Consider the following 71,724-nt stretch of genomic DNA (forward strand, 5'->3'; position numbering starts at 1 on the left):
TGTGTGCCTGGCTCCGGCGTTTGCCGTCCTGGCTGGGGGAGACCCCGCGCGGCCCCATGTGGGTCAGGGGCCCGTGGGTCACTTTTTAAACTTCATTAAAGTGTGTGCATCTCCTCAGGGGCTCTCCCCTGGCCCCCGGGAGGGGGCACAACTTCCGCTCACCCCTGGCTCCATCCGAGGTTGGCATTGTGGTCAAGAAGTGGGGTTTCTCAGGCTGCGTTTGTGAAAGGTAATTAAATTGTGATAATGTTTCCATTCAGACCCCAGACTCGGGTGAAGGCCGGGGACTCGTCAGACAGACATGTTCTCGGCGTCCACTGAACACGCAGGCCAGCCTGGCAAGAGGCCCTGCCAGGGGCCACGGGGTGTCCCGAGCCTTCCCCACCCACCAGGGACGGCCTGCTCCCGGCCCCATGCACCAAAGAGCCGGCAGCAGGAGCAGGCCGTGCCCTCGAGGTCCCTGTCATCCCTTCAGGATGGCCCTGTGTTTTCGGCTGGGGCTGTGGCAGCCGGTTACTGTGGGTGCAGAAGGGAACAGGTGGGGTGCTGGGCTCCCTGCAGCCCCAGGCCTTCAGTTGCCCCCCCCGAATGCTGGGAATGAGACCGGGGTGCAAGGCTGACTCTTCCAGGGCAGAAAGGCCATTCTTTCTTGGCCATTCCTTTTTTGGCACTCTGCTGGTCAGAATAGTGTCCAAGAGCTCCTCCGAAGGGCAGCCCACCTTTCGGCTGCAAATCTCTCCTCCCGGCAGCCCCTGACTATGCTGACCCTGGCTCAGCCCTCCCTTTCCCCTTCTCACCATTGTCCCAACGCCACCCACCTTTCACTTCAGGGACCCCAGCCCCGCCTCTGCCGGCTGCCCCGCCCTTTAGCTCCTGGGAACCCCCACTGGGAGTTCTGGTGACTCCCCCACGCACTCACAGGTCCCACCTCCTGGACAGCAGCCCCACCCTTTTCCAAGTTGGAGCCCACATAGAAAGTTAGCCATTCATGGGCACTCTGGAGACCCTAAAGACACCCGAGGGCAAAAAACAAAAAACAAAACCCGAAAAAACAAAAAACAAAAAACCCTAAAAAAATTATGTTTTTTTCCTCTATTTTATAAAAGTATGCTAGGAAAATAAAATGTATAAGGGAGCATACTATAAATAAATAACCAATTTAAATAAGCTTCCAAAAGCCTTCCTTCAAAAATTAATTAAATGAGAAACAGCTGCTTCCATAACAAAACTTGTTTTTGTGTCAGGTTTAATGCTTAATGTGTCTGCATGTGATGCTGGAGCAAGAGGTTTATTTTTTTAATTTTTTAATTTGAAAATAATTATAGGCTCACCAAAAAAATTGCAAACATCGTAGGGAGAGGTCCTGTCTCCCCATGGCCCAGCTTCGCACAGTGGTGAGGGCTTCCGTGACCATAGCGCGTTGCCCAAATGCAGGAAACCCACCAGCGGTCTTTAATGACATCGTCATAACCCTCTTCGATGAGAAGCACTATTCACACAAATAGCTGATGAAAATGTAAAACCATCTTACAATGGTTGAAACTATATTTTAAGAACCTGAAAACTGCTCCTTGTCTTCCATTGACAAATGTGAGGTTGAAATGTCTTATGATGATACACGCGGGTTTCATACCCCATTGCATGTTTTCATGGGAAGTGTTTTTCAAGAATGCTGCAGTAGCTCTGGTTTTGTGGTTGGCTCAGTCCCCTGCAGCTGGTGACCAAAGGCCCCTCGACAGGTGACTAGATGCGTGGAGACCCAGGGCTGCAGCCCGGCTGGGCTTCTGGGAGTGCCCGCTCTGCCGGCCATTGGCCGCCATCTTGCCCCCTCTCTGGCCTTCCTGCCTGGCCACACCTGCAGGGGAGGGTCCTAGTCGGGAGCAACAGGAGCACAGTCCCCTCTGGCCATGTCGCGGCTAGGCAAAACCCTGTCTGTTTTGTCCCATCGTTTTCCCCCTTGTTCGGCGGTGACCTCTATCATCACGCAGATCACACTTCCGGCATGTTGGCGTCCCTGGTGGATGTCTGCCACAGAAGTGTAGCTTCCTGAGGGCCAGGCGGGGTCTGATTCTTCCCGGTGCTCCCGGCACCCTGCCCAGAGCCTGGCACCCAGTGGGCGCTCAGGGTCTGCGGAACGCAGAAGCCTCCCTCACGGGTTCTCTGTGATCTCTCGTTCTCTACCCGAACATCCCCCACGACAGAGCGCTCCCTGCTTCACAAACCAGCCCATTTCAGCGTGTGCCAGATTGTTTGAACATTCTTCCTGTAAAGTACTGAAATAGCTCTCCTTCTGCCCTCTGGAGTTATTCCCGTATAGGCTTCCCCACAGCAGATGTCCTGACCCCCAGCCGCTCTCGGCTGATGCTCCAGCAGCACCAGGGCCCTTCTTGCAGCTGCTCTGGACAGAGATGCCCCAACGATCATGAGCTGCCATGGCCGGAGCTCCCTGCAGCGGGACACCATCTCCCACAGGCTTCCCTCCTCCAACGTAGACGTACCTGTGCCCACTCCCTGCCAGCCCTTCTCCAGGCCATGCCGGTGACAAGGCCGAAGAGCACCTGCTCCAGGAGCTTTTATGGAGTGGGGATGAGTGGGAATAAGGAAGCACATGAATAAGCAGGAGCCTGGCCTAGCCACCTTGTCACCATTCAGTTGGCTCACCCCAAGAGTGCGGTTGCCCTCCTAATTCCTGAGTCCTTTTTCCTTGAGCTGCCTCTACTGAGCCAGCTCCCCTCCTCTCTGCTCCCCCTCTTCCCTGACTCTCCCTCTTCCCTGGTTCATCCTTCTCCTTGACTCCTCCTCCTCCCCTGGACTCTTCTTCCTCCACAGCTCACCTTCTTCCCTGGTTCTCCTTTCTCTTCCTTCCCTTCCTCTCTGGCTCCCCTCCTTCCCAAGCCCCCCCCCCCCATCTGCCCCTTCCTGCCTCTCTGCTCTTCAGCTCTCATCCCTCCCTGTGTCCCCCCCTCCTGACTCTCTGGCCTCCCTGGCTTGCCCTTCTCCCAGCTCGCCACCTCCCTACTCGCCCCCTCCCTGGATCCCCATCTCCCCAGCTCACCCTCCTCCCCAACTCTTCTGACTGGTCTTCTGAATCCAATGGCAGGCCTCACATTTCTTACTGGGAAATCCTGTCTTGGTGGGTTCAATTATTTGTGCTAATGGATCAAGCAGATCCCCGAGTATGTGAGCTGGGGCCTCTGTGTGTCCTCCACGTCCCCACCTCAGCATGGGGGAAATCCACAGCACACAGCAAGCCCTCAGAAGGCTAGGCTAAGCCCTGGGTTGTCCCCAGCTGGGCACTCAGCAGACCTGAGTAGGGTCCGGAGCTTTTGAACCAAGTAGGGAAAGTAGAGAAGGTTCGGGAAGATGTGGCAGCACCAAGTGGTGGGGCTGGCCTAAGGTGGGTGTTCGGAGGGCTATCAAGTCCTGCGTCCCATTCACAAACCGTGTGCCTCAGGCTCCAGGGCTGCCCCTGGAGGGCCAGACTCCACGGATAACGGACCCTGGTCACTTTCTCCTGAGTAAACCTCTGCCCGGACTTCTCACAGTAGGGAAGAGTCCAAACTCTTTGCTAGGACCTACAAAGCCTGCAACCACCTGGCCCTGCCCTCTGACCCCTGGCTTGGTCAGGTTCAGCCACTCTGGGCCTCTTTCTGTTTCTCAGCCTTCGCATGGCTCAGGCCTCCTCCTTCAGGCTCACATGTCACAGCCACGGAGTGGCCTTCCCTGACCGCCTGACTTAGCGTCAGGTTGGTCTGCCCTGTGCGCTCCAGCCAGTGCCCTTCCTTGCCCCGTGCTCGCAAGAACGCCGAGCCGGGCATTGTGCAGGCTCTGAAGGTAAAGGCCCCTCTTAGCAGGGGCCTTGTGACTTTGGGCACTTAAGCGCTCTGTGCCTCAGTTTCCCTTATCTGTCTAGTAGAAGTAATGATAGCCCCTACCTCACAAGATTTTTGAATTTAGAACAATATCTGACACAAATAAATGTTTTTGGCTATGTTGTCGCTTTTTCTAAAATTACCTAATTCACCTTCCTGTGTATTCTTTTTTTTTTATTGTTGGCCTCCTCTAGTCCAGTCCCTGGACTTTTAGGGCAGGATTCCTCTGGATACTCCTGTTTCCCCTGTATCAGCAGGACCTAGAATGTGTCCAAGTGGTACTGGGTGTTTTCTGAATATTGGTTGGATGAAAGAATGAACGGAGTCTGGAAGGAGCCCTTTCTTACCTTCTTCTCCAGGTTCTTGCGAATTGCAACCACATCAGGACAAACTCTGTGGGACCTCCGTTCAAGTTCAGGCCCCACTACTTTCTAGCTGTGTGGCCTTGAGTGAGTCACATCCCCCGTCTAAACCCCAGCTTCCTCGAGCATGATATGAGAACAATAAAAAGGTCCCAAGCCTCAGACAGTGGTTGTGAGGATTCGGCTAAAGTATGTTTGTAAAATTCTTAATAATTCTTTTCTCCTCCTGAGTAGCTTTTTCTGTCACCTGAATTTGATAAGCGATTTTCTCATTCTTTTTTTTTTAAGATTTTATTTTATTTATTTGACAGAGAGAGAGCACAAGCAAGGGAGAGTGGCAGGCAGAGGGAGAGGGAGAAGCAGGCTCCCCACTGAACAGGGAGCCCGATGCGGGGCTCGATCCTGGGACCCTGGGATCATGACCTGGGCCCCTGGGATCATGACCTGGGCCAAAGGCAGACGCTTAACCGACTGAGCCACCCAGGCATCCCAGATTTTCTCATTCTTTATTGAATGCATTGATAATACCGTTCCAAGCAGGAGCAGATCACACTAACAGAGCTCTATCTCGCTCTGCTGGAGACCTCCACTGGGTTGATCCGAGGCCAGTGGTCATTACCCTTTGAATACAACTATTTAACCAGTTGAAAGTCCAATGACCTGTTCCAACATCGACGCGGCCGTTCCCGACTCGCTCCGCTCCATGAGCCCAGCCCAGCAGAGCCCGTGAACAATCCAGGTGGATACTGTCACTGATTCCAGCGCATCTGACATGAGAGACTCTTGGAAATACGTGTTTAAAATAAACCTCCTTTCTGCTGGCCACTTCCTCTGACCTCTGAAGCTCTTATGTCCATGAGAGAGAAAGATGAACTTGACATGATCTTTTCTCTGGAGAAGCACATTCCTTCTAGACTTTTTCCAAACCCTTCTCCATGTTTCGGGAGAGAATGTGGCTGGCTTATAGAGGAAGGAGAAGGAAAGCAATACAGTAGACCTTTGAACAACTCATTGAACTGCCCGGGTCCACTAATATCAGATTTCTTTTTCATAAATACAGCGCAGTACTGTAAATGTATTTTCTCTTCCTTATGATTTTCTTAAGATTTTATTTATTTATTATTTGAAAGAGAGAGAGAAAGTGAATGCACAGGGGGAGGAGCAGAGGGAGAGAAACAAGCAGACTCCGTGCCGAGCGCAGAGTCCGGCGCGGGGCTTGATCCCACAACCCTGAGATCATGACCTGAGCTGAAACCAAGAGTAGGATGCTTTACCGAGTTACCCAGGCGCCCCGCCCCTTTCGCCACCTTATGATTTCCTTAATAACATTTTCTTTTCTCTAGCTTACTTTATAGCAGGAATAGAGTATACAATATATAGAACTTACAAAATATGTGTTAATAGACTGTTTATGTTACTGGTAAGGCTTCCGGTCAATAGTAGGCTATTAGTAGTTAAGTTTTGGGGGCAGTCAAGGGTTATATGCAAATTTTCAACTGTGCAGGGGGTTGGCGGCCTGAACCCTGGCGTTGTCCAAGGGTCAGCTGTATTGCATTTGGCCCTCTTGGAAAATCTCATGCATTATCTTGAGCAACTCTCAACATCAGCCCGTAGGGTATGTGTTATTATCCTAATTTCACAGATAAGGAAAGTGAGGCTTAAGGACTTACTCAAGGTCACACAAACCAGTAGAGATTCTATCCCACCTCTTTCTAATTCCAAACCCTGCTCTCTTTCCTCAACACCACACTGCCTTCCGCCAGCAGTACTTGCTAAAAATGCACTTGCTTCCCATTTGCAGGATGACAAATTTGGTCATGTATCCCGCTTCCAGCTCTTCATGATTTCTCCAAGATTCCTGAAGGAGGGTCTGAGTTCACATCTGCAAATTCCCTGGTATCCTGGGAGGTCATTTGTCTGGGCCAAGAAGCTGGAGCTCCATCTGAGGCCACCAGGTGCTCCCTGACCATCCCCTCCCCGTCTCATGGATGTACTCCCCCATCTGTGATGTGGGCCAGCCCCCCGTGGGATGGCCCTTCTCCTGGCTGCCACAGGGAGCCTCAGCCCTCTCTGCTCCCATCCCCACCATATGAAAATTATTAAGCCTTCCACATGCTCTTACTCATAGCTGTGATGCCCAGTGAATGAGAAAGGCCTCCTTTCAAATAAATAATGACCACTGTTGACAATGGAAGTATAAACATGACCTTAATACATGAATCGCTAATCATCGTCCCTGTTAATAGACACTCTGTCTTTGCTGCGCACACATGTGGTTCAGGACTAATGTTCAGCATTAGCCTGGAGGGGCCAGCTAGCCCTCTGGGTCATCTACAATGCAAATCAAAGGAGGGGGCCTGCATGCCCTCAGCCCCCCCCCCCCCACCCCGCACTACAGGGTAGCTGAGTTAACTTCTTGGATAGCTCAGGAAAGCTGCAGTTAGGAAATCTGGATTGTACTCACACCCTGGGAGAGCGCTTTCTCTGTTTAGTTCAGAATATTTGGGTCCTCAGGAGACCAACACAAACACTCACGCATGCGTACTCACCTGTGTGAGGCCCATTTGGATTTTTCAAGGGACCTCATCCAGTTGTGTGGAGAAATGAGAGAGGGGCAAGCCACTTGCGTAGAAGCAAGGCTCTGGGTGCCCCCTGGTTTCACACATCATGTGCTTTACATACAGATTATGCAGAATTTCCCCCGTAATTTTTAAGTTTGGCTGCAAGTAACAGAGATCAAAATAACAATGCTTAAGGGAAATAAAATCTGATTTCTTTGCTGTAAAACAGTCCAGAGACAGGCCATCTGGGCTGTCTTGGTGGCTGTCTCCATGAAGCCCCCAGAGGCCCAGGCTCCTTCTAGCTGGTTGCTTTGCCCTGTGTAGCCTCCATTCTTAAGGACTTCATCCTCAAATGGCCATTCTGGTCATCCCCAAATTCCAGCCTTCTGGAAAAAAGAATGGATAGAGAAGGGGTAAGAGTCTCTTAAGATAAATTCCCAGAAGTTGCCACATGACTCTTCCGTCAACCAGAAGTTAATTATGTGTCATATTTTGCTGTGAGGGAAGGTGGGACACAAAGTCTTCAATCCAGGTGACCCACTGCAATGGGGAGGGGGAATGGGTATGTTTGGACAAATAAGGACCTCATCCTATGGAATACGTCTCTTTGATGGCCTGGTGAGAGGCTGCATGCCCCAGGACCCACAACCAATATTTATTTCTCTTACAGCCAGAAGGGATGTCAGGAATGGGCCAGCTCAGTCCTCTTCCTCCTGTTTCTCAGGTGTTGAAACGAGGCCGATGAAGGGGAAATGAGCCTCACAAGTGGCCAGGGGATGAAAATGCTGAGTGGCCCCTCGATCCCCACACTCTCATCCCCAGCCCCACCTAAGCACTCAGGTGCTGTTGCATTCTGGTCCCTGGAAGCAGCCTGTTTGTGACAGAGAAGGGAGATCAGCAGAAGAGGGTAAAGTGGTGGTGAGGAATGGGAGAAGAAATCCCTGAGAACAGCTAGAGGCCGGACATCAGACTGGACATTTGACAGCCATTGTCTTACTTTAAAACTCCGACATCTCCCAGGGCCCCTGGGTGGCTCAGTCGGTGAAGCATCAGACTCTTGATCTCAGTTCAGGTCTTGATCTTTGGGTCATGAGTTCAAGCCCCACACTGAGCTCCACACTGGGCATGGAGCCTACTTAAAAAAAAAAAAAGTTAAAACTCCAACATCCCCATAGGGGGATAAGTGCTATTAATTTACAGATGGGGAAACTGAGCCTTGGAGAGGCTACAACCTTCGTCCAAGGTTAAAGTGTTAAGTAGCACGAGTGGGTGAAGGGCACACCTGCGTCTGTTTCATCTTTCTGCTACACCTGGAGGCCCCTATGTCACCCCAAGGCCATCTTGGCTCCTGAGTCCGAGTGGCCCCTAAGCTGCTCCTTGCTGGCATGCAGGAAGGAAGAGTGGTGTCTAGCGTCAGTCATGTGCCTTCCGGGCCCAGGGCTTCTCTCTAAGTCCCTCCTGTCCCACCCCACACGTAGCCATGCTGCCTACTGTCTTTGTTCCCAGCCAGGCAGGAGCGTGTTCAAATCCCAGCTCCCCCTCCATTCAGTCAACAGACATTTAATGAGCTCAGAAAGGTTCCAGGCACTTTGGACAAGCAACCCATTATTTATAAATTGGGCACAGCTACCTTGCAAGACTGTGGGGAAGAGGCCATGTCAGGTAAAACGAACTCTCCCCTAGAAATGTTGGACCTTCTCCTCCTGCATCTGTCTAAGCCCATCCCTGCTGTTGGCCTTTGGGGCCTTGTTGCCCTCCCCTATCTCTGGTGTGGAGGGGTCTGCTGTACCCCAGAGACAGACCCGGGAATGCCCTCAAAAACCTGCCTCTCCCCACTGCCCCCCCCACCCCGCCACCACCCAGTTTCCTCCCTGCATCCCCAGCACCCAGCACCAGCCATTCTGGAGGGAATCCATCCCGGGAAGCTTTGAGAAGCTCCCGGGCTGACAGAGGCTGCTTGGAGGTGTGGGTTGTCCAGAGGAGTCTGCTGATGGCCCGGTGACCCCCCTCAAGGGCCTGACTCCACATCGTTCTCCCTGGCTGCATGGGGAACCTGGTGAAAATGTGCCGTGTGGTGATAGCCTTAAGCCCCGATATCCTATGAAGGTCACCTGAGTGGGCTGTAACAGAAGCAGTCATGACCACTGCCCCAGGCTGGAGGGGTGGGGGTATGTGAGAAAAGGGCCCGCTGCCCACCAGGACCCTGCTGGGGCTTCTTGTGTGGGCTCAGGGACTGCCGGAGTATTCGGGTCTGTGGGCCCGGGTAGGTCACATATGTCCTGCTCCCTTCCTTGGCTTTGCCCACTCCTTTCCTTCTGCCTGGAGTGCTCCTTTTGACTGCTTTTGTCCAGATAAGTCCCACTTGTCCTCATGGCTTAGAACAAGTGTCTCTTCCTTCGGGGAGTCCCTCAAATGCTGCAAGATTGGGCAGCCTCCATGGGGTTCTCCCAGCTCCATCAAAGATGCTCATCTGGGAGCAGCACCTTGGGAGCAGGGTCCAGGCCTGGTTAACCTCTGAGGCCTCTGGAAATGTCTGCCAAATGAGTGAATGGAGCTCTTGGGCCTGTAACAAAGTGAACCCTTAGCAAATGTTGGCTGGAAGGACGCACGATTGATTTTATGAATGAATAAAGTTTCCAGGAAATGGGAGTGGGAAACATGGGGAAGAGATAAAGACACAAACCTCACCTTTGTTCCAGTTACCCAGACCATTCCATGGCCCATGGCAAACGATAATAGCAATGGATGCTTGTATTTTGCTATGTACTAGCACCTCTGTAAGCACTTTGTATATAACCCATTTAACCCTCACAGCACCACTGTGAGAAAGGTACTTGTCTTAGTCTGCATGGTTTGGTGTAATAAACCATAGACTAGGTGGGTTTGTTTTCTCCATGATCAGGGTGCCCAGCATTGCCAGGTTCTGATGAGAACTCTCCCGGCTTGCAGACTGCCGCCATCTTGCTGGGTGCCGCCTGACCTCTTCTTTGTACACAGAAGGAGAGGGAGAGCAAGCTTTCCAGGGTCTCTTCTTAGAAGGGCACTAATCCCATCATGAGGCCCCACCCTCGTGACTTCATCTGAACCTAATTACCTCCCCAAATGCCTCACCTCCACATACGATCACACTGGGGGTTAGGGTTTCAACATATGAATTTTGAGGGGAAATAATTCAGTCCACAGCAGCACAGCGTACCTGTCAGTTTGGGCTGGGTTATGTCATGGCAACAAACAATCACAACATCTCAGTAGCTTAGAACAACAAAGGTTTATTTCTTGCATATGCTGCATGTCCAACTCAGGTCGGCGGGAGCGTCTGCTTTTCATGGTCACCATGAGAGTGGTGGTGGTTCAGAGAATGTGGCAAATCACTTACATTTTTTATTGGCTAAAGAAAGTCACAAAGCTACAGCTAAATTCAAAGTAGGTAGGGAAAAAAAACCCAAAGTAGGTAGGGAAACAAAATCACTTTTGTGAATATTCCAATTATGTTAAAAGAATATACTGTCTAAAAAAAAAGTAGATAAAGTATGATCCTGTCATGTGTCCCAAAGAAGAACTAGACTATTTGTGAACAGCCCAAATGACTCAAATCATCTTATTCCCATTTTATGGATAGACAAACTGAGGCAAAGAGAAGTTAAGAAAATGTGCCCAAGGTCACTCAGCTAGTAAGTGGCAGAGCCAGGATTTGCACCCAGGAAGCCCAGTGGCGGAGTTTGCGACCCTAACTGCTACTCCGTAGTGATCCTGGCAAGGCAGTCCTCCAGCACTGTCTCCTCTGTCCCTGGGCGCCCCCGGAGAATGGCATTCTCTTGCCCAGAGTAACACAGACAGCGTGTGAGTTATTGTGTTGGATTGAACTAGATTGAACACAAGGCACTGACTTCATAGTTGTGCTGCAAGCAAATATATACACGGATATATACCCACTGATAGTCACTGATATATACAGCACTTCCACATCTGGAGTTTTCCCAGATGGTCTCAAATTCAAATGCAACCCCATCTGTTCCTACCAGTGTCCCCACAGTCCTCAGAGCCTGTGTCTCACTCCTTGTCACCGAACACTCCATGACTCCGCTCCAGGGTCCCCGAGATGCCTTACCGCGGCCTTTTCCCCATCTGTACCATGAACGAAACTCCTGGCGAATCCAAAAGAACATCGAAGGGCTGGGCCCTGGTGGCCAGGGCGTCTCTCCCTCCTCCACCTCTTGTGGCTTGTCACTGCTGCCCTCCACATTCTGCTGGTCTTCTAGGTGACTTCTTCTTTTGGACAGGTACCTAATGGGCAAGGCCAACCTGGCCACTTCATCCTGGCATCTCCAGGGGCCCAAGTGGATTCTTGGTGGAGTGAATTTAATTAAAGTCCTGCGTGGCATGTGAGTGAAGAGGACCAAATGGAGAAGAGCTCCTGGTCAAGAGCCCCTTTCATCCCGGGTTAAAGCTCCACAGAGTCTGTGTAGGACGTGGGCGGGGCTTGCTGCCATTGCTCTGTGCATCTGTGCCTGGCCACCCTGGGAGCCCAGAGTGAAATGGATGGACAGACGGATGATGGACAGATGGATGGACGGCGGAGGTGTAATCCCTAAGCAGCTACATACCAAGTCTTGTCAGGACCAGGAGCCCCTCTGATCCTCAGATGAGTAAAAGCTTGTGTGAATGAATGAATGAATGAATGGGTAAGGCCAGAGGCCGGCCCAAGGCCCGGGTGACATCACAGAGTGCCCCAAGGCCCTCAGGTTCTTGCTCCGACCCCCATCACAGCCCCACCAAGGGCATGAGTCCCCTGACTGAAGGGAATCGGCTGTGCCTGGCATCGCGTACCAGGCCCCGCACACGAGATGCGGGAGAAGGCCGAGAACGCCTTTTGGACAGCTTAGCTCTTGGCGAGATTAAGCCGGCTCTCCACAGAGGGGCCCGTATTGCAGGCCTGCGGGGAGGGCCCGGCCCGCCGAGTTTGCACCTTTTTACCCGGCATCTGTCCCTGGGATCAGGAGAGCTGGGAGGCTGGATTAGATGGGTCAGCGCCCTGATTGACAGTGACATTTCCTCCCGCGCCCCCGCCTGCCCCCCAGCCTCTCCCGCTGTTCCTCTCCTGCCTCACTCGGGCCCCATCCTGTTCCTGAAAGCGGGCGATGCCTTCTAATCTCCTTACCAGGAAATTATTTTCCTGGGTGTGAAATCCCTGTCCGAGGGGAGGGCAGCAGATCAGCCCTGCCCTGGCCTGGAGGCTGACCGCAGGCCTATCTCCCGGAGACATCTGGCATGGCAGTGGGGGCGGCCACAGCGAGAGATGGGCAAAGCTCGGGCAATTCCACCCCCAAATGTGGCCCTGACCTCCGGAGCGGGCTCCCCCAAACTGCCTCTTCCTGTCTCCATTCAAGAGACTTCTTGAAAATGTTGCCTGTCTGTGGTTGGTGACTGTCCTCTCTAGGAGCAAGTGACATGGGGGATGGGGAGAGTGGTCCTGGGAAGAACCTGCCCCGAGGGGGGAGGCGGGCAGTGAGGCCTGGGACCCAGCCCTGGCCCTGGGCCAACCCACTCTGTGACTGGACGCATCCCCACCTCTGTGGCCTCAGTTTCCCTCTGACTTCACCATGAACAGACTCTGAGATCAAGCTTGGGGTCTATACCTCACACCCCCCTTATCCAGCACATAAAATGTCAGAAACGCGGCAGAGGAAGTGGTGGGAAAACCACAGGGCCAGCCTGTGTAATAATGTCAAAAACCTGTGGCCAGACCACGAGATGAACAGATGAGGGTGGCAGTTGGTTGGCCCAACTACCCCACTTGGCTCCATGACTTTGGCCATTGATCACTCCCCTGTGCCTCAGTTTCCCAACTGTAAAGAGAAGATGACAATCACACTTACTCATAGGCTTGTGGCGAGGGTTTCAGTTGATTAATAATCATAAAATTCTTAGAATGGTCCCCGGCACAAGTAAGTACCTTATAAGGACGACGGTATCGCTGTTATTAGACTTGTCATATGGAAGCCCTCAACATATTGTTTACTGTGGGTGGAGTTGTGTCCTCTGTAATGGTATGCTGAAGACTTAACCTCTGTGAATGTGACCTGTTTGGGGAAACAGGGTCTTTGCTGATGTAGTCAAGTAAAAACGACTAGAGTGAGGTGGGCCCCAAGCCAATAAGAAAGGTATTTGTGGGGCGCCTAGGTGACACAGTTGGCTAAGCATCCAACTCTTGGCTTCGGCTCAGGTCATGATCTCAGGGTGGCAAGATCGAGCCCCGCGTCAGGCTCTGTGCTCAGCGTGGAGTCTGCTTGAGATTCTCTCCCTCCCTCTCCTTCTGCCCCTCCCCACTGTGCTCGCTCACTCTCTAATAAATAAATACATCTTTAAGAAAATAAAGACTGGTGTATGAAAAGGGGACAGACACAAAGAGACGGGCACACCAGGAGAAGACCATGGGAGGACAGAGGAGAGAATGCCAGGGAGTACCGGCCACACTAGAAGCTGGTAAGAAGCAAGCAAGTGTTCTGCCCGGAGTCTCGAGGGAGCAGACCCGCCCACACCTTGATTTTGGACTTCAGGCCTTCAGCACCATGAGAGTACTTTGTTAGAGCAGCCCTGGGAGGCCAACACAATAACAAAACGAATGACAGCAGACTAGGAAGGAAGCTTCCAGCAGAGGTGCTCATTTAGGGCTGGCGGATCCACACATGGGACGTGTGAGGCTGTGCAGGGTCCGGGTCTCAGGAGGGGCCAGGGATCTGCTCTCCTCCTCCAGGCCTGGCCGTGGGCTCTGGTGTGGCTGACGGGGGATCTCAGAGCGGGCTCACCTGGGGGAAGCGCAGCTTTCTGATGTGCGTGTTTGACCTCTTGGCCACAGGGCAGCCATCAGAGGTGAAGAGGGTGTGGCTGCGGGGTCTCGCTGACAGAGTCCAGGGTCCCAGGATCAATGACACCTTCGAGGGGATGTAGCTGCCTTTAAATCAGGCACTCTGCATGAATAGACAGAAAACAGGCCCCAGGGCAGGGTCTCTCCTCCCCCTCCAACCTCCCTCCTCCTCGCCCAGGTTCACCTTCAGGAGACCCTGAGCCCCATGACACCAACTTGGTCTAAACACTTCAAATCTTTGCAAGACCCCAGGAGAACCGGCTGCCGCACAGCCGGCTCTGAAAGCCCCACAAGGGAGATGCTCGGGTCCCAGAAGAGAAGGAGAATTTCCTGCATGCTCCCCAGCCTTGGAGTGGGGCAGGGCATCTCCACTAGCAGGACACAGCTAGGCCTATGTTACAGATGTGGAAACTGAGGCTCACTAGATTAAGCAACTTGCCCGAAGGAGCATACGAAGGAAAGGGCAGTCAGGCTTTGAGCCCTTCCCTCTGACCCCACAGCTCGAGTCCCTTGCATGCTGTTTTCCTTTTTGAGGGGGAAAATTCCCCTCTGGCCCTTCTGAACCCCTCTACCTACCTTGTAAGCCCTTCCCCCTTTCCAGTATTCTGGAATACCAATGTCATTCACTCTTCCTTACAGGTACCGTTCTGAGGCCCCTCCCAAACCAATACTTTCCTCCTGGGCCCTTGAAATTTCAAGCTGTACGGAATAACAGACATGGGGACTTGGGAAGGCAAGAAGAATCCTGGGTGCTCGAGTCCTACACTTAACTCGCCCACTACCTTCCTCTCTGACTCTGGGCAGAATACGGGAACGTCTGCGCCTCGAATGCCCTGTCTATCAGTTACTATTGCCAACTAGCAAACTGCCCCAAACTTAGTGACTTAAAAGCACTGGATTTCTCATGATCCCGCAGCCAGGGCAGGTCCACTGGGCTCCATCCTGCAGCTTCAGTCATCTAGAGGCTCAACGGAGCCGATGGTCCTCGATGGCCTTACTCACCTGTCTGGCATCTACTTAAGGCTGTTGGCTGGAGCACCTGATTCTGCTCTCCCTGGCCCCTCCAGCAGGATAGTCACACTTCCTTACATAGCCATGCTTTCTTTCCAAGAGTGCAAGCTCCAATGTACAAGTGCTTAGCGATCTTCTGCTGCATCATGCTGGATGATGTCTCCTTAACCAGACAAGTCACATGGCCAAGTCCGGAGTCAAGGTCGGGGGCCGGGGGGAGGGGCACAGGGGCATGTATACCATGAAGTGGGATTGATAGGGGCCGTTTATATAATAATCTGCCATATCCTGTATGTCCCCAAATCAAATTTTTAGAAGGCAGAAAATCATATCTAGAAGATTAGGTGGTTCTGCTGTCCTCGTCTCTGCCATCACATAGCATTTATGGAGGAATTTACAGTCTAGGAAGAAATCACTTTCAACATGATAACGCTATTAATTTCTCCACCAACCGTCTGAGACAGGTGTCATTGGAGAAGTAGGACTCAGAAAAGCTAAAGTGACAGGCTAAGAAGTGGCAAAGGAGGCAGGACCCAGGCCAGACAGCACGCTAAGCCCATTTGGCCATGTCCATCCCTCTGAGCTGTTATCCTTGGGTCCCTCCCAGTGAGCAGGGCTCAGCACTGGCTCAGGGTCTCTCCCCGAACAATGCAGCTATAGAAACTGTCTTAGAAAGAACTAAGGGCTGTGGTTGGGTTTTCCAACAGTCCTAAAGTCTGGATGAGAAGTGAGACTCCCATCCGTCTTCCAGAGAAGCTGACATTGCTGCCTCCGAGGGCCACTCCCATGCATGGACATGGCTGTCCCACATTCCTGCCGTCTGATGCGTGTCCACAGGGAACAGCTCATGTTGCTGCTAAATAAGAGGGCCCTGGAGGTCAGGTCCGGGGCTGCGGAGAAGGAGACAAGAGCAGGGAGTCCCCAGCCTTGGCAGCCAAGACTTATGGCCTGGTGACCTTGTTTCCCTGCAGGGTGTGATACTAGAGCATCCGAGCGCGCAGAAAGTCCCTTTCTGGACGAAGGGCTGCTTCCTACTATAGACGTGGGCTTCCGTCTTGTCCAGCGTCCCACTGGGGACGCATTGTTCCTTCTGGCTGTGACGCCATCACCTGCTCCTAGAAGGGAACCTGCGTATTTAAGCCAGCAGCTCCCGAAGAGGGAAGATTCATTGTTTGCAATTGTTCGTATAAATAATGTGTGCTCCCTGTGGGAGGGAGGGGAGACTAGACCCCTGCAGTACTTCTCAGGGAATGGGTAGATCCCGGTTTATCTTCCTTTCTGGATTGATTTTAGGTCACAAGTGTATGGGGACACCCATGACGCGCTGGAGTGGGTTCACATACACACACCTGATATCCCATTTGCAGAGTATACACACAGCATACGGTGACGTCCTACGTGGGTGTGTATACGTGTACCTCACTATGAAGTCTGCATATCGGCACCATGTGTGTGCACACTCATGTTGGGTGAGTGTGGCTGGACACGTACACTCACAGCAGGTACACGCCATGTATACAACTAGCCATGTCATCTTGGGATACACGTGCTCGAACGTACTTCACACACACCAACACACACAAAGCGTGTGTTCACGTGTACTACATGAGATTTGTCTATAAATACACACCTGAGTGTCAGGTACGTGTGTACATGTTATGTGTATGTGTGTGTGTGTCTTCGTAAATACACAGTATGTCTACTCTAAATTCCTCTATACACAAACACTATGCATATAACGATGTGGGTATGTGGGGCTCCCTGGACACCGATGTGCCCATTTTTGTCTTTGCGATAGGCTGTCACCTCCCGGCAGCCCTCCGGGGCCCCACATCCCCCTGCAGGGTCTGTGCACGGCCCTGGTGCCATCCCCTTGTCCCAGCTTAGGTACTGTACTTCTTCCAGCCTGCCCACAATTCAATCCCCTAATCACGGAGCCTAATCTCTCTGGAATATCCCGCTTGGAAAAGAGAGGGGACGTGGCTGATCCCCCAGCTGCTGGGGGCAGGGAAGGGACTCATTCCCAAACACTGCTGGTCCTTTGCCCTCTGCAATCTCTGGACACCCTGAGGACTCTCGGGTGGTGACTGAGACTGGGACCAGGTCACACTGAGCCTTGTTCTTGGCCCTGAGGGAGGGCCTAAGGGCCAGACCCTGGGTCTCTACGGGTTGAGGTCACTTTGGCCAGCTCTCTTCCCTCTGGACACACATGGCACCTCCTCTAGGAGGCCCTCCTGGCGTCCCTCATGCTTCCCTAAATCAACTTACTGCTCTGTTTGCTAATGTCTTACTTCTACTGGACTCAAGTCTCCTTAGGCTTCCTGTATCTTATCCAGCATCTACTTCTTATGTGTCGGGAAGGTAGAATGCACAGGAAGGAGGCGGCCCACCCACAGGAAACACACATCAGCACTTGGCTGAGCTTTCCAGAGCCACCAACGATGTGGTGGCAGTGGCGGGGGGGGGGGGGGTTGCTGTGAGCCCAGTTTGGGCTCAATTCCATTGTTACCACACAACTAAGCACAACCACAAGCTCCGGTCCACCTCTTTATTTTTTATTACTGAGGTACAGTTGACTTACAGTGTTACATTAGTTTCAGATGTACAATATGGCGGCTCCACAGTTCTCTTCATTACTGAGTGCTCGCCACGGTAAGTGTAGTCGCCATCGGTCTCATGACGGCATTATTACTGTATTATCGACAGTATTCCCTACACTGCACTTGTCACGGCCATGACGGATTTATTTTATAACTGGAAGCTTACACCTCTTAATCCCCTTCACCTATTCCACGCCCCCCACCTCCCCTCTGGCAACCACAAGTTTGTTCCCTGTATTTTTGAGTCTGTTTCTGTTGTTTTGTTTATTTGTTCATTTCTGTTGTTGTTTTTTTTTTTTAGAGTCTACATATAAGTGAAATTTTGTGGTATTTGTCTTTGTCTGACTTATTTCAGTTAGCCCAACACCCTCTAGGTCCATCCACATCATTTCAAATGGCAAGATTTCCTTCTTTTTGTTGGCTGAGTGATATTCCATTATGTATATATATACTACACTTTCTTTATCCATTCATCAGTTGATGGACACTTAGGCGGCTTCTATATCTTGGCTATTGTGAATAATGCTGCAATTATAGGGGTGCGTGTATCTTTTCAAATTAATTTTTTTCATTTTCTTTGGGTAAATACCCAGTAGTGGAATTGTTGGATTACACGGTGTCTATTCTAAAGTTTTTGAGGAACCGCCATACTGTTTTCCACAGTGGCTGCACCAGTTTGCATTCCCACCAACAGTGCATGAGTGTTCCTTTCTCTCTCATCCTCTCTGACGCTTGTTATTTCTTGTCTTTTTGGTACTAGCCATTCTGATTGGTGTGAGGTGATACCTTCTTTTGGTTTTGATTTGCATTTCCCTGAGGATGAGTGATGTTGAGTATTTTTTCATGGGTCTGTTGACTAACTGTATGTCTTCCTTGAAAAAATGTCTATTCAGGTCCTCTGCCCATTTTTAAATCAGATTATTTGGGAGTTTTTTTGCTATTGAGTGTATAAGTTCTTTATATATTTTGGATATTAACCCTTATCAGATATATCATTTACAAATGTCTTATCCAATTCAGTATCTTGATCTTTTGTTTGTTGATGTTCTCCTTTGCTGTGCAAAAGCTTTTTCTTTTGGTGTAGTTCCAATACTTTATTTTTGCTTTTGTTTCCCTGGCCTGAGGAGACAGATCCATAAATATATTGCTAAGGCTGATATCCAAGAGATTACTACCTGTTTTCCTTTAGGAGGTTTATGATTTCAGGTCTCACATTTATGTCTTTAATCCATTTTGGGTGGGGGGGGTTTGTGTGTATGGTGCAAGAAAGTGGTCTGGTTTTATTCCTGAGGATGTAGCTGTCCAGTTTTTCCAAGACCATTTGGTGAAAAGACTGTCTTTTCTCCGTTGCATATTCTTGCCTCCTTTGTCTTAGATTAATTGACCATATAAGCATGGGTTTATTTCTGTGCTCTCTATTTTGTTCCATTGATCTATATGTCTATTTTTGTGCCAGGACTATACTGTTTTGAGTACTGTAGCTTTGTAGTATAACCTGAAATCTGGAGCATAATGCCTCCAGCTTTGTTTTTCTTTTTCAAGATTGTTTTGGCTGTTTGGGATTTTGTGGTTTCATACAAATTCTAGGATTATTTGTTCTAGTTCTGTAACAACATTATTGTTATTTTGATAGAGATTGCATTGAATCTGTAGGTTGCTTTGAGTAGTGTGGACATTTTAACATTATTAATTCTTCCAATTCATGAGCAATGTTATATCTTTCTATTTGTGTTGTCTTCAATTTCTTTCATCAATGTCTTATAGTTTTCAGAGTATAGGTCTTTCACCTCCTTGGTTATATTTATTCCTGGGTATTTTATTCTTTTTGGTGCAACTGTAAATGGGATTGCTTTCTTAATTTATCTTTTTGCTACTTTGTTATTAGTGTAGAGAAATGCAATAGATTTCTGTATATTAATTTTTGTATTTTGCAACTTTACTGAATTCATGTATTAGTTCTGATAGTTTTTTGGTGGAGTCTTTAGGGTTTTCCATATATGGTATCATGTCATCTATCTGCAAATAACGAGTTTTACTTCTTCCTTTCCAATTGGGATTCCTTTTATTTCTTTTTCTTGTCTGATTGCTGTGGGTAGGACTTCCAGTACTGTGTCGAATAAGAGTGGAGAATAGACATCTTTGTCTTGTTCCTGATCTTAGACGAAATGCTTTTAGTTTTTCACTGTTGAGTATGATGTTAAACTCGTATTTTTATCACCATCTGCCAGAATTTTAATCTCTCAATTATTTCCAAACTTGAAATTACACAATATTTTTTTAAATTTTTTTTTTATTTATTTGAGAGAGAGAATGAAAGAGCGCGCAAGAGTGGGGAGGGTCAGAGGGAGAAGCAGACTCCCCACTGAGCAGGGAGCCCGACGCAGGACTCGATCCTGGGACTCCGGGATTATGATCTGCAGGCAGTTGCCCAACCAACTGAGCCACCCAGGTGCCCAAACTTACACAACATTTTGTTTTGTTTTTAATTCAGTCTCCTCCGAGCCCAGATTGTTGATCCCCATTATGTGTCAGGCGCTGCTTAGGTGCTGGAGGTACCGTGACAATACAGCACACGTGGTCCCTTCCCTAGTAGAATACACAGGCCCGTGAGCAAGGAGGAAAGCAAGCACATAAACTGACAGTGCACGATTACACTGTGGCCAGGGCTTTAAAGGGAAGAAATAGGCTACTGAGTCAGATAATACAGGCTGGATGGGAAAGGGTTTAGATAGAGTGGTCAATGAAGACCTTTGCAAGGAAAAACCAGGAAGAAGAGGGTCAGGTTTGCAAAGAGTTATGTTGAGGAATAGCACATGGAAAGGCCCTGAAGTTGAGTGTGGCTGCGGTGGGCGAGGAAAGAAGAGCAAGAGTTAGAGAGAGAGGCTGGCTCATCTCTTGTAGGCTCTGGGAAGTAGATTGGATTCTATTCAAAGTGGGTTGGAAAGCCTTTGAAGGTTTGGGGTAGGGAGAGGGCAGTGACATGATTCATGGGTTTAAACAGTGCTCTGGCAGCCAGGAGGTCCAAGAGAAGTGAATGGCTGTCACGGGGCTAGTGCAGTGCACCCCATGAGCAATGCCTGGCCAACCACTGAGCAGGCACGGTGCACACATCACCTGAAATCCTGGGCACAGCCCAGCAGAGTGGTGGTGATGGCTGGTGCCCTCCCCCAGCTGGCAGCCAAATGCAGTGCTGGAGAACAGGGCCAGCCACATTGATGTTAATATAACAAGAACATCAACAAGAAGCTTCTAGTTTCACACCAGTGTTTTACAGGTTTTATTGCATTTAATCCTCACCCCCAGGAGGTGGGCACTACTTTGTATCTCCATTTGTCAGTAACTTACCCAAGGTCACACAGGCATTCAGGCACCAAGCATAAGGGTGCACCTGACTGCTATCCATGCTGCCACGAAGGTCAGGGTTCCTCTTCATGCTCTTTGGAAGGGATGCATTTTGCTCACGGTGAAAATGTTTTCCTTTGATGTGTTACAAAGCTTGTTCTTCAGCACTTTAAAAAGGCACAATAACTTGGCTATATTGTTTGCTTAGTTCAGAAGAAAAAAAGTTTTTTTCTTTTGGAGGATTGTGCAGGGCGGGGCTGAAGCATGAGTGGGGAGACAGGGAGCACAATGGCTGCTTCTCCCTTAGCAAGCTCCCCAAGTCCTTTTTCCGTGGTTGTTCAAATGATGAGGAAAAGATGAGAGATGGAGAGGGTGGAGTACAGGGGAAGCATGCAGAGCCAGGAGCCACAGGGGTGCCTTTCTGATGTGCTCACTGCTCTCTCAGCCAGCGGTGCCCTCCAGCCCAGGCTCCCTCCTCAGATGTGCGAACATGGGCAAGCCTTTAACAGGGTCCCTGCATGCCCCCAATGTCCCAACGTGGGGTCCTGACATCCCAGAGGGGGGCAAATGTAATTGCTGGAGATTTGATAGAATGGTCAAAAATACTTGAAGTTGGTCACCTAAATTGTAAAACACTCTGAAAAATGTTCTACCAGATAAGATATAATCTAAAAGCAAGGACATGACAGCCATCTCTGAACAGAACAGACTCACACCACTGTGTCCATGTTATCTGTGCCCCCCAGTGCATGCACACACATACACACACACGTGTTCCTTCCCAACACACACACTTACACACTCACACATGCATACATCCTCTCCCAACACACACACACGCAAGCACGCACACACACACACTCACACAGAGAGCCACATTTTTCTTGCTTAGCTTATAATTTAGAGACATATGGGTTCCCTGCATCTGATCAGGTTTCCATGCAATAAAAATTTTTCCACCCATAACACTTTTTTTTTCTTCCAGTTTGCCAATTCTCTTTTCAGCTGTGGTCATTCAACTGTCTTTAATTTCAATGACTGACTGTACCTTACATTTGCAGAACTTCTTGCAGAGGTCCATTTGCAAAAGTTCATGCTTTTCCCTTTTTTGTAATAGTGTCTAGGGCTTCATTAATTTTTCTTGTCCTTTTATCTGTGACTATCTGAAGCACTCTTCTTTTGTAGTCTACCTCATACTCTTCTCTTGTCCCTATTGTAGGGGTGCAAACCTTCCCATCTGCAGTATCTGTGGACTCACCTTTGCCAGGTTTGCCTCCCTGGAAGCTTAAGCTTGCTTATTGTAAGCTCATCTTCAGCAGGGGTTGTATCTTCTGAGGGAGTCCTGCTATTCCAGGTGGCAGAATGGCTCTGCAGAGTGGTTCAGCTTTCATTCTAGGGCCTCACGGGGTTCCCTGGGTCTGTTGATAGGTTTTATGTTAATTTCTCATCTTGGGGTTCTTGCTTGAGGCTGCCTACTGCTATGCCTTTAAGCCCTACACTTCCAACTGGCACAAGCTTGAACTTTTGATTTGTCACAGGAGGCTTTTCTAATCTCATTCAGAGCCCTGAGCAGAGGGGACACACCTTGTTTCCTTTTCTGAGCTAGTGGACAGAGCTCTCTAGTCCCACTTTCAGAGATGGGGGCTGCCTTTCAAGTGTCTTAGCTTTTTGCAAAGGTCTCCTTTCCCACCTCCACAGGCCCCATGTCATTTCTCCTACCCCCACCTGGGCATTAAACCCCAGTCCCCAACCCCACTAGGATCTAACTGGGCTGGAAATGGCCATGGGCAGCTGCAACACCAACCCCAGCTGACCAATGTTCCTGGCTTGTGTTCTTTATTTGTTACGGGCACTGGGAGTTCCCATCCCCTTAAGGTCAGCTCTGTATTTAAAATATTTTTTAAAATGTTAGCTTGTATGCAACATTTCTCTATGTTTGTATCAGAAGGGGAGTTTCACATTAATTCAGTCTGCCATGTTGTCAGTTCAAGTTCTCTACATGCCCTTATCAGATTTTAAAGAATTTATGAACATGAATTTTTGTGGCTACTCTGTGGTCTTATTTACAGTAAGAAGAATCACAAAGTCGGGGTGCGGTTGAGCCACAGCAAGTTAGGAGATACTGTAATCCCACCAATCCCTGTAGGTGCAGAGACTGAGAGTCAGCAAGCCAACGTAACATGTTCAAGGCTGTGGACCTGGTGAGTGGTGGAACCACCCACCAGATGCCTCCTTGTCCTTGAGGTCAGCGGACTCCCCTAAAGGTGGATGAACAAACAAACCCATGAACAGTGGGGGTTGGCCTCCATTTAGGAAGGCTTCCTGGAAGAAATGAACTTGGTAAAGTCCTCAAACAGCCAGAGGCCTTCTTTAGGGGCTTCCTTCTCTTTCCGGTGACTTGGACTCCCAGCTTTCCCCCGACCCTTCCCCAAAGGAAGACACATCTCAGTCAGCTGGGTGACTGTGAAGTCTCTTCCAGAGTCCGCCCCTGCCAGAACATTCTGTCCATCTAGGCTGAAGAAGTCCTGCCCAGGCAGCTAGACGAGCGTCTGGTATTTGTAGGCACATGAGTTTGGGCAGCCACCAGGGATTGTGTGTAGCTGAGACCATTCCTTGACCTTTTGTGTCTCCAGGGGGGCAGCTTCTCCCTCAAAGCCCTGCAAGCCAGAAAATCCCAGGGGAGGGCCGATTGGGAAACTTGCAGCTGGCTGGGCCAGAGTTCCTGGAACCAGGCCTGCAGCCATCCAGGAAAAATATGGTTCCCTGAGATAATTTGGATGGGGAGGCCACTGGCTTACAGGCAGGCAGCTCTGAGTTCAAATCCAGGCTTTGCTTTAACCTCTCTGTGTATCAGTTCCTCATCCTTGAAATGGGTTAACAGTGCCTGCTTTGTAAAGATGTTTTGAGGATTACAAAATAATGTTTGGGAAGTGTATGACCATGTGTCAAGGACAGAATAGATGCTTCATACCCTGAGCCTCTCAGAGTACCCTCTGACATCACTAAGTTCCCAAGGGGTTGGGGGTGGGGGGGGACTCTGATAAGCTATTGTTTGCTTCAGCCATGGGGCTGGGAGGGGAATAGATGGGGGACTGGGAGGGACAGGAAGCAGGGAGAAGAGCAGGGTTCCTTAAATGCTCATGTCCTCAGAACCACAATGGGGGGTGACAGGGTGTGGGGTACATGGGAACACCCTGCACTCTGTTCACAGCATTTCGGTAAATCTAAAGCTGCTTGACATAACAAGTTTACTCAAGGTGCACAGATTCCCATTAAATGCAGCTTCTGATTCAGCTGCTCCGGGTGGGGCCTGAACATGCACATTTCCCAGATGTTCCCAGGTGGTGCTCATGCTGTGACTGGACCTCACTGGGCCTCACTTTGGGGAGCAAGGGAGTAGAATTCTGCGTGAGGGGTAAGGAATGCCAGTCCTTTAGAGTTCCCATTGGGCCCCAAAGCAGCAAGGGGGCTTGGAGTAGATTCATGGAGGCCACTTGGCTCCGTGGCATTTTTAGTGGCTGAGTTCCCTCTCCGACTGCTGGTGGTGGTGATGATGATGACAAGATGAAGTCTCCCAGGGGCTGGGGAAGGACACAGCTTGTCCATCATAATGGGGCCCTACAGAAATCACGTGGCAGCTGGCTGTCCTTCCTGTCTGGCTCACAAGCCAGCCCCTGCCCTCTGCTCCTCGGGAGGAGGGCAGTGGTGGGCATTTGACTATCCATTGGCTGGAGGCATCATTCTGAAGCCCGAAGTGCCCCCAAATGACCCTGGGATTTTCCAAGGCTGGAGACACTTCCCCATCATAGGGGAAGCTGGGAGTTGTGCCTGGTATCCTGCCCTCCACCTCATCGCCCAAGGACGGGGCTATGATATGGCTTCTGCCCTTAGAAGTTCAAGGTGACACCTGAAGGCCCCCAGAAGGCTAGATTCCCCAGGGTTTCGTGAAGAGAGCAGGACCTAGTCCGCTAGGACCCTGATGGTGAATGGGCTGGGGACTGGCCTTCCCATGGCTGCCACTGGGAAGGAACTGTGGCTTCCTTCTTTCCTCTTGGTCTTTGTCTCTGCTTCCTTCCCTTCGTGTTTCACCCACCTCCCTGAGGCTGTGCTTTTGTCCCAGTTTGCAACCCAGGTGAGTGGGAGCAGCCCTGGGTGGAAGTTGGAGTTCTGGGTCCCAATTGTCCTTGTGATCTTCCTCTGTGGCTCAGTTTCCCCAGCTGTAATTATGGAAGTAGGCAGCACAGTTTCTCTGAGCCCTTCCAGCTCTGGCCATCTTCGGTCTGTGGTGGTGGGTTGGGAACTGAGGGTTCCTCCCAGTTTGCAGCCCTGGGTTCCCTCTGTGCCCTGTCCTGTCCACACAGCTCCATCCCTGCTCATGCATGTCTGGCCCTGCAGCTTGGGCCAGTCGAGGGGTGAAGTGAGAATAGAGGCTGAAATCCCGCCTACCCCGAGTCATGTGCCCCAGCTCAGGGCCCATCCTCCCAGATGGAGCACCGACAGGCTCCAAAGTGGCTTTGGCTTGACTGGCACCATCTCAGACTTGAATGTGATGTGAGCTCCTTGGGCGCATGGACCGGCCTTGTTCACACTGGCATCCCCAGCACCTCGTCTGCCCAGCACTCCATGGGGCTCAGAAAAGGTCTAGGCATGAATGAATGAATAATGCTACATCAGCCCATGGAGTCGGGGTACTGCCCTTTCTGCCACATGGCCCAGCCAGAGAGGATCAGCCAAGCAATGCGGATGGGGGTCCCAGAACAAAGGTGAGATTGGGATCTCTCCAGGCATCCAGGCATCCTGTCAAGGCTCATGGAAGAAAGGCACAGTTGACACCAGGGGACCCATGGGCAGCTCCAAGGCATGAAGGCCGCTAAGGTCCCAGAGCTAAGCCTCAAGGACTGTTAGCTGAGAGCAGCATGGGAGTCACTGGGACCACCAGGGCAGTGGGGTGGCCCAACAGCTATCCCAGAGGCTGTCCCAGAAGCTGTAGGCCTGCAGCTGGGCTGGCTCAGAGGCCTAAGGGAGGGCCGACAAAAAATGCCACTCCCCTTGTCACCACTCAAAAAACATCCACGGGAGCATGTCTGGGACTCCACCCTCCACACCCTCCTCATTCCTGACTGCATTTACTTTCTGACCCTTCTGTGCCCCAGGCCCAGGGCCCCAAACTGAGGAGACAGTAATTGGTGGGGAGTCCACCTCTAGTGCTCTAACACAGGCTGGTGCTCCCCATCTGATGCTGGTTCACGCAGTAGGCTTTTTGGGGGGCAGCCTGGGGTGTGGCCGCTGAGCAGCAATCATCCTTCCCCAGCACCAAGATGCTTCCTCGGTCACATCCATGACCTGGACCCATCAAGCTTTATCCAGATCCTCCTCAACACACATGCAAGGGGAGGCCAAGACCCCAGAACCTCTGGGAACTGGACGAGCATCTCCCCCAGCCAGCGGGTGTCAGCGCAGGGGAGAGCCTGATGCCATGTTATGAAAGGGGTCTTCAGGACCTCCAGTGTGCCGTAGGCTATAACGGGAGCCTGAGGCAGCTTCCAAAACTGCACCGTGCCTACCCAGCAGCCCACCCCCCTGGGCCTTCGAGCCACTGGGCAATAATGAGCAGCTGAGTTTAGCCAGTGGGGCCTGGTGAGCATCAGGAAGCGCCAAGAGGTTGTCCCAGAAAGATGATTTCCGACCTCCTTCCAGAGAAGAACTGAGGCAGATGGACAGTGATCCCAGGTTTGGGGAGCCAGTCTTCAGGGGGCAATGAGTAGAGGGTGCAGAACAGCTTTCCAGGAGAACCTTGGCCCACCTAAGACAAAACCGGAAAAACACGGGCTCTGTCCCGTGGGCTGGGCCCCAACGCAGGCTCCCTGACCACTGAGTGCCCATGGCAGGTGGCTTATCCTCTGTACCCCAACCTCATCGCCTGGAAAATGGGGTGAAAACATCCCCTTCCTAGAGTTGTTAGGAGAGTGAGCAAAATTGTGCCTGTAAAACACCTGCAGGGGTCCAGAACAGGATAGATGCTCAGTGAATGGAAACGTCACGATAACGACTAGTTCAGTGAAGTTAAGATCGGTTATTGCAGGATCCAACTGTCTTTAAACCTATTGTGACTAATTCTACAAATATTTAACGTTGATGATGACCTTGACCACTTGCTGAGTGCTTTCCTGTACATAACGGTCCCAAACAGGCTTTACCAGGAAGGGAGAGAACCTTGCCTGTTGAGTGCCTACCGCACGCCAGGCACAGCCACTGTTTAAACAGGATGGGGATGCACCAAGGGCCCGCCGTGCAGCCCCTCTAAGCTTGCACAAGACGGCCATGGTCCCAGGGGGTTACAGACACACCAGGATTTCTCAGAGAGAAGCACAGAGCAAGAGCTCACACCATAGAGGAAAAAAAAATGGGGACTCAAACCCCAAGCTGCCTGATTGTAAAGCCCGTGATCTTGCAAAGGGCTTCACAAAGTGCTCCACATCCCTGGGGCTGACACCTTCCATCCTCTCCTTAGGACCTGCTCATGGGCCCCTACAACAACCCGACTCCGCAGGCCCCTGAGCTGTGTCCTTATATCCCAATGCCACAGAGACTGCACACAGTAAAAGCCCGGGAGACACTACCCGGAGTGATTTGTTCTGGACACGTCTCTTGGGGTCTGACTGGGGAGGAGCATGGCAACAGAGCTGTGAGCAGGACCCCACAGAAGGAAGATAAATATGTGGTATATGCGTGGCCATCTTTCTTTCTGTCACCACAGCGTCATCACAAATCACCGAGGGCTTTTCCAAGGAGCAGAGACATGGCGTCAGAATCCTTCTCTGCACAGGGCTTTTGGCAGGAGTTGGCAGAAAGATGAAGCTGCTTCTACCCCTGCCTCTGGTGTGGGACACAGGCAGGGCCTGGGAGAAAGTGTGTGTGTGTGCGGGGTGGGGGTGGGGGTGTTAGGTTGAGGAGCTGTGTGGAATCACATGGAGAAGGAAAGGCAGCACAGAAGGGGGAGAAAGGTGGGCCAGCCCTCACTTGGGGACCGGCATCTCATAGGGACCAAGATTCCTCCCTATCGGGTCTTCAAGAAACAACAAGAGGCAGGAAGCCCAATAGCAAGCAAAAAGGGGAAAACCAAGGTCTTCAATAAATAAACGCAATCGATACTCTTCTGTTTCTTTTCTTATTTTTGGGGGGGAGGGGGAGTAGAGAATCTTAAGCAGGTTCCACGCCCAATGTGGAGCCCAAAGCGGGGCTCGATCTCACCACCCTGAGATCATGACCTGAGCCGAAATCGGGAGTCTGCCACTTAATCGACTGAACCACCCAGGCGCCCCAAAGAGTATTGACTCTTCTGTTTCTTAATGACCAAAGAAGCAGTGGCTTTTAAAAACCTGAGAAAAGCCAGTGCTGCTGAGATTAGTTACACTCCTGTTTGGCTGGCGGGGTGTCATTCTGTTAGCGGTTTGACCATGTGTGTCAAGAGGCTTAAACCATCTTATAACCTGTAGTTCATACAGGGATCATGAAATACAGGACAAGCTTTGCACACAAAGATGCTTACCATAGCATCACCTCTAATAGTGAACCATGGGAAGCCACCTAAATGTCTTTAAGAAGGGTTGAGTTAAATAAATTAAGACACATTCATTAGCTGGACTATCAGGCAGCCATTCAAATGATGCTTACAAAGGATTTCCAACAATACCGTATACAGTTGGAATGGTCTGAATACAGCAGGAAACTGTGCTATCCCACAGAGTCAGAGGCAGGGTCATGCAGACCCCCGTTTCCTCCAGCTCTCCACTCAGATGTCCCCTGTCGGCCCCTCAAGCAGTTGGTCTGTTCCAAGCTGCTCCAAGGCTCACCTTTAGACACAAGCATGCCCCGAGGAAGAATAGGGTCTTCCTCCCTGAAGATCAAGGAAGCCCAGGAGGCCCCCCACCAGACTCCCACTTGCTGTCAGAGCCTGCACGTGGGCGCACGTCCTTGTCCTTTGAGACAAGGTAAACCTCTGGGGTTTACCACGAGGGGCTGGTGGTGGGCACGGCCTCCCACTGCACATGGGAAACCATGGTACAGTGTGAAGCAGGAAAAGCCATTCAAAGCATTGTCTATAATAGGAGCTCTCTACATTTTCTTTGCACTCCTATAAATCTAAAATTATTCCAACACAAAAAGTTGACATCTCAAATCATTCTCCCAGGCTAAGTCTTCAATAAATGAGTGAAAAAGGCAAATAGACTTTACTGATGATGGTAACGGAGATTTCCCTCGTCATTTCTTCTATGTTTTGTTGATAAAGAGGAATCAAATGTGGTCATGTTATTGTATGATCATTGCGGGCGGTATTCAGTCCTTACTGAAGCCAGAGTTATAGAACCTAAAGGAACACATTAAAAATGTTTAAATGTTTTTCAAGCAGAAGTGGCATATCCAGCATGATCGCTCACTGACTTAACCTGGACCCCCTGGGAGCAGAGCCAAAGGTTGGCATGCAGGTGGTTTATTGGGGAGCTCTTGCCAGGGGCTACAGGGAAGGATCCAGAGGGAGCGACAGGGAGGGGGGAGAGCCAATTCAAGAACACGGACTGAGGCTGATCACGGCTGTGCTCCACCCATCAGAGCCTTATAAAATGTGTCCTAGAAAGGTCCACCCCAGAGAGGAAAGGAGGAACATTTGTCCATGCTTCCATCTCCGCTGGTAAAGAGTGACCCGAGGACAGAACACACTGCAGTTCTGGGCTGCGCATGTGCAAACGCAGAGCAGGGCAAGGAACAGCGCTGTCTAACACAGGCCACACTCTCCGGCACGAAGCTTCCAGAAGCCGGCCCGGAACTGGTGTCCCTCGTGGTGGCCGAGGACACCCGACATGGTGCCCAGGAAGTGACTGAAACTGCAAGCAAAAGAAAACCCCGTACATCAATGCACACCCAGAGCTGTTGGAAGGTAGAGGTTGCGCCTTAACCAACCCCTCGCGAGCCTCGTAGGGAAGCTGAAAAATGAATCAGAGGCTGATACAGGGGAAAACACAAACAGATTGCTAGTTATGTGTGGGTGGTAGGTAAAGGGTTCCCCACCCCCATTTTTCTGTATCTCCTATATTTTCTCTAATAGGGGCACCTTATTTTCATGATGAAACATCAGGATTTTACTGTATTAATCCCCCAATAATTTCAGAAGTCATTGCAGAAGGAAGAGAGAACCTGTCCCCCTCTCTGACAGATAAACACTCTCTTCTCTGGAAAGATCTGATGACAAAGTGATCCATGAGAGACTGGCTTCTTCCACTGGTCATTTTGATCTTGGCCAGCCGGTCATCATAAATAAAAATGCCATGCTTTGCAGCCCAGAGGACAGGCCCTGTGTTGAATTCTTTTGTTCTTTTTCTGGGTATGAGGGACGCGTTGGACTGAGCCACACATCTGGGCTGGAGAGGAGAAATACCAGCCTCAAAGTCAGCCGAGCTTAACTCCTGGCACCCACACCCTACCCCCCGCCCCTGCCTGGGGCAGGCACAGAGCCTCTCTGATCCTCGGGTTCTTCTTCTCCAAAGCGGGATCCTGGCAGAGCTGGTGACTAGGGGTGAGGGGCCTTCCTCAGCTGGTGGGGCTCAACAAAGATCAGCTCCGGTGCAGCCCTCTATTTGTGACCGAACTGCCCCGGGGAGGCTGGCCGGACCACTGCCTGCACCAGCCGTCAGAGTACGGCCAGTGGGCGGGAGTGGCCGGCTCAGCGGTCAGCACCCCCGGATGCTTGGGCCCCGGCCATCCCGTGTCCTGCCTGGTGCCCAGAACAACCGCCCTGCAGTGACCACTCATAGAGCAGCCGAAGCAAGCCGGAGATTCAGTGCTGTTTCTCCACTGGCAGTTGGGATGTCAGCGAACGGAGGGGGAGCAACGAGATGATGCTCAGACCTGGGAGGCAGATGGGATCCCCAGCCACGTTTTGTAGTGAGCGGTCTGAGGCGGACGGGGCGGGAGGACGTTGCCCAAGGCCACACAGACGAGCAGTAGCCAGATTGTGAATTGAGAGCAATGGAGTAAAGAGCCTGGGCCCTGGTGCCCTAACCCACGTGCTGCTCTCTCCATGTGGGGTCGCTGCCTGTTTCTTTCTGTTGTTGCTGACACGCCTGCACCCACGAAAGGCGAGGCCCGCTGTCACTGCAAGGACCGCCCCAGCTGGAGCAGGGAGTCCGGGAGCTGGCCCTTTAAGCCGCCCAGGATGGGGAGCCTGCCCTATGGTGTAATCCCTTCCCCAGAGCCGGCAGCATTACTGCTGCAGTAAGGAATGTCTTCTGGGGAGATTTAGTGCCTGCTGATGGACATGTGGGCTTCATTTCCCCGCACTGCTCCATTAAGCCCAAGGCAGGCAATGCGTGTAGGCAGAGGAGGTGAAGAACTAGAGAAAACCAGAGGGGCACACGGGAAGCTGGGTAGCGAGGGGGCAGGAGACTTACATTTGAAGGTGCTTCTCTGTGCCAGGCCCGTGATCTCAGTGGAGACCCAAAGCAATGCTCTCAGGTTACATACCCATTTCACAGAAGAGGAAACTGAGCCTCAGGGAGGTTAGGTAACTTGACCAAAGGACTGGTCAAAAAGATCCAAGGATATCTTTGCTAACCATAGGGAAAGGCTTTCTGGGACCATCGCATCTGCCTTGAGCCTCCAGGACCAAGCCTTGGGAGCTCCAGGCTACTGCGCCGGGCCCTGCCAGCCTACCTGTCATCAAAATCCAGACCCTCTTCACAGGGCTGTCGGCTCTGCAAGCTCCCTGTGTCTAGTTGGGGAGAGACCCCCTTCATCAGCCTGGCCAGGGGCCTTCAACCTGCCAAACCAAGCCCGGGGCCCCCACAGGGTCTCCTCCTGCAAGGTCTCCTGCAGGAATGGCTGGAGAGGTGGACCTACCCCCCTCCACCATCTGTGTGCCTTCCCACCTCCTCCCCCTTGCCTCTCCCAGCCCCTCTGCCCACCCTCCTTGTCCCACCTGGGCCCTGTGTGCTCACGAGGCCATTCCTGACTCTGCAGCCCTCTGAGTTCATTCTTTTTCTGCCGCCTTAGAGCCCTGGCGGCTACCCTTGGGGACGAGCTCAGCGACCAGCTCTGCACACTTTTACCTTTCTCCTTAGGCTCCCTCATCTGGCCACCTCATCAGGAGGTCTTCAGGAAGAGACCTCTCCAGGGCGCCTTGAGAAATCATATAGGAGTCACGGGCTCTTCCTTTCCTCCTTTGCACCTGCCCAAAGCACCCAGCTTGGCAAGGGGACTGCAGGACCCTGGGTCCCTGATCCTCAACACCTGAAGGAGGTTGTTGGACGTGGGGACGCAGCGGCCTGGAGGGGAGCAGGGTGGTGCAGCCGAGGGTCTGCATCTTTCACCCATGGAGCCTCACATGCCCAAACATAAGGTGAGTGGCTGACCTAGCTCCTTTAAGCCTCAGGAGGCGAAGGGCCAGTGCCCCGCACTGCGCTGTGCTCACAGGGCAGGAACGAGCGAGCTGGGCTGTGGCGCGCTATGACCCATCCCTGGGAGTTTATTGCGTACAGACTATCCTGAGCTAACCGCAGCACGCTGCCACCCGAGCTCCCTCCTGGTGGCCTCATGAAGTCTCAGGGTCCACTCTCAGTGGCGTTATTGTCCGCAGATGCCCTGCCTGGGGGGACGCCACTTGCTGTCCTGATTCTAAGTGGGAACCAGTGTGGTGTCACAGGGAAGGCTCAGACCTGCCCTGTCTGCCCTGACAGCTGGGGGCATTACGGCAGGGCTACCGCCATGGTTCCTGGGCAGGGAGGCAGGACACTCGGGTTCTAGGCCTGTCTTTGTGTGTCCTTATTCTCTTCACTTTTCTGTTGTGTTTGTCAGTCCCATCAATGTTGCAAGGGACAGAGATGCCCAATCAGACTGGCTTCAGTAATAACACATTTGAGAAGGGGAATTTGTTGGTTCACCTAAATGAAAATTCCCATAGCCAGGTAGGCTTCAGGTACAGGTGGATCCAGGGACTCACGATGGCTTTAAGCTCTGGTGCTGTTCTTCGTCCTTCCCTTTGCCCTTCCTCCTAGAGTGTACAGGCTTGCTCCCTTGGCTCGGACTGGCAGGGTATCAGCAATGACTGCGGCAACGCATGCCACATCTCCTCACACCCCTGGGCCAGAGGGAGAGAGGGTCTGTCTCCTCCTATTCCCAGTAACAGCCTGATGTTCACACTGATTGGCCTAGCTTAGATCACTTACTCACGGAGACCAGAGCAAGAGCTAGAGTGTGCCTTGTGCTATCCACGGAGTAGGCATCTCCTGAGCAACACGCTGAAAGCAGCTCTTCATCGGTAAAAAAACATTCAGCGTGTCTTGTTCCTCGCAAGCGCTGCAAAAAATGCCCCAAAGTGCAAGACGCTGTCCCTGGACTCAGGGGCCTTAAGGTTCAATCAATGGCATGCAACAGCCATTTATTGGGTACCTACTGTGTACAATGCCAATTAAATCCAACAAAGACCTCTTCCAGAGCTTTCCAGTTACAGAACCCATCTGTGCCTCCTGACAGTCCCGTGAGGTAGCGCAACGTCATTAGAAAAAGACAACGAGGGGAGGACGAGAGCATCTCGCAGAATGAAAGGATGTCGGTCGCTGCAGCAGTGAAAATTCTTGTTGCTGGGGGCTAGAACAATGACTGCAGGTGGAAGCCGTTCCGGAGGGGCTGGCTGCAAATGCATGCGCGGGGCCCGGTGCAAACTGGAAATGGGGGTCCCCTGCTTAAAAGGCAGGAAATAGTGTCACCAGAGATACTAAAATGCAAAACTTTTCCCTCCTGTGGTTTCTCTCTCAACTTGTCAGGGTGATCGCTTGCTATTTAATGTCATTCTAAGTAAATAAAAGTAAAAATTTTAAATCACTTGCATACATCGTACTGTTCACCTTTGTACTGTGCAATGCCAGTTTTACACGTAGATACAAGAACATGAACTCACAGGCAGAATCACCAAATCACACAGACTGTGTTTCATAGCTAGGATATGCATGTGTATTTTGTTCTTACCGGGACAGCGGTGATGCAGCGCTCCATTAACTCTTTTTACTTCTTTTTTTTTTTTTTTTTTTAAGATTTTGTTTATTTGAGAGAGAGGGCAAGCACGGGGGGTGGGGGGCAGAGGCAGAGGGAGAAGCAGACTCCCCGCTGGGCCGGGAGCCCGATACAGGACTCGATCCCAGGACCCTGAGATTATGGCCTGAGCCGAAGGCAGATGCTCAACCGACTGAGCTGCCCAGGTGCCCCTACTTCATTTCTTGTTATTCCACCAACACGCTCTACCTTCAGCTTCCTGCTGAGAAAGGCATGCCCGGAAGGAAAAGGAACTGTGGGCTGCCTTATTTTTCCCTTTCCCTTGGGCATCACGGCCAGCATCAGTGGTTGGCTGGTACAGGAAAGGAACAGAGTGAGAAAGCATGTGATCGGGTTCCTCAGTTGGTCCCGATTCCTAGAACACCAGGGCCTTCTTTCTGCATTGGAAGGAAGTTCAGGTCCAAACGGAAAGCATGACCTTTCGGGGTTATCAGTGTCCATAATACACTTATCTTGTACTCGTGCTGAGAGTTGCTGAGCTCCCATAAATTATGGGCCCACGGAATCCCGTGCTCATGGGGCATCACACACTGTATATACATGCGTCCCCATTGTCCCCCTCTCCTCTGCTCATGAGCATGCTCCATCGTCCCATTGAACCTCACATACAAAACACAGGCTCAAAGATAAGATGATCAAGAATTTCAAGATGGCTGCAGCAGAGCATGAAACCCAGCATGGGGCCCTTCTGTCAGGGACACTTGTGTGAGTGCACAGCTCGGATGCAGGGGAGGCCCCGCGTGAAGGACAGGCAGGGTTTACATAGGCAGAGATGGAAAGAGGGCATCCTGGGCAGCAAGAGGGGCTTCACCAAAGATGAAAAGGTGGGAATTCTCCTGGCAGAGTTAGGGGAAAGAAGAGAAGGCCTGGTTAGCGGTGGGGCTTCATGCTGGCTGGTGAGGAGGGAGGCTGACATCTTGGAACCTTCACTAGCACTGGCACTGGGCCTCTTGAGCAGGGATGGCGTTACTCACCAGCCATTCCTAGGGTTCAGGTCACGATGCGAACGCCTCTGGGGCCTTCCCGCACTTTTACCTCCCTGGGCTTTTCACACTTGGGTGTGATTCTCTGTTCAATGGGAGCCGATCCCACTTGACCCCAAGCTCTTCAGGAAGGAGGCAGGTGTTATACTCTATTCCAGAACTGACTTTTAATGCCTGACATTAGAACTTAAGTAAAAAAAAAAATGTGGAAGGAAGAAAGAAGACCTCATTTGTTGAGAAGTATGTCTTTGAAAGTATCTAATCCAAGTAACTGATCCCTTAAGATATTAAAATTTCATCTTTACAATGGTCCAATCTTCCAGTTTTCCATTATTATTTTTTTTAAGATTCTATTTATTTATTTGGCAGAGAGAGAGGGCACAAGCAGGGGGAGCGGCAGAGGCAGGGGGAGAAGCAGACTCCCTGCTGAGCAGGGAGCCAGACACAGGGCTCGATCCCAGGACCCCAGGATCATGACCGGAGTCAAAGGCAAACACCCAACCGACTGAGCCACCCAGGTGCCCCTCAGTTTTCCATTATTTTTAATTGCCTTTCCCTTTAGCAGAGAAAAGAGAGTCGCACCTGGTCGGAAGAGTGACTGTGAACTAATTGTGGAGTGGGCGGGTCTTCCTGCTTTATGGATGACATCATCTTGAAAGCTTTAGGAGAGTCACAAACGCGGTGATCACGTTTGATGAGACCTGGACAGGACAAGGACACACAACTTTCACCAGATTGTATGTTGGCTTAGGTCTATATACCGCCAAGCAGCTGGCTAAAGATGTCAAGTTTCCCTGATTTGGTTTTTGAAAGTACAGTGCAGAACAAACATTTAAATTCTTGGATTTTCCCCGAGTTTGCCTCCAGATGTTTGGTGTGGTGTAGATACCACAGTAAATAAATGTGTTTAAAAATCCAGTAAATTCGGCAAGAGGGTGTGGCGGGTGTGCCATTTTGCAGGGCCTCCCTGCGACGGAGACACAGCCATGACCCGCACGAGGTTTCTTGCCCCTCTAGTCTGGGAGGTGGGGGTGGGGAGCACTGCGGGAAGGCTTTAGGCAGCGTGGTGGAGCGAGGAATGTACCAGTGAGGCCGACACCCGCCCGAGCTGTCAGAATTCACACTGCCGGAAATGCAGGCATGAGCTGAGAGGGGGGCGAGGAGGGGGTGCGTACGTGGGAATGTGCAGAAAGACACTGCGTGTCCTTGTTGGCGGCAGCGGCCGTGCTGGGCTGCAGTGGGCGGGAGGCAGGGCCGGGCTCTGGAATCCCCTTGTCAATCCCCGCTCCAGATGTCCGCTCTGGGGGATCAGGGCTGCTGGGGCTGGGGAGCCTGACAAGTGGTGGTTACATCACTGTCCAAAGGCTTGATGGAAATTGACTCATGCGCTCTCTAAATGCCTTTTATACCTTACGGCCCTGGGGCCAAACGAATTTGCACGGTGATGCGTTACCCCGCCAGCCTAGCCGTCACAGGAGGAAAGAAACAGTTGCTTTTGGTGGTTTTAACTCTGAGATTAAGTAGACAAAACAGGCTGGAGATTAAATGAAACAGCCAGGTCTGCTGGGGGTAGGAGAAAGCTTCCTTCCTCACCTCCTCGTCTCAGAATGCAGACCAGGTAGGGCCCAAGGCGTCCCCTCTAGGAAGGTCCCTCACTGCCAGAGAGGCAGAAACTACTAAAAATGACATCCTGCCATTAAAGGATGCTGTCCAAGGTGAGTGGGACCTGGGGGATGCACCCCCACCCCCGGGAGATGCTTTTATGCAGGTCTGCTGTCAGCAGCTGTTTCTAGGGTCATTTGCTGGCTTTGATATCCCAGAGGTAGAGTTATTTGGGGTGCCACCTTTCAGACTGGGAGCTGGAGACCTGACGGCTCATTTATGACTGCTGGGCCCCAAGAGAAGGTGAACTCAGAACTCAGCTGGTGGTCCATCACTCACTGGCCGCATGGCAATGACTTAATCCTCCTAAGTCCATTTCCCCATCTGTAAATGGGAGCGATGATGGTTAGCATCACCTTCTCAGGGCTTTGCTGTGAACTTAAATGAGGATTCCTATGTAATGGATGAGTTGCTGAGAAATTTGTGGCTGTCTTAGCCTATTTACTGTCAGTGAATTGCTTTCTGGGGCAGCCAGGCACCTGAGCCTCAAGCTCTGGCTTCTATCACCCTATGAGTGGAAGGGCTTTTGGAGTTCAGGGCCCAACAAGAATTATATTATAGTGTCCTAAAGAGAGAAGGAATGGAGGCTTTGGTATGCCAAGTGAGTGAGAGGGCTTGGCCAGTTCCAGATGGCCGATGAAGAAGGACAAGGGGGACAAAAACCAAGTTGACCATGGGAACCGGGTCTGGCAAACGCAGAAATCTGCAAGTGGCCCTACCTGCTGTGGAAACGGCTGCCCTCACATCCGGGACTTCAGGTTACAAGCATGGGGTCTCCCTGATTGGCTAGCTCAGAGGAGGTGTGGCCACCAGAAGGAGATGCTCCTCCCCCCCGGGAGGGGCGATGTCCCCCGCACAGGAAGCCAGACCGGCAGCTATGCCCACAAAGATGCCTGCCGCAGTTGCACAGGGCGGTCCCACTGCCCCCCACGCAGCAAAGTAGCACCACCGCCCATGGCTTCTTGGGGGAACTCCAAGCTCCCTAATATACAGATAGGGAGTAAAGGGGGAATAACGAATGACTGATATTGCAATTTCTGCCCGGCTTTGTGAGTAGGGAGTCTTGAAACAGATTTAATTGTATTTCTCATGCCCAAATATCATAAAGGTACTCACATCTGCCACCCACAGAAAGAGGGAGCACAGAGTCCAGGATAGACTAGCCTACAGGAAATGCCCCGCAAATGATGGTCAAGAGAGGGCCCTGTTGAAAACAGACTGACCTAAGTAAGACCCCAGTCATACACTACTCCTAGGCTGGTTGAAGTAGATGAGAGTAGCCCCTGTAAAGTTTGGGGTCAGTGCTGGTTAGCTCCTTCCCCACAACCTCATGATCAGGTTGCAATGGAAGGAAGTCTCAGTCCAAATCCCTCCACACAGAGGCATTCAGAAAACCAGCTTCCATTCCTGAGGAGCCCCCAATGGTCTGAGCACAAACTCTTGAGTACATCAGGAATCTCGACTCTCTGTCCTTTTGAAGGGCACCCACCACCACCTGCATGAGTTTACTTACAGTAATCACAAATTCCTGGGCAGGATTCCACTGTTCTCAGAATCCTTCCAGGCAGGCCATGGAAATCCTCCCAAGAGGTGGACAACTGCCCCGAGGACTGTCGGGGGAGGTGTCAAGCTTCGGGCACCAACACTGCAGGCCAAGCTCCAGATCCCCCCGTTCATGCAGCCTGGCTGGGACGTGTCTCTAAATAAGGCAGCCAAATCGGCCCGTCTGGAAAACCTTGACTTTCACCAATGAAAGCTTATTTCTTACGTCGTCATGCTGGTGAACGGGCAACTGTTTTCACCAAAAAACCACAAAACCCACATGATTTCTGACATTCTCTTTGCCTGTCGACAAAGGGTGGGGCATAGATCAAGGTGATGGAGGCACTTGCAGTGTTTCTGGGGTGACACGGCTTCCTCGTCAGACTGCCAGTACCCTCCTGGCCTGGCTGTTTCAATTAGCGACTTAGAGGACCCACTTGCTGCTTAACCAAAGGGGCATCCCCCAAATGTCACATTGGAGCAGGCCCTCAGGATGTTTAGGGCGGCATCAGGACCAGAATTTGGGATCTGAATCAATCCCTTGACTAAAATATAAAATAAAAGAGCTATTTCCTCTCTTTCTGAAAGTATCCTAAGTCTTGTTCCCAATTAGCTTATGAGCTTCTCGGGAACAGGGCCAAGATTTTTAGCTACACAATGCTAGATTCATCGTATTCGCTCTTTCTTTAAACATTTATTAAGTGGCTTTCGGAGAGTAGAACAGTTGGCGGAAAAGGCATTTTGGGAAATGAGGGTCTTAGCGGCCGGGCTGAAGAATCTGGATTGCATTCAGGCAAGCCAGGAAGCCACGGAGCACTTTTGAGAAGGGAAGTGGTTTGATCAAAGCAATGCCCCACAAGGCACACTTAGCTGCCTGAGCAGCCATTGAGGGCACCTGGGGGCATGCACCATGCCATCCTTCTCTGTGGCCATTCTTTAGATCAGCAGCTTCTCAAGAAGGACCGCAGAGCACCTACCGTGTGCCAGGCGCTGTGTTAGGGATCACAGGCCCCGACCCGCCTGAATGAACCCTGACTCTCCCCATGTTCCAGAAGAGGAGGCCAAGGATAAGAGTGGTTGAGTAACTTGCTTGGAGGCACACAACAGGAAGGGTGGAGGATTTCTGCCTGGCACCAAGTTCTCCTCACATTCTCCCTCTACTTGCCCCCAAGTCGAGGCATTGGATCCTGAGTTGCTCCGGAGGTATTTGGAATCAGAGACAGATGCAAAGCAGGATAGTTCCAGCACTTCTTCTTAGGAACAGCGGCGCAGAAAACAAAATGCTCTCGAGCAACAAAAACCCGCTATCTGCGTATTGGCCCATCTGTGCTGAACAGAATTCCACAGGGACGATTGTCCCCAAGAGACAGGGAGGAGCCATTTGGTGGGCTGAGGAGTTAGGACAAGGCCTTCACCGATTACAAGTCACAGGAGACAATTACATTCCTAGCTCCTGGGAGGAATGCTTGCTGGGTTTGCTCTCTTTCTTGTTGCAAAAAGATAATGCCTGGTAAGGACACACTGGCCTTCTGCATAATAAACCTGTGTACTGGATTGAGTATGCAATATTTGGCACATTAAAAATTACTTTTCGGTGGAGATTAAGAAGAAAAAGCACTCTCCTGCCCACACTGTCTTCAACCCCAAGACCCTAAGGTTTTTCTATGTGGAGACGGATTATTCGTCCCAGTGTGGACCAGCTCTGGGGCGAGCAATTAGGGGTTTTAAAATTTGCTCTCTGATACCCGCCATGTCATGAGGGGTATTTTATGGCTCAGGATAGCTACTCATACTCCCTCCGTCTTAGGCCCTGGGACAGACAGACCTGGATTCTGGCCCAAGCCCTGCCACTTCCTGGCTGTGTGGCCTTGGGCAGGTTCCTCAACCTCTCTGGGAGTTGATTTTCTCCTCCATAATATAGGACAATGGACTGAATGCCCGAGGGAGTAAATGAGGTAACAGATGCAGAGGCACCTGACATTCTAGCTACTCTGGGAATGTTAACTGATTGCCCGGAGTTGATACTTCCCTGCTGCTCAGGAGTTCCCATTCCTCAGCTGGGGAGACAAGATTAATAGTCACTCGCTGTTGCCTGGAAGAGGGGAGTAGGGGGAAAGCATGGGCTTTGGGGACACCCAGACCTCACTCATGCTCTACTAATCACCACTTTGTGTCTTGGGCAGTTAGCGCTCAGTGCCTCTGTGTTCTTATCTGTGAAATGGGCTTATCTTACTACCTGCTGGGCACAATGTAAGGGAGAGCCAGGTTTATAGTAACACTTCTTTGTTGGAGACCCGACTGGTCCCCAGCCTGGAGGCACCCGGGTAGGGGGTCTGCCAGAGAAGCCATCAGGGCACCACGCATCGTCCGCAAGCTGAAGAGATCTGTCTCACCTGCACATGTCTGAATACTTTTCAAACGTACACAGAGGCTGGCGTAATGGATGGAGGACAACTTCTAAGGCACTGCTGAAGTTGTTTGCTCTCAGACAATGGAAGCTGAGAAAGCACAAAAAAGGAGCACACATTTTGTTTTGCACTAAATCGGGTCCTCATACCTGCAGCCAAAAAGGTTAGAAATTCTGGTCCCACAACCCACTTACAGTCGTGTGTGATGCTGGATTTGGGATCTGGTGGTGGCTGGGGGGAGGCTGAAGAGGAGGCCAGTCCTGGGGCCAACCCAGCCCTCCACTCCCCAGCTCCTTTCTTCCCTCCCTGGGCTCCCCAGGGGAGAAGGTGCCATCATCTCCTGACCAAGAGCTGTGGGGACTCCTCCATGGGACCTCTACCTTTTGCCCTTCACAGGTCCTCTCTGATTTTGTCTGCACAACAGCCTTAAGAGCTAAGCGTTACTACACGGGCCCGTTTTACAGGTGAGCAAACCGAGGCACGAAACGGTTGAGTAACTCGTCCCGGGCAGCACAGCTAGGATTCAGACCCAGGCAGCCTAGCCGCATGAGGCTGGCTCCCATCCAAGGCTGGAGAGAAGGAGTCGGGACCCATCCGCTGCACCAGCAAGGGCAGGCAGATAACAGCGAATCCTTGGGAAGTCGTGGGTTAGGCAGAAGCCAGAGTGGCCTGGCAGGGTCTTTCCAGCACACCCACCACTGCACACCCCGCAGCTGCATCCCGGAGGCTCAGAGCAGCTGGGGGACAAAACTCTGCAGCTGTTGAAGGTCTTCTTCTTTTTCTTTATCCTCAGGTCAGGAAAGCAGGAGAGTGGTGTGAATGTTGGCACAAGCACTCACAGACCTACCCACCTTGACGAGCCCTGCTAAAGCTGCCCGGTGAGTCCACACTGGCCGTAGAAGCCGACACCCTATAGCAATAGGGCTCCTGGGAACACAAACCAGGGTGGGGCAAAATATTGCACGAAGGATGCAGGCAGAAGGGACCCTCTGTTTCAGGGCAACCTCGTTGAGGGTGGGACAGGTATGAGCCCAGAGTGGTGTCCAGAATTTCAGACAGTGGCTGTGGAGGGAGATGGAGGCAGACCAGGCCACTCTAGGACTCAGGGGAGGCTTTCTGGAAAAGGTCAGACATGGGGGCCATGAGGTTTTGTGAGCATTTAGGGAGAGGGCCATGGGAAGGAAGGGAAGGGGGGGATGTTGGGAGCCCCGATGTGCTGGTGGGAAGGTGAGGCCACGTCTGTGAGGCACTAGTCCCAGTTCTCAGTGGTGCACAGGGATTCCCTGAGGCCATGTCATGGTCACTCGTGACCTCTGTGTGCCAGGTTCTGGGAGCCACTAAATGACACGCAGTCCCGGCCAGTAGGGAGCTCACAGCCCAGATGTAGAGACAGGCCATCCTGGTGATGCTGAAGCTTGCGTGTGCATTGGAACTCCCTGGAGGGCTTGTGTAAACACGGATTTCTGGGCCCCACGCTCAGACTGTCTGTTTTAATACGTCTGGGATAGGACCTGAGAATCTGCATTTCTAACAAGTACCCAGCCGCTCCCTCATGACCATACATGGAGAACCGTGGGGTTATAGGATGCAGAAAAATGCCGCAGAGAACAGGGAGGAACTCCCAGCACAAAGAAGTACAGAAGCAGAAGAGTGGAGAGGACCAAGGGGCAGAGCGCTGTTGGACCAGAGCCAGTGGGAGGTGCATGTGGGAGCAGGTGGCCCGCCTACCAGGGGCCTGGACTTAGCCGTGGAGGGCGATTTTTTTCCTGGAACCACTGAAGACTCTTTAGCCGAGAAAGGTCAGCTTGCAGTACCACATTGCTGGAGGGCATCAAAACTGACGATGGGGGCCCCTGGGGGGCTCAGTCGGTTAAGCGGCTGCCTTCAGCTCTGGTCATGATCTCAGGGTCCTGGGATCGAGCCCCACATCAGGCTCCTTGCTCAGCGGGGAGCCCGCTTCTCCCTCTTCCTCCGCCCCTCCCCCGGCTTGTGCTCTCTCTCTCTCTCTCTCTCAAATAAATAAAATCTTTAAAAAAAAAAAAACTGATGATGAAGCCTCTGATGGTACCTTCCAGTTTGCAAAACACTTCCCCCATAAATTTCCTCACTTCACCCACCAGCAATTCTGTGAGTTCTGATGCAACATTTTTTACCACCCACCTTCCCCGCCTGTTACAGAAAAGGAAACTGAGGTTGCTCCCAGGCGTGAAGTTACTTGCTCCAACTGATGGCCCAGGAAGGTAGAGCCAGCGCTGGAGTCCCAGCCCTCCAACCATAGAAAGTTCCATGATCCTACTTGCCTCCTCAAAATCCTTCCCTTGTTTCTCTTAAATAAATGTCTTCATCATGTTCATACCGTTAATAATAGCAGGAAGTCAATCTGGCCACATAATGTGAGAAAGGCAATAGTCCCAGGTCAGGAAATCCTGTTGCTTAGCGTCCCTTGGGAATGTTAACTTTCCCACTCTGCCCCCACAGACATCCTGACCTTTTGCACAGTTGGCTTCCCCAGGCAAAACTGGGCCAGAAATACCAGGGCCCTTGGCCAGAGTCTGATCTGACCTTCGCCCTCTGGGAGCAAAGAGTCTCTTCCACGTAGCGCCTATTGGGGGTAGGGGACACAACAGGGGCCCCCAGGAGGCTCCTCTGGCTCCTGGGCCTGCCCTTGCAGGTAGGTAGGTGGTGGGCGATGGGCTGGGGAAGGGGAGAAGCTGCCGGATGCTCAGACACACCGTGCGGTGAGAGGGAACTGGGACGGGGAGCCCATCCTCTCTGTCTCCTTGCCTGTAAGTGATGCAGAGTGAGGTGAGGTTCCAGCACACGAGCGGGCTCATCGTAGGAGCTAGCGGCTTTGCAAGGAAAACTCTGCTCTCTTCTGAGAGGGTGGGGCTGGCAAAATAGGGAAGGGCCTCCTGCGTAGGTGGGACACACGGGGATTCAGAAACAGAAGAAGTAAACCCCTTGCAGCTCCTCCCTGGGGAGAGCCTACGCTCTGCCCGAGCAGGCGGCCCATGCCATCGACATACTGGTTCACTCACTGGCTTCTTCTTCCATCCAGTGATCTTACTGTGTAACATATACAACACTCACCTATTTTCACACACAATTACCTCCCTTCTTCCATCACATCACCCTGCAAGTTCGGTTGTAACATTATTCAATTATCCACTCCCTTGACAAATAGAAATAAAGCACACTCGAAGTGCCAGGCATGGTTAGGTCCTGGGGACACGGGCACAGTCTTGCCCTTGAGAAATTCTCCGCTGTCCAGGAGGCTGACTCGGATCATACGGGAAATGTGCTAATTGCAGTAATAGTAAGCCCTTCAAGGGAGGAGTGCTAGGTGCTAGGAGAGCTCCTAACGGGGTCACCGCCCTGATCCAGCCTGGGTCCACGCACACCTTTTTGAGGAAGAGACCTTTGAGCTGGGAGCTAGCAGGGGCGCATCTCGCCAGTCTGCCATTGTCCCCACCTGCCCCCTGGCCCGACACCAGTAATTATGCTGTCCTGTTGGCCCCTGTTGCTGCTGACTTTGCAGCTCCGGGTTTCTCATCCTGCTGTAGCTGTCCTGTCTTTCGTGGTGCCAAACTGACCCTGACCTCTGGGTGGTGTCCATGGTGTCTGTCCTTGGAGGCAGACATCTCTCTCCCACACCATAATCTCTACCTCTGAAAAATGCAGCAGCTGGCTCTAATACCCCACCAGGTTTGGGAATCGCTGCCGCAGAGACCTCAACCACCTCTTGTCATGATTCCCCGATACGTGTCCCCCGCCCAGCCCCACACTCACTGGCCTGTGGTAGGAATTGGACGAGAAGACATGGTTCCCACCCTCCCACAGCTTGAGGTCACTCGGGAAGGCAGCATCACGGAACCCTAACATAAGTGATGATGACTGCACCTGGTGCTTGGGAGGCCCGCAGGAGGATGGCTAACCTACCCAGGGGTCAGAGAAGGCTCCCTGGAGGAGGTGATGTCTGAGCTGAGTCTGAAAGAAGGAGAAGCAAACGGGAGCAACATGCCAGCCACGGAAAGCAGCGAGTACAGAGGCTGGGGGTGGGGTAGGGGGGGTAGAGAATGTCTTTCTAGGAATGACAGATAGATCACTGCAGCTGGAGAGTAGAGTGTAAGGGGTGCTTAACCCGGTTGGAGGCATTCAGGAAGGCTTCCTGGAAGTGGAAGCACATGAAGTAAGACATTCTGAAGGACCACTAGGAGCTGGCAGCGGGGGGTGGAGAAGGATGCCATAGACACTGAAGTAGAGGACTGTACTTGTCAATAATGCTGTATGATAACTCACTCCAAAACTTAGTGGCTTGAAGCAGCAATATCCATGTATTTTCTCTCACGGTTTCTGTGGGTCCGGAATTTGGAAGGAACTTGGCTGATGGCTCCAGCATGGCGTCTGTCATGAGGTGGCATTAATATGTTGGCTGGGCATACCTGGGGCTGGAGGATCTGCTTCCAATGTGGCCCCTCACATGCCTGGCACACTGGTGCTGGCTGTTGGCGGGAGGCCTCGGTTCCCATCCCGCCCACCTCTCCAGAGGGCTGCTAGGGTCCTCACTGAAGGGCAGCCAGCTTCCACCAGAGCGAGTGACCCAAGAGACCCAGCAAAAGCCTAAATGTCTTCTGTGAGCTAGCTTCAAAAGTGACACGTTTCTGACTTATTCCATCCATCACGTAGTCCATGCTGTTGCAGCATGAGGGGGGCCAGGGCCAGGCAAGGCAAGGGAGGCCTCGCCTCGTGGGCAAAATGTAAGGGGTGCTAAAAAACCCAGCACCGCAGGTAAGTAATATTTTGAAAAATCAAAATTAATGTAAAAACATCCATGATGAACAAAAGGTCAGCATTTGAAATACAGACAGAATCCAGTGGGGCTGGGATCAGGATGAGGCAAGGGAACTGAGTCGGCCAAGTGCAGGGTTGAACACTTTACAATAGTGGGAATCCCAGGAGGCCAAGATCGTTGAGACGATTCTGGAGACTGGCTACCACAGGGCTGGGCCCACGAGGCACAGACCCCTCCCCAAGCTTCTCATTCAGGAGCCCGGGAGGCTGAGAAGCAGGTGTATAGTCCAGACCCAAGGGCAAGGAGGTGAAGATGGGAGACCTGTTTCTCCACTGAGAGTCTCTGAACCCGAGAGAAAAAAATCCATAGGGAACACAGATATAAATGGTAGTCTCATTCCCACGGAATCAGGGGTGGGGGTTGCATTCTTTTCCCAGGGCTACCCTAACAAATTACCACAAACTGGGGGGTTTGGGACGACAGAGATTTTCATTCTCTTACAGTTCTGGGGGCCAGCAGTCTGAAATCCAGGTGTCAGGGGGTTGGCTTCTTTTGAGGGCTGAGAGTGCCTCTCTCCCGGCGTCGGGTGGTTGCCAACAGTCGTTGACCATCTTTGGCTTGTGGACGCATCACTCTAACCACTGCCTTCATCATCGCTGGTGTTCTCCCCCTGCGTCTGTGTCCAAATTTCCCCCTTCGTACAAGGACACCAGTCACTGGCTAAGGGCCCACCCTAACCCAGTGTCACCTCATCTTAATGGGACTAAAACTGCAAAGACCTTATTTCCAAATAAAATCACATTCACAGGTCCAGGGAGGTTAGCACTTGACCATATCTTTCAGGGGCACAATTCTACCCACAGTAGGAGTAGGGTTATTCTGATGGCGGGTTTGCTACATCATTAGAATTGGAAGGAAGACAAATATTTAAAAATTCACATTTCATGCATCTGCTTTTTAAAGCACTAACAGAAAGCATGAAGTGTTCTTGAATAAAAGTGAAAAAAAACAATAAAACATCTACTTCCATGCTGTGTGTTACAATCTGGTGGGGGAGAGCAACAGAGTGCATGAATGCGATGAAGGGGGATGCGGGCCACATGGAGACTGAGACAGGCAGACAATTTCAGAGACACAGCAAGCAAGAGGGGAGGACAGTGGCAAAGGCTCTGAGAGACAGGGTCAGTCTCAGGGCCTTCCAGGAGCCTGCCACTAGAGACTTCCACAGCCCCGTTGCGTTTGCGCAACAAAGAGCATAAATGGAGAATTCCCGTTTTGCTGCTCTACCCTTGGGGTAGATGACATAGTAAGATCAGTATTTGGCCTGACATTGGGGAGTCCCCACTCCTACTCAGACACTGTGGCTCACAACTTATCAAGTATACTTTGGTTACCAAGAAGGAGCCAACACTGGGCAAGTTGGAAGGGACTGAAATGAGTTTCAAGTTCAGGGATGGAGAACAGGTTTTGTCTCTCATGCCATGCCTCCACTGGTAGTTGTCCAGAGCACTGTGTGAAGAAGCTTCCAGGCTCAGAGAACCATAATTGATTAGTCACATTTGCCTCTGGTGCAGGAAGGACTCGTGGCACCTTTACATACTTGCTATTCTAGACCTAGTACAAACATTGTATTTTGAAAGTGGGAAAACTGAGACCAAGTTAAAAAAAATAATATGCTTGAGGTCTCATCACTGGTTCACAGTAGAACCCAGTTGTGCCGCACTCCCCTTCACACTACACAATGGACTCTCTCTCCTTGTCCTCCAGGTCAGCGAGCAGCAACATCCATCCAGTTGTCTGAGTCATCCTCAGCACCCTCCTCTCTCACACCCTGCATGCTCAGTTGCCTGTTCACCTGCCCCCCAACTTGCTGTCGAGCCATCCACTTCTCTCCATTTCTACATCATGCCCCTAGTCCAGAGTTCTTGTTCCTAGAATGACATTTGGCAAAGTAGGGAGACCTTTTTGGTTGTCATGATCTGTGGAGGGTGCTATTGGCCTCTTGTGGGTAGAGGCGAGGGATGCTGCTAACCATCCTACAACATACAGGACAGTCCCCACAACAGTGGGCCCCACATCCAGCCCAGAATGTCAACAGTGCTGAGGTCTAGAATCCTTTCCTACTCTAAGCCACCATCATCTCTTGCCTAGACAAGCTCAAGGAGCTCTCAGCTAGCCTATCTGCCTCCATCCCATCCCTACATTCCATTCCTTACCAAGATACCAAAGTAATATTAAAATGTAAAATCCTAATCCTGGACTTTCATCCAGATCCAAGCTCCTCACTAATATGCAGCAGATCTTATGTGATCTGGCCCTGCCTAGCTCTCCAGCCACACCTCCTTCTACCCTCCTGCTGCACCTCTGTGCTGTAATCTCACTGGCCTTCTTTCAGATCTGGGGGAGCAATACTTCCTCCTCCCTCAGGGCCTTTGCAGGGGCTCTTCCTTGTGTCGGAAACACCATGCTTCAATCCCAGTGTCTTTGTCTAGTTAACTCCCACTCACCCTGCTGAACTTACGAGGAAGGCTTTCTTCCTGCCCTCCTCATAGCATTTATCATTGCCTGTAACTACATGCTTGTCTCTGAGATTGTTTCACGACTGTCCTCCTCCCCCCAGTGTGTTGGAAGTCCCCGGTAGGCAGGAGCAGTATCTGTTTTGATCACCCCCACCCAGGTTTTCAGTGTTTTCATATTGTATCTACAACCTGGTAGGCTCTCAAGAACTATTTGTTGAATGAATAAATGAATGAATGAATGAACGAACAAACGACCTCAGGTCCCAAGACCCTTTGGCTCTTTATTTGTCCTACCACAACCAAAGTTCTCTCTCTCTGTTCCTCTTCTCTGCCCTTCACGCTTTTCCTTCGACCCTTTCTCTCTCCATTAACTGTCATCTTATGCTGCCAAAGACTATATATGTAAGGATTTATTGTGCTGATTAAATGTCGTTCTTTGTGAAACAAATTCAGTTGATTTTCTTATTTGCATATCCTTCAACTGATGTTGCCAGGAATGGAAAACAGTGGAATATAATGAGCTGTCTCTGCTGGATGGACGCCTGGCACTGCCTGAAGGCAGGCATTGGACCAGGTGTCCTTGGGCTGGGAGTCCAAGTCAGTGGCCAATAGTTCCCCAGCCCCAGCTCCAAGGGGGACATGGTCGCTGGCTTCCTGATGATGAGAGCAGGTCCTCCTCCCGCTCTGCCCAGGGCTGGCATCTTCTCAATCTGCAAGACGTGGTCAAGTGTCATCTCCTCAGAGAGGCCCTCCCAGACGACCTATCTAAAGTAGCCCAAAGAGCAAAAGCCAAAGTTGGGAGGCAGAGTGTATACCTGGGAAGAGGCAGGAGCCTTGAAACACTGTGGAATCATCTCTTTTATGTTTCCTGCTATATGACGTAATTAAATATCTCTGGGTCAAGCCAGTCTGCCAGGTGTCTTGTTACCTGCAGCTGAAAGCACTCTAACTGATGCCTTGTTACCACACGTATTGGTCAGCCCCGGCTGCCATAACAAAGCGCCACAGATCGGGTGGCTTATACAACAGAGATTTATCATCTCAGTTTTGGAGGCAGGAAGTCTGAGATCAAGGTGTTGGCTGAGTTGATTCCTTTTGAGAGCCCTATGAGGGAAGGATTTGTTCCAAGCCTCTCTCCTTGGCTTATAGATGTGGGCATTTTCCCTGAGTGATCACACCATCTTCTCTTAGGAAATGTCTGTGTCCTAATGTCCTCTTCTTATAAGATACCAGGCACATTGGGTTAGGACCACCCTAATGACTTGTTTTAATTTAATTACCTCTTTAAAGATCCTCTCTCTAAATACAGTTACATTCTGAGGTAATGGAGGTTAGGTTAGGACTGCAACATATGAATTTGGCGGGGGAGAGTCTCGTAACACCACAGATCCAGAATTATTTTCCATCGCACAAGGCTCACTCCTGGGGATGGAGACAAAGACCAGGCATGGCCACTGGTGCCTCCACCTCCCTCACAGCACGGATTGTTGGTGAGAGCCCCGTATCGCCCCACCAATGGTCCAGGGTGAGAGAAAGCAGGAGTGAAAGCTTCCCTCCAGGACTTAAATCTCAACAGCCCAGGGAGAAATCACACCAGTAAGGATTAAAAAACCACGGCGATAACAGCAGTGACCACAACCCATAACCTCATGTAGCAGCCACTTCGCTACGGCCTTGTAAATGGGGTCTCCAACAATGCAGCGACAGATTCACGGTTGGGCCACAACAGGGCTGAACTCAGAGGTGTTAATTGCACGCCCTGGGTCACATGGCTGGTGTGGCAGCCACGGAGGTGCCTCTTTCACCTCCTTTCCAGAAAGAGCCTGCCCTTCAGCTGAGGGAGCAGAGGGACTCCAGCCTCCAGGGCGGCGCCTTCGTGACCCGCCTCTGCTTCCGGGTCAAGGCCGTGCACTTCCGGGGCACCCCGGCCAGGTACTGAATGGGGCAGGGGGAGGGTCTAGGGGCTGGTTATTCCTGCCCAGCACCGGGCAGCTCTGGGGGGCAGTCTTCACTCCACATCTCGGTATAGAGTCATGCGGGCATGTGGGTCTGAAGCTCTCATGCCCCATTCTGCCCCCGCTACCTTTTGTCTTTCACAGGCCTTACTCCTAATAAACCCCTTGCATTGCTAGCCCTGTCTCAGTGTCTGTTGCCCAGTGGACCCAAACAAGCACTTCTGAGGAGGGCAGACCAGGACTGGAACTGTGACTGCCCTCCAGAGGGTTTCAGAATAAGAGACGGATCTGGGCTCTATGAGCCCTGAATACAAAGCCAGTGGTTATTTTCACCTAGACTTGATGGGTGTGTAGCCAAGGTACCCGGGACCCCAGGGAGTAGTGGAGGAATTGCCCAAGGTGACCAGCTGCTTGGTGACAGAGCCATTCCAGATCTCAGGGTTCTTGACCCCCATCCTGAGCCCCTTGCATGGGTGTGGACTTGGACTTCCTGCCCAGCCAAAGCGACTCAGAACTGCAGCCCTGAGGTGTGTCTGAGGAGTGAGGAGGCTGGGGGGCTGGAGAAGCCAAAGGTTTATTGCTGAGCTGCAGGATAGCAAGGACACTTCGAGGCATTCCCCAAGGACCTCCAAATGACGGAGGACCATGTCTCCCAGCAGCAGAACACAGAGACAGCAAGAGGTGGGGAAATGAGAGGGGCTTAAGCCCCTCCCCCCATTCTGCATTGTCTTTGCCAAGTGAGGCACCACTCCACGCCTAAAGTGGGCAGAAAGCCCCCTTCTCACAGGGTAATTGAGAGTCTTCAGGGAGGTGGTGTGCAAAGAGCCCCCTGCTTGGAGCCTGGGACTCCTGCTCTGGCCCACTGTGATCGTGTGGAACCAGGGCCTGAGTGCAAGCCTCATCACACACTGATTTATGACTGGGATGACCTGACACCTCTTTGAAAGGGGCTCCTGAAGCCAGCTTATAGCCCTCCACCATTTCCAGGGCTAATATAGTCTATGGTCAACAGGAGAGAAGGATGGTTTAAGCAACTGACAAATCTCTTTGGTTCAACAGGCACAAAGCACAGCTGTTTATTTTCCAAAGGGCTTCCCAGCGGAGGGCCTCCCTCTCTCCCTCCCTTCCTGAGGCTGCTTAAGTCTGGGTGACAGGGGGACTGCCAGGGCACAACAGGGTCTCCCAAAGGCTGGCAGAGAGCAGGCAAGGGCAAGGGGAGCCTTTCCATCTGGCTCCCACATGGGGCTGTCCTTTTGCCAAGGACTCAGGGCTAGACTGGGGGTCCTCAAAGTAGGGGCCTAACTTGTCCTGTGGTAAAGGGACACAGTCTGCCCATTCTCATTGGGGAGCCTCTGCAGGATGCTGTCCCAGGGCCCTAATGTCCATCTGCCTGTCTACCCTTTTGGGCAAGTTGTCTGAGTTGAGCATTTGCACCCAAGGCCAGTCCTTCAGTGACGTCCCCAGCAAAAACTACATTCCTCACAGAAAATAAAAGCAACACACTGGCCATGGTTGTGAGCTATTAAAATATGCAGTGTGTATATGTGTGTGTGTGTGTGTGTGCGTGCGTGTGTGTATTTCCAATCATGGTAGGCAGACAACATGGAGTAACACAAGGCAAAGACTTTGGAACCAGTCAGATCCGGTTCTGCTATTTTAAGTTACTAGTCTCTGAGCCTTGGACTCCTCGTCTGTAAAAGGCTAATAATGCATTGTCAGGTTGTTATGATTAGATGAGATGATGCAGCAAAGCAGAGTCTCACGCCTGGTCTTGGGCGGTCAGCATTTCTGAACCCTGATCTGACAGCTGTGGTTACTCACCTGGCATTGTTGAAGAATTCGTTTAACTCGGATCTTCTTGTACACACGCCCTTGCATATCCACATGCATACACGCATGTATCGGGGCACATGCCTGCCCGCACACTGGAAACCAACAGGATCTTGGCGCATGTGTACTTTCGCGCACTCGGACACATGCAGCGCATGCGTGTTGCACATTCCTGCATATGTGTGGCATGCACATGTAGAGTCCTGCAGGCACGTGCACACATCCCTACACGGACACACACGGCCCGCATACAGATATGGAAGAACAGGCCGACAAACTCCAGAGCCAGACCAGTGAGTGTGGTCAACTCAGATCACTTCCCAAGAAAAGGAGGGAAGAACAGACTTTTGTAGCTGCTGAAGGACATCTTGAAATAAAAATAGCCCAGCTCAGGCTTGCCAGAAGGAGTGCTGAGCAGCACGGTGGCCCTGATGCCCCGACACCCCCTGCCATCTCCTCTGGCTCCAGGTTCTCACAGAATTCTCCTCTGTAGTCCAGATACCGTACGAAGGAGCCCCCAGCAAGAGGGCAGGACGCTTCATGCTCCCCCTCAGGATCAGGGTCAAGGCAGGATGGCTGGAGAGCTGGAGGTGGAGGGAGGTGCATCCCTGTCCCTGCAACCCGTTTAGTCCCCAAGAGCCATCTGAGGACCGTAGGGTGTGGGCATAGACACCTGCTCAGCCATGGTGACCCACAGTCCTCAAACTGAGCCTGGCCAGCTGCTGTGGTCCTACTAGCATAGGGAGGCGGCAGGAAGCCAGGCTGTTTATGAGAGCCATGGCTAGGACAAGGAGAAGGCGGCACTCAGGATCACACACGCTTCCATGTGAAGAAGAGTATTCAAACCTTGGCATGCGGGAGCCTGGCTCCCATGGGTCCCACCTAGGACAACCTGGGCAGAGGGGAAGGAAATTAATACCAATTCTATTAGACTAATAAAACTGCATGTCATAAAATATATTGCAATCATTGAATTGTGCATTTCAAACAGGTGAATTTTATCGGATGTGAATCACCCCTTCATAAAGAGGCTTATATATCTCTCTCCTCCCTTACTCCTACTCTGTGCTCTTGTGTCAGGCGCTCTGCAAGTTTTTTAAGTGGAGTATCTCATTAAACCTCCCCCAAATGCCATTCCATATGTGAGGGAAGGTATAGGGCCTGGTTCAAGGTCACCAAACTGCTCAATGGTGGAGTTGGCTCTAGATGCCACAAAGTAAGACTGGAGGGCTGGGTCATTCCTTCTTGCATGTGGTCAGTCAACATTCACCCACTGAATCTGGATGTCCCATACGAACTGAGCCAGTGGTTCCTAAACTCTGTCATCCAACTAGAAACATCATCAGGACTGCTTCTTAAAACGCTGGTTTGGGGACCCACTCCTGAGGTTCTGCCTCAGTGGGCCGCTGGACCTGACACCTGCTTGGACCCTCCAGTATTCCCTTCCTCCTCTCCCCTCCTTGGGGACCCTTGGGGTCAGGTCCTGGGCTGGGGGAGGGAGGGAGCCGGACCCTAGGCACCAGGGCAGGACGGGGCTGAGTCACAATGCGTTTGTGCTCAGGTATTAATAGAAACATAAAACCCCAGATCAGCCATTTCTTCCCTCTCTGGACAAGCCCGGACAACACGGGCTTCAGTGACTCTGACCTCTGTCGCATATTAAACAGAGGAGGGAGAGTCACATGGATACCTCATTAATTCACTGTCACCATAGGGGAGGGATGTGGAGGGGGAACAGAAAGGGCAGAACTCTGCGCCCAGCTTTATCAAGGTTAACTAGTGAGCCAGCCTGAGGATGCTGGGGAGGGGCAAGGGTCCCCAGGGGCCGGGCCCCAGTGAAAGGATAAATTAGCGCATCCTTGGTTTCCTGTCAATATGTGCTTCCAGGGGAGCCCCCTGGGGCTGGGGAACTTTGTTTGCCCAAAGCCCTTAATCCTCCTGCAATCCTGTTTACATTCTTCGTTTGCTCTGCAAACCTGCCCCTCAGAGATAACTTTGGGGGGAACTCAGGCCCAGCTGCTACGGCCACACAGTCTGCAGGAGAGACCTAGCCCCGCAGGGCTGCCCTTGGCCGACACACGCTGGGGCAGGGTCTCCAAATGTACACAATTCCCGACTGGATGCACACACACACACACACACACACACACACACACACACACACACGCACACAAATAACACCCCACCTGACCTCTTCTTGCTGGGCAAGTGAGGGTTAACTTCCTAGTTCAAGTGCATTTCATCCTTCAGCTAAGTACCTGCCTTTTCAAAGGTCAGAGACACTGCAGGGCTGTCTCTGCTCTCCAGAGGCCACTCTTCCTCCCTCTCCTTTGCTAGGCTGCAGGGGAGGTGGCCCTGCCTTCAAGGCGCGCTGGTCTCCAGGGTACGGGGGATGAGCCATCTTGCTTACAACAAGCCCTCCAGTTCTGTGGCCAGGGATCCCATGCTCTGTTCACTGCATCTAAGCCTTGCAGGGGGACTGCTCTGGGCCCTGCTGCTCGGGCCCCACTCCGTGGAGCTGCTGCCTGGAGGTCTAGCTACCACCCTCTGATGACCCCCGGCATAGCTGGCTGCTCCACAGTTCTTGGCTATAGGGCTGACCCCTTGGCAAGTTCACCAGCCACTCTTAGCTCCCTTCTGATTCCCTTCCACACAGCTGAAAGCCTAGGAGCCTGGGGTGCTGGTTGAGGCCCCTCTAGCGCTTTCTGAGCCTGCATGCACTGGCATTTCTACTCTGGGGGCAGCAAGCATGCACGTGCTCAGGAGATTGGGTCCTAGGTTCCAGAAGCACAGGGGATAGGGTAGGGAGCAGCATCACTCAGCATCCCCTCTGACCAACAGAGTTTCTTTTTTCTCTCTCCTCTGGGGTCCAGCCTGGGCTGCCAGTGGCACGGGGTCCTGTGGAACCCAACAGCATTCTCAGCCACACACACACCCCCCACTTCCCAAGTCCCTCTTGTCTGGCTCAAGCTCACCTTCCTGTCCCATTCTGTGTCCTCTCTACCCTACATCAGCTGGGAGTAAACCTCACACTTGGGACCTGCAGGCATTGCATTTGATACGTAAAGGACAACGGGCAGAACTTGGAAAACCTTTTCTCCTGCAAAGAAGCCTGACTTTCAGAACTCCTGTGCTATGGGCTCGGAGATCTCGTCCGGCTTCGTGCTCACTTTCTCTTTGTGCCTTGTTTCTTTTCTTTTCTTTTTTTTAAAGATTTTATTTATTTATTTGACAGAGGGAGATACAGTGAGAGAGGGAACACAAGCAGGGGGAGTGGGAGAGGGAGAAACAGGCTTCCCGCGGAGCAGGGAGCCCGATGCGGGGCTCGATCCCAGGACCCTGGGATCATGACCTGAGCTGAAGGCAGACGCTTAACGACTGAGCCACCCAGGCGCCCCTGTGCCTTGTTTCAACCCTCATCCTCCCCGAGGCTCTGGGTGCCTCTGGCAGGCTACCGGGAAGGTCACATAGGGGGAAAAGAAGAAAAAAACATGTACAGTCCCACTTATCTAAATGTATTATTTCATTACACAGTCGGCCCCGCTTATTTGAGGGAGCTGTGTCCCAAGACCCCCAGTGTCTGCCTGAAACCGCAGAGCGTACCAAACTCTGTATATACTATGCCTTTTCCTATATACACGAGCCTCTGATAAAGTTTAATTTCCGCATTAGGCAAGGTCAGAGATTGACAACCATCATTTATAATACAATAGAACAATTATAACCATATACTGTAATGAAAGTTACGTGAATGTGGTCGCTCTCAAAATACCTTACTGTACTGACCCTTCCTCTTGTGTAACTCTGGGATGACAAAATGCCTACGGGATGAGGTGACGTGAGAATGACGGAGGCGTTGTGACGGAGCGTGAGGCTACGGTTGGCTTTCTGACACATTGTCAGAATGAGGATCGTCTGCTCCAGGACCACAGTTGACGACGGGGACCTGAAATCATGGCTAGGAGGGACTCTTGTGTATGGAAATCTGCCGCTGGGGAGGTCCCCAGAGCCCCCTCTGAGCCCGAGGGTCTCCTGGCCCCTGGAGGAGAGAGCGAAGGAACCCTGTCACTTCTTAGTAAGTGGCCAAAGGCCTGTGACAACGGGAACAGGAAGGCCTGTGTCGCAAGGTATGAGGATTAAGAGATGAAACTCCCACTGCAGGCCAGGGGCCTCAAGGGAGTGTCCCTGCACCCCTTACCGCTGGACACCTATAGAGATGCCTCTCGCCTTCCTTCCTCTTGGTGGGTTTTAAATCCCATCTAGACCATTAGGGCCCTGAAGGCAGGAGCCTGCCATGCCTTCCCCTTCCCAGCAAGCCTTGGTGGGTGTGGCAAGGTTAAGGCTGGTGGACACTGTCCCCAGGTGTGCAAGGGCAGAAAGGAAGCCTCTGCCAAGCAGGGGTGTTAATAGAAGAATAAGACCACGAGGACCTGGATATGACAAAGAGGAAGGACGGGGCTCCTGAGCAACCCCCATTCCCACCCCCAAACTGCTGGACACTGAGGGAGGACAGAGGAAGTGAGACAGAAAGTCATCTCCCACACAGACCACTCTACAAAGACCTGCTCGGCCCCTCCTGCCTCAGTTTCCCCACTGCGCTGTGGACATCAAGCTGGAGCCAAAGGGTGTGGGAGCAGTGCGTCTGAAGCGCACCACAGTTAGGAAATCAAAAGCAATCTTTTTCTTGCTGCCAGAGAGGGTGGCCTGTGTGAAGGTCAAGATAAAACCCGTGGGGTTGCTGGGGGCTGGAAGAAGGAGCGGAGTGTTTTGTTTGGCGCAGCCGGCTGGCCGTTGCCTCGGTAGCTGAGAACATCGGCTCTGGTCACGCTTGCCTCCGCTCCAATCCTATTACTCCGTGCGGTTGGGTTCCGAAAATAGCCCCTGTCAGCCCCATCAGCGCAGTTCAGCGTTTCCACCGTGGGCCACTTATTGTTCCTCAGACGCGGGCATCGTTAACCCTTCCTGTGCCAGCCGGCCAGGGTCACCTGGGCTGAAAGCCCACCTTTGGGGAAATCACTGTCTTTCCAGTCCCCCTGGTCACTCACTGCAGGGAGAAGCGAAGGGCGCTGCCGGGAACTCGGTGCCAGGCACTGGGCACCTCGTTCCATTTTAACTGGCCGAGGAGCTGCTCTGCAGGCTTGCCGGGTTGGTGCTTCTGTGCGCATTTGATGCAGGAGGAAAGCAAGGCTCCGGGTGCAGGCGAAGTGACTTGCCCAAGGTCATCCAGCCGTCACAGGGCTCAGCCCAGGTTCAGCCCAGGGCTGCGTGATTCCAAGGCTGGGCTTTGTCACTGTGCCCTACACACACACTGCTCTCTAGACCCAGCCAAAGCCTTCCCACCCCCCACCCCCCCCGCCCCACCCAAAGCCTGGAGACGCAGGGGCCAGCTGGCTGGCTGCCAGGTGACCAGAGGTGTTGAAACACAATGCAGACTGCGGGGCCCCACCCTAACCTGACTCGGGAAGGTGGGGCAGGGCCCAGGAATCTGTATTTTTAATCAGCACCACATGTGAATCTGATGATCAAGTGCATTAGGGGATCTACAGCTGTGCAGAGATTCTGCAGGAAGCCCTCCGGGGAAGGAAAGGCGGTTGACCTTTCTGGTGCCTGGCAAGCCTGTAATACACTAATGTATTTCTTTTCGTAACGAGTCAGTTTTTCAAAAGAGAAAACGGAGGTTCCTTCCACGGCACCAGATTGTCTCGCAAGAGAAAACAGCCAACAGTTTTAGAGCAAAGATCAGCCTAGAACGGATGGATGTGTCACACAGACCTGAGTGTGGAGTGGGCTCCCGGGAGGAAGGGAGCTGGGACAGGGACTTTAGGCTTTGGAACCAGGCAGACCCGAAGTTGCTCGGGGCTTCATTGAGTTGGTGCGGGTCACAGGGTTAGTCCAGAACCTGTTGTCAGGTATTTATCTGAAATACACTGAGGCCTCAATATGTACCAGCCTGCCCGGGAAACCTTCTACTTATTAATTCATTTAGACTTAGAAGGTAGATCTTGTTATTATCCCCATTTTACAGGTAAGAAGACAGAGACACTGAAAAGAGGCATCTGGCTTCAGAACTTTTGTCCAGTTGTCGTTAAATGTGTTCTCCAGATGATGGAGGAATCCCAGGGTGATTGCAAGAAAGCCCTGGCCTGCAGCTCCATCACCCTCATATCTCTGTCTGTCTGCACCTGCGGGAACTAGACCCAGTGCTCCTGGCGCCCTTCTGGCCCTGACCTGCTGGACGAAGTGCTTTGTAGCAATCCTGGGACCAACCACCTCTGGCTCCTGCAGGCCAAGTCTGTGGTGCTTCCAGTTCCCAGGCCATGTCGGGCTCAGCCTCCTTCCACTATGCTGAGCTGCTGAGCTGCTGAGCAGCTGACCTGGTAGTAGGCCCTCTCCTGAAAACACAGGACAGTCTCTTCTGGGGGTTTTCCTGTTGCTGCTTGGATTCTATCTTGGCCAGTCTTTGCTGGGGGACGATTGTCGTTAAATCAATCTGCTGGTTGAACTCAGGGAGAAGAAACCCAAGGCTTTGAGTCCTGTGTTATGCCCCTGAAACCTACAGTGAGGGATGTAGGGGCTTTGAACAGTCCCAACCCTCTGGCAGCTTGGAGTCCGATGAGGCCTAGAGGTGGAAGTTGATCCCTCGTGGTGACCTACACCTTGGCCTTAACTTTGTAAATATTCCTTTATTAAACTCTCAGATCTTTAAACTTTGAGTGCATAATCTGTTTCCTACTGTTAGCCTGGCTGGTATAACAGTAAAAAGATACAAAACTAAATTAGTTTAAAAAAACAGGGGCGCCTGGGTGGCTCAGTCGTTAAGTGTCTGCCTTTGGCTCAAGTCATGATCCCAGGGTCCTGGTATTGAGCCCCATATCAGGCTCCCTGCTCAGCAGGAAGCCTGCTTCTCCCTCTCCCACTTCCCTTTCTTGCTGTGTCTCTCTCTGTCAAATAAATAAAACCTTTAATAACAACAAAAAAACCCTAAAACTTAATTAGTTTAAAAAAATAAAAAGCACTTGTTTTAGTGGACAAGAGCTTGGAGCCCTGAGCTATATGCTAAGATTGCCCACAGGTTTGTGGCCTACCTGGGCCTGGGCCTTGGCCTTCTGCCTCCTGCCTTCCACATTAGTCTTCCCTCACATCCCAAGCCCTGAGATCCTGGGGCCTTGCATGAGAGGAAGAGGGAGCTCAATCTTTCCTCAGGGAGGAAACCCAGACCCAGAGGCTGTGGGCTCTGGGCCCCAGAGACCTGGAGGTAAAAGGGATATCCCTCACTACAGGCCACTGTCCCCACACTGGCCTGAGACTGATGGCCAGTGTAAGGACCACCTGTCTTTGGCAGACTTCAGAGACTTAGGAAATCTCTGCTTTGTCTCTGGGTTTTCTGTTCACTCCACCCCATCTTGGGGTCTGTCCTGTCTTTCCCTTCTGCTAATGATCCGTAGGCTGGCCGAGGGCCCAGGATGCCCTGCACTCCTTCTCCCTCTCACCTATGTGTGGACACAATAAAGCCCCCTATCCTGAAAATAACGCCCAGTATCCCCCTCAACTACTACTGATCATTGCTGAAAATTCACCATGAACTCCATGGCTTGGCCTACGACTCTGATCAGACTTATTCCAGTGGGGTGTCTTGAATGATTTGGCACCACTATATCAGTGAGTTTTTCAGAGCTCTACCTGAGCAAAGATCTAGATAAAAGGAAGCGTGTATAAGTCACAGCTGTCAACTCAAACTTGCATAAGTCTCCAAGGGCATTTATGAGCTCACTTAACTGAGAAGCCCAGGGTTACCTGCTTTCAGGCATACAGAGTCATGGGAATCAATCTCTCTTCGTTTCTTGGTTTGATTTCCCTTTGTGTTACCGTCTGTCTCCAGAAGGCTCTCCTCTCTCCAAGTGGTGAGGAGGATGCCCAGCCCCAGTTCCAGGCTTACTTCCCACCTTCAGAGAAAGCATGGAGCCCTAGGCTCTAGTTCCTGCAGCCTGCATGTCGCAGGCCTGCTCAGTCCCCACACCACTCCCTCCATGGCCTCAGACACACCTCTCCCTTTCCAAAGAAATCAGCTCCCCCTCCCCCCAGACAACAGGCACTGAGAGTGGGGGTGGTATAGCCCCCCCAAGGAGGATCAGGGTGATGATGTCTGCCCAGAGAAGGGAGAGAGCGGGGAGGAGGGAGAGGAGGGCTTTAAGAAGCAAGGAGGAGAAACAGAGACAAAATGCCTCACCCTCCTCCCTCTGCCTGGCCCACCTTCTCCGACCTTCCTTCCTCATTTCCAGGCCCGGGCTCTTGCAGCCTCCACATCTCTCTGTTTTGGCATCCCTGCACCGCACAGGAATGTTTATGATCTGCTCCTCTCTGCTAGATGGAAAGCTCCTCCAAGCCAAGAGACATGTATTAGTCAAGTAAATCACAAACACTCCCCGCTGATCTGAACCCAGTAAAAGTTGCTTACTCGCACACATAGCTCCACATGGATATCTCTAGTTGGTGGGTAGCCTTCCACATGGTCATTCAGGACCCTGGGGTCTTGGAGCAGCACCCTCCACTGGGGCCTTCTGAGATGTCTGTGTACGTTTGGCTAGTGAGCGTTTTGAAATGTGGCTAGTACAGTCGAAAAACTGAATTTTTAATCGGACTTCATTTGCACCCATTTAAATTTAAATAGCCACAAGCATCTAGTGGCTGCCATCTTGGCTGGCATGGCCTTGGAGCTCTCCAATGGGATCTTTTGATTCTAGCAGGAAGGCAGAGAAGAGAAGGAATGTGGGGGATGATTTTGAGACAGGCCTGGGAAATGGCATTCATCTCTTCTGATGACGTTCTTTTGGTCCAAACTCACCACTTGACCACATCTAACTGCAGTGGACCCTGGGAGCTATACTCTTGCAGGGGGGGGAGGGGGCGGCTGGAGATAGAGGAGTACGTTTTGGCAAGAGTTTGCCACACACCATGCTGAGGCACCCCATGCTTTCCAGACCTAGAGGTGCCTGGCAAGAGGCTGGCACTCAGGAACGGTTTTTAATGAATAGATGTGAACGTGAGTAAGAGCGTGTGTCTATCAATATGGATGAAGCAGTGAGAAAAGGAGTTGGTAGGGAGAATCCTAGGCAGATTTCTTCACTGCCCTAGGCCACTCTGTGGTCCCAGGGACTGCTGGGAGCTCCAGGCTACCTCCCTGACCCCAGAGTCTCCCTTCCAGGGCCCAAAATCTGGGGCAAAATGCAAAACCTCAAACACAGTCAAATAATATTCATTTCAACGGCAAATATTGACCCTGCGAGCAGATAAGCAGAATACAAAGTACAGAAGCACCATAGCAAACTCCGGGCCAGGCCGAGCATGGGAGGCGGGTCTCAAAGCTGGGACCCTGGGGTCAGGGACAGAGGGGGGGTGGTCGGTGACACATTTATCTGAACCCATGGACAAACCAGCCATCAGCGAGGGACTTGCAGGCTACATTCTAGGAACCAGGGTCTCTGTTGGAGGTAGGCATGCCCACTGGAGGGACTGCATGGGGCAGGGAAGGGGTACGGGGGGAGCCCTTGCTAGGGGTCAGGGTCTTGGCTGCATCTCTGACTTGTTGCAGGTCTGTAGGCAAGTTTCCTTCCCACCCTGAGCTTCCGCAGCCTGAACAAGGAGAGGTCTGGACATAGAGTTTCTGAGGTTCCTTCAGCCCAGTGGAGCTCAGATTGAAACTGTTGTCTCTGCCCCCAACAAGCTGCACAGACTTCAGCAAGGCCTTTGACCTTCAGAGGCCTCCGTGTGCCCAACTCTGAAACGAGAGCAATGCTGTTGATCTGGGGACCTGTGAAAATCAGTACAGACCCTGGACTTACCTTATGGTCTGGGGCCTATCCCGGAGGGATCCCCAAAGCCAGCCCCAAGTGGAGCCTCCCCTCACCTCAGGTCAGACCCTGTGTGAGAACCCAACTTTCCCTCTTGGCGGGGGAATGCAAGGGCCCCGTGCAGAAGAGCATGTGGGGTGGGGTATACTGCTGGGGCCTCTTGTGCCCACTGGAGGGGGACCCCGCCGCCTCACGTGCATCCAGTTCCCTGCCTTTGGGGCACCCTAGGGAAGGATAGGCTTGCAGAGTGTGATTCAGAAAGCACTGCTAAGAAAACACGGGGTTGTGGCTTTCCAATAATACAGTAGTTAATTTTATTTGAGCGAGGACCATGTGCCGGGCAGGGATGGTCCGAAGTGTTACACACTGGTTCTCATTTCTTTCTCACAATAACCCTATGGGGGAGGGACTGTTATTCTTCCCATTTACAGAAAAGGAAAGTGAGGCACGTAGCAGTTAGACAGTAGTCTCAGTAACCTCCCTAGCAGAAGCACAGGCAGGATTCAGACCCAGGCATTGGGCGCCAGAGCCCAGCTGTGCCCATAACCATTGGCCCTTGAGGTTCCCTCCCAGGAAAACTGTGGAAGGAGCAGCCAATTGGCCTCCAGCTTCACCAGGCTCACCACAGGTCTGTCATTCTGTGTTACTACCTCCCTGAGCCCCTCTAAGCCTCAGCTTCCTTACCCATGAAATGGGACAACAGTGCCCACACCCGGGCTTGAGGGTTTTCCAGGAGATGATGTGGATTTAGGAGTGCTAGGTGCGGGGCTGGGGGGGGGGGGGGGGGGGGTTGGTATTAAATTCCTTTCCTTTCCTCCCTCAGGAAGGAAACTCGAAGACAATGCACATAACAAAATACTATTGTTCCTCAGGAGGGCGGAGACATTGGAATTCTAGAGATGCTGTGATTAAAATCAACTGTGAACCCTCTGGAAAAGGTAAAAAGGGTAATAATTCTAGCTAATGCTCACTAAGTACCCCTGAGTGCCTACTGTGTACCAGGCTGCCCACTAGGTGCCTTACATCCTTAGCCTTCCCAACAAAGCTGGAGGGTGCGAAAAAGGAGTCTGAGATTCAAAGACTTCAAGCATTGGACCCAAGTCCCAAAGCAGTACCCACAGAACAGAGATTTAAAGCCACTACCCTCTCATTTCCTGTGTTCCCTGCATCTTGCCATGGCTCCTGAGAGGCTGCCGAAATACCGGACCTCAGGATGCCAGGGAAAGTAGATTGGGAGTCACCTCTGCTGTCAATTACACTAATGAGCTCTTGCCCTCTGGCCAGTTGGTATCAGATCCAAACTCCTCTTGGAGCCTACAAGCCCCTGCCTGCTCCGAGTCCCCATGACCTCTCTGATCTCATCTCCTCCCACACTCCCCACATCTGTCCCCTCACTGCTCTTGCCAGTCACATTCCTGCCTCAGGGCCTTTGCACTTGCTTTCCGAAGTTCAGAACACCCTACCCCCAGACCAGGGTGTGGCTTGCCCTTCCCCTCATTCTGGTCTCTGCTCAAAGGTACTTCCTCAGGGAGGCCTCTCCTCACCACTCTATCTACCATTACACCCACCCCACTTTATGTCCCTTTAACCTGACTTTTTTTTTTTTTTTTACCAGCTAGCCCTCAGCACTACCTGACATTATAGTGTTATATTTGTGCCATTATTTAGATTTATTGTCTGTCTTCCCCACTACAGTGCCAGCCCTAGGAGGGCAGGGGTTTCATCGCCCCCGACCACTGCGGTATCCCCCAGGCCTCGAGCAATGCCTGCACACACTGAGTGCTCAATAAATAATCACGGAGCAGAAGAAAGGCCTGATTAGCAGGACAATGGGCAGGGCAAGGGCCTGAGAAGCTTGTGAGTCATCCTGAAAGAGAATCTACTTAGGGTCTTGTTTTTGTTTTTAATCAGACTTTCATCAGCCTGTCTGGAAGAATGGCCACATCCTCGCCCACTGATTCGAGGATTTTCAGAAGCTCTTTCCTTACAAGGGAAATGTTGTACTTCAGCTGAGCATGACCACATTGCAAGCATTGCCTACCCTTCCCGAGGCTGGGGTGGGGCAGTGGGAATATTTTAATAGGAGACACTCGGGGCATCTAACCTGCAAGACCCAGGGGCAGGGCGGCTTTGCGGGTGTGTGCCCTCTGCAGTAGGGCTTAGAAGGACCCTGTGCTCCATTTAAGGCTCTGGATTGTTGCCATCTTGAAATCTTTAACTCTTTAACGAAGGGCCCACATTTTCATTGGCAGTAGGTTCTGCAAATTATGGAGCCAGTCCTGTCCAAAGAACTGACTGATGGTAGAACTTCAGGCTTTCTAGACATTGGTTATCTATGCAAAGAGGGTCTCCTGGGGGCCCCTCACCCACGCCACCCAGGCTGCCGTTTGCATTGTCAGTTAAATTCACGGGGCACCTACTGTGCGCCAGGTACAGTGTGAGATGCTGGGGAAGCAGCCTGAAAGAGGCTTGCTATCTGCCAGGAGCTCACAATCAAGAGGAGAGACTGACAGGTAAAGAGAGAGAGGGCAGTGAGCTAGAGGAAGCAGGCTGGGGACAGAGTGAATAACAGTGTAAGCTTACAAGGGGCCAGGTGCTATTGGGACCATCAAGTTAGGATCAACTCCAAACAACCTGGCCCCCAAGAACACGCTCTCACCCCCTTCACTAAAGCCTCTGCAGAAGCACAAGCGGGGAGGGTAGGTGGGCAGAGCAACGTGGCTGGTCCTGGAACCACCAGATCTGGACCTGGCTGAGGCACAGGTGTCCAGAAGCCGAAGCCAAGGACGCTGATGGCTGTTTTGTGGGTGAAGGGAACTGCGGGGGGGGGGGGGGGGTTAGGCAGAGCGCACCATATGATGCCCCCCTGTTGGAGAATCCTGCAGCCACTGCTGCATGTGGAGGAAGGAACAGAAGGCAAACTCTCTGAAGCAGGAAAAGGAGAAATTCCTTTTAAGACATCTTTCCAGCTCTCCACCGCTCAAATCTCTCATTTACCGAGTCAGGCGGAGAGCCGGTAATATACGAGTATGGCCTTCAATCCTGGCAGCCAGCGGGAAATGTTGGTTATTAACCCGATTTTTCAAAGAAGGAAGCAGAAGCCCCCAGAGGGGGAGTGACTAGCTCGAGGTCACATGGTCACAGAGACAGAAGGCGAGGGCATTTGGGGGACCAGAAGCTGCCGGGGGTCCCCCCGGACAGCAAGGATGCCCCAGCAAGGAAGGAGGTCCAGGGGTATGTCTGCCACGGCCTCGAAGGGGGTGGCCCGCGCCCGGGTCCCCGAGAGGGCCGCGCGGAGGGGCGCGACCCGGGCAGGAAAAGAGCCTCCAGATCGGGGCGGCTCAGCATCTGCGCGCGCGGGGTTCGCGGCGCCCCGACGGGGCAGCGGGCGCTTCCGCCTCCTCGGGCCTGTGCCGAGCGGATGCGCTGCCTGCGTGTGAACAGGGCTTGTTTTCCCTTCACGCCCTCGGGCTCCGTTCTCTTGAAGAACTTCCTTCTGTTGGCGCTTGGGGAATATGCATTCCTGGCTTGCACCGCGCGCGGGTGACAGTTGGGCTGGGAAATGTCCCCGCAGCTTAATTAGGGCATCACCAGACCGCGCCAGGGACCCGCCCCCGCCCTTCCCTGCTGTCGGGACCCCGGGGACCCTGGAGCCTGCACACACACACACACACACACACACCGTGGGAGGGAGCATAGCTGCTCTTGCGGCTGTAAGCACCATTATCCCTCCTGCAGCTGATCCAGTGACCCTGGTGTCCCCAGCTTGCCCTCTGCCCCCTTCATCCCTCATAGGAACCTGTCCTAGGCCAAGGCATTGTCCCCCAAATAAGCCATCCTCTTGCACACTTTTGTTCTTACTGTTGTCTGGAATGTCCTTCGCTGTCCTCCTGGCATGGATCTCTCCTGCCTCCAGACCCCCCCCAAATTCCTTCTACTCCCCTCCCCCAGCCTTCGCTCACCCACCAGGCTGAAGAGTACCCCCCCTTGGATGTTCTAAAACCTCCTGCTCTTCTGCCCTGTGGGACAGATGGACCGTGATGGGCCACTGGCTCTCCCCTTCTTACATCCACACCAGGGCATCCTCAGGAGGAGGGGCTCACATGTCAGGTTCACCCCCCCCTTTGGAGGAAGCTGGAGGTAACACTCACAGGAAGGCCCGCAAAGCCCAGTATGGACAGCATGCATCCACCTCGGCTTGGCTGAGGGCAGGATGAGAGGAACCTTCACCCCCTAAAAGCCCAGAAGAATACTGCAGAAGGAAGCCTAGTGGATTGACAGTAAATGTCAAGCCAAAAAATAAACATTGAAAATTCAACTGCATATTATATCAAAATCCCACTACAAAAAAAAAAAAAAAAAAACTTGAAAAAAAAATTTGCAACCCACATGACAAAGGGTGAGTTTCCTTAAATGCTAAAGCACTCTTGCTATGAGATGAAAAGCAACCTGGGGGCAGGGGACTCTCACCATTTCCCAGCCACCTGACTGCAGATAGCTCATGAAAAATTGGGGTCATGATGCACTACCAAGGAAGATTCAGATGTGGTGAGGGGAGGGTAAGGCTCAGGGAGCACCACAGAGGCCGAGAGAGAGCAGACCTGAGGGGAAGTGGGGAGGGACCACTGTGGGGAAGGGGAGGGCCACGGGAGGGTGGCAGCTGTTGCCTGGGCGTGAGACGGTTCAGTTAGGTGGGAAGCAGGCACAGTGGGGCAGAGCTGGGGCTGCTGAGTGAAGATGGAGTTGTCCTTGGAGACCACACTGTCAGGGTTGTTTGGTGGAGAAGGGAAGGATGGGGTATCGGTGGGAAGGTGGTGAGGCTGGGGGAGATGAGATTATCTGTAGGCTATGAAAACAGCCTCAGACCACCAGGATGCCGCTCTCCCAGTGGCATCTCCATGCCAGGCCCACGGCGGGAGAGTTCTCTGGAATGGCCATATTTTCTCCGACCCAATCTCCCAGAAGTCCAGGTTATGCTAGTAGGGCTAGGACACACCCAAAGCCCAGCAGCAAAAAGGACCAAACCCCAGCTTCCCAGGAATTCGATGGAGATGATGGCCTTTAACCCAGAGCCACAAGGACAGCAAAGCCAGATGAAGGATCTCTAGCACAGGTGAAGAAGCAAGTGATAACTCTGGCCCAAGAGAAGCCTGGCTCTTGCTCATGCTGCAAGGCTGACAGGAAAACAGGTCCTGCAGTCAGAAGGCGGGGGTGAACCTCAACGTGTACTCAGGGAAGTACGCCTGACACACCACGGACCCTCAACACACATTTCTTAAATGTATAACCCGGAAAGGAGGCTTGTGGGACTTGTCGAAAGAAATAGTTCAAGGCCGAGCTTGTGAGGACAAGCGAGGCTACAGGGACAAGGTGGCCGCAAGGCCAGGCGCTGGGCAGGCAGCACAAGAGTGGTGGAAATGCCAACTCTCAGCACAGACCAGGGAGGGGTGGAGGGGTCCCGCTCTTGCAACTCCAGAGGGTGGGTGCAGTAGGCAGGCACCGTGTCCCCCCAGAGAGGTGTCATCTCAAAGGGAAGAAGATGCCTTGCTGGGGCTGAGCAGCTGAACTCAGTCTCCCCGGATTCTGCAGGATGACTTTCCCGGGTGCCATGGGCGATCTGACTCCTGCGGGGCAGAGAGCCCTGGTAACCTTGGGTAGAGAAAGGGAAAGGTTATGAGTGCACCGGGAATGACAGATTCCAAGGTGTGTGTGGAGTGGTGTGGCACGGGCGGGGAGGGAGAAACGAGGGCAGCTCTGAGGACCTCCGAAGCAGGAACATGCAGACTTCAGGCTCACATCCTCCAATCTGGGCCTCGGTGGCCCAGCTCCCCGGCCTCCCGGTGCAGACGTGAGCCAGATCTACGGCGGCATCCGATTGGCTGCGGGCCAGCCAATGGACGGCTCCCTCTAAACCCACTCCTGGTCCAATCAGCCCACGCTGGGCTCATGCAGGGCACGTTGGCAGGGACATGGGACGGGGCAAGCGGACTACCTAACGTCTGGGTTGTCCTGAGCGACTCGTGAGATGGAAAAGAGCCTGGAATGGGGTCGGCCTTGCCGGGGCTCCAAGCTACCCGGAAGGAGCTCCAAGAACGCAGTGTGTCCTTTCTCTGAGCCTCAGTTTCCTAAATTGCAAAATGGCAGTAATAATGTGTTTTTTGTGAGGAGAAAATGAGATAATAAACAGGAGAGTGTTTTGTAAACCGTAAAGCGAGAGGCGAGTCGTTCTGTTTCACACTCAAGGGAGTGAATATTCTTGAGTTTCACTTTCGACGAAAACTTGGCGCAGCCCCCAGCCGAAGCTGGACACGGGTCAGATCTTACACCTACCCCCACAGCCTGTGAGAGAAGAGGCACACAGGTCTTCCTGCGGGATGCACGCGGCTGGACGATCTGCGCTCCAGTTGCAGAGGAGACTAATTAGACCCTCTGGGCCTCAGTTTCTCTGCCTGCAAAATGATCGGCGCGACTGCCCTGCCCTATTCACACACTACTGGGGAACTCAATACGCACTCTCCTTCCCCTTGCTTCCCTTCTCTGCTCCTTGTTTGCTCTTCCCTCTAGAGCTCCTCTCTGGGGCTTCCGGCGATGGTAGCCACTGAGGATGAAGGAGCCATTCGGAACATTTCTGTGCCCTCATCAAAATGACCCTGGCCATCGCCCTCACGGCCCAACACCAGGCAAGAGTGCACTTCGCGTTCCTCTTTAAGTGTTTGAAGTGTGTCCCTAACATTTTCACAACTGGATTATAAATCTTAGGCCTTGTTTATCACCTCTGTTGCGGAAATCACAACCGCTGTAGGCATGACCAGAGAGGGCACCTGGAGAAAGGTTGTTGGAGGAAACGTGATTGAGCAGTCCTCCGCAGAGCGGGACCTCTTGACTCCAGGGCCCCCCCTTTCCTTCCTGCTGTCACCCTCTTGACCTCCCCACGTTTCTCGCCATTCCCACGGCTTCAGTTTCCCACACTCTGCATGCCCGGGATAAAAAAACTCCCCCCTTCCGTGGGCCTGCCAAGCTCGCTTCCTCCTGGACACCTTCCCGCCGGCCCCGCGATCCTGGGACCCAAGCGAGGAGGGGCTGCCGCTCCTGCGCTCTCACCCACCCCTGCAGGCCCCGGGTGTCATCTCTTGCAACAGCTGACAGTGACGCCTCCACCACTCGGGTGTCACTTTTAACACCGTGCGTTAACACCACCGGCTGACTGTCTGCTCAAGGAGGCCCCAGCAGAGCCGCGTGCAGCCGCACCCCACATGTGGAGTTGTTAATCCGGTGGTTGTTCAGCAGGTTCTCTTGGCCTCACCTCCAAACGTGTGACTTCTGGAGGGCACGACACCCCGGAACTGCACCTGCTCTCCCAGGAAGGAAGACCAGGCCCTGCCTGGCGTGCGTCGGCCAGGAGGGGAAGGGAAGGCATTTCAGAGTGGTGGCATTGAGAAGATCTGGGGCCTGGACCCCCACCACCTACACACAGTGCCCTGAATTAGGAAAAGAAGAGGAAGAAGAGGAAAAAGGATAAGGGAAATCGTGTCACCATACGACTTAAAAAGTTTCATTCAGTCTGCACGCCTCCCGCAGGTTTTCAAAGACTAGTTCATGAAATAATGGTAAGAGACAAAAGCAGCCAACCCAACCTCCGCACAATGTGATCTCGATTCTGTAACGTGTGGGGTAGGCATCACCGCTAGTCACCCACAGCGGACTCACGTCCACGTCCAGGCACGCTGAAGGTTTTCATTTCCTCGCCCTTTGGAGTCAGGCATGGCCATGTGACTTGCTTTGGCCAATGAAATGTGAGGGAAGTAATTCGTCACTTCCGGGTGACATCGCGGTGTTCAATTGCAGGTGGTCACCTCCGAAGCCATGGGGGCGTGGTGGACGCAGAGGGCCCAGAAGGTCACAGGGGCCACCATACGGGGGACAGCACCCCTACAAGTCACCCAGGCTATTGTGATCTGGGTATGAGGAGAAATAAACTTCTGTGCTGTTAAACCACCGAGATTTCTGTATGGTTTTCCACGCAGCATGATCTAGCCTATGTTGAAGGATATGATAATATGAAATAGATGTGAAAAATATCATCAGGAAACATTGCAGTTACTGGTGATTTTTTCTTTTAAACTTCTCTAAGTTTTCTGAATTTTGTATAGTCATCACTTTTGGGACTTTACTCTTAGTTTTATCGAGATGTAATTGACTTACATCACCGTTTAAGGTGTACTTACTTTTATGATTTAAAAAGTTGCTTCCCTTAAGCATAGCTAGCTTTTTAAAGTGAATAAATATGTCCTTGGTACTGCGCTAGAGACTTTAGCTAGGTCATTTCCTTTCATTCTTACAAAACCCTAAAATGATTTTCCCATTTTAAAAAGGGGAAATTGGAGTTTTAGAGAGATAAGGTGCCAGGTCCTCTGCATCCATGATCCTATTTACTTCAGAGGCTCAGAGAAGTCATGCAAGTTGCCCACTGTTAATCATTTAAGAATTGAAGAAGTAAAATTGAAACAATAACCATAAAAGCAAACACCTTTTACTGGATGCTTCCATGTGCCAGGCCCAGAAGTGGTCTCATTTTATCCCCTCAGTAACTCTATGATGTAGATACAAAAATTATCTCAAATTTCCAATGCAGAAAATGGAGGCTCAGAGAGACTGAGCTACTTGCCCAGGGCCACACAGCTAGCAATCTGCAGAGCTGGGACTGGCATCTTGGTCTGTCCGAATTTTGGACAGCTTATTTTACTGAGAGCAGAGGTGGTACAAAAGGTGCCTTTAGGTAATATACACACAAACATATAAAAATTAAATTTCTATTTTTATCAAAATATTTACACAGAAAATTTTAAAAGTCAAATGGTAGCACGAAGCTGATAATGAGAAGCAGAAGTCTTGCCCCTTCACTCACCACCTCGCCCCCTCCACAGAGGCAACTACTTTCAACATTTTTAGCTATTCCTTCTGACATTTACTTTCATATTTTTAAATATCATTCTTGACCATTATTTTTTAAGATATTACTTATTGGCTTCCTCCTATAGAAGACCACCTATGTTCCACTAGACACCACACCCATACCCACACTTTTCCTTTCTAGATAGTTCTATCACAGTTGCTAAATCAGCACTCAGTTTTTACACTGCCATAGCTACATATATGTTATTCACAACTAAACAAAATACTATATAATGGTTATAGGTGCTGTCTTCTACAGGTTTTTTGTTTTCCCTGGAGTTTGTAATCACCTCAGTTTTCATTTAGTTAGTTTTTGACTAGTTAAGTTACTAATACCATTAAATTAGTAATATCACTAATTCTTCCCACAAATATGTCTAAATTTCTAGCAATACCTTCAAACACATTTGGTAGCCTATCAATTCTATTTTTCTCTTGAAGCTCTCTGTCCTCCTGCTCCTACCTGGGCCAGTTGCTCTTTGGGCTGTGTAGTAGTCCTGAAATTTCCTTTCATCATTATCCTAGAAAATTCCCTGCACCCCCTCTCTTGCTTCCTTGTTTCTTAGCTCTTAAGCCAGCTTCTTTCTTGGTTTTCTCCCTTAGTTTTGTTGTAATATGTATGCCAGTAGCTTCCTTGGAAACTGCATATGGAAGTTCAGTTTTGGGATAATTGATTGACAGTTTGGCTGGATGCATAAATCTTGGTTGGAAATAATCTTCCTCCAGAATTCTGAAGTTCTCTATTGGCATGTGGTGTTCTGGGTTGAAGTTAACAAGTCTAGTGCCATTCTGGTTCTTGATCATTATTATGTGATGATCTAAAAAATTATTTAATAAAATTCAATATTTATTCTAATTTTTTTAAAAAAAGCTTTTAATAATTTAGACTAGACAGATAATGCCATAAATTGACAGTTATGTATTTTAACCCGAAGCCAAACACTGCCATATGATCACCACTCTTCTGGAGACCAGTCAATGCAACAGGGAAGAGGTATCAAATTGGAGAGGAAGAGGTATCCTATCACTGTCTGGAGATGATTTGACCATTTACCTGGAAAACTCATATGAATCAACTGAAAAAAATATTGAAAATGAGAAAATAATTGAGTAAAGTAACAGCATACAAAATTAGTATTCTATTATCGATAGCCTTCAGATATAAAGACAACAACTGGTCCTAAAATAGAATGAATAAGAGACTCCATTTGCAAAAGCAGCTTAAGAAATAAGCTTTTTTAAAAATGTGCAAAATCTATGTAAAGAGCACTTTTTGAATGCTACCGAAGGATACAAATGTGAAGTTATACCACATTCTTGGATAAAAAGATTCAACATTATAAGGATGTCAGTTCTCCCTAAGTTAATCTACACATCAACACAGTCACAACAAAAACACCAACAGGGTTTCTCATGGAACTAGATAAGCTGATTCTAAAGTTGAAATAGAAAAATATACAAACACGATTTTCCAGGACAAATTTGAAAAAGAAATGCAAGCAGCAGAGATAAACCTATC

The sequence above is a fragment of the Phoca vitulina genome, unplaced genomic scaffold (assembly GCF_004348235.1).
Source record: "Phoca vitulina isolate PV1807 unplaced genomic scaffold, GSC_HSeal_1.0 scaffold1, whole genome shotgun sequence".
Classification (NCBI taxonomy): domain Eukaryota; kingdom Metazoa; phylum Chordata; class Mammalia; order Carnivora; family Phocidae; genus Phoca; species Phoca vitulina.